This window comes from Coffea eugenioides, chromosome 9 (assembly GCF_003713205.1).
Source record: "Coffea eugenioides isolate CCC68of chromosome 9, Ceug_1.0, whole genome shotgun sequence".
Lineage (NCBI taxonomy): Eukaryota > Viridiplantae > Streptophyta > Magnoliopsida > Gentianales > Rubiaceae > Coffea > Coffea eugenioides.
In genome coordinates, this window is record NC_040043.1 from 10,858,484 (window position 1) to 10,930,572 (window position 72,089).

A 72,089-nucleotide genomic window follows, 5' to 3' on the forward strand; every position below is an offset into this window, starting at 1 on the left:
ACTCCTTCTTTTTCTTGCTTTTCTTGATCTAGATTCTCTTTTCCAATTTTCTCTCCTTTAGTTTCTATATCTTTGTCCTTCTTCCCCAGATTTTCACTTATCTGTTTTCCATTCATCCCTTCTTTAATGCATGCTTCTCCCTTATTTCTATTGTTATTGGCTTCCATCATATTTTTGCCAAATTTCTCTATGTCATTCTCTGTATTCCTTCATATCAGATGGCTTGTAAACATGGATGTTAAATTTGATTATTGTATGTTTGTTTGTGATTTCTATCTCTAACTTACCCGGTCCACCAAAATATAACTCGGTAACAAAGAATAAGTGTAAAGGTTACTTAAAAAGATTTGAGATATTAGAAGTACTTGAGATATAGCAAATTGTTTAAATTATTTCGAGGAAATGATTAGTTGGTGTAGATATTACACTTAGTAATAATTTGTATTCTTCACATTTGCCATTTATTTGTCCTTGTTCTTTTTTAGACTTGAGACTTGTTTGTCCTTAAGCTATATCTTCATATTTGCACCTATTTTTAAGTGCAAAAGTTACTTGAAAATATTCTAGATATTAAGAGTTCTTGAGATATAGTAAATTATTTAAATTATTTCATTCTCAATCTTAGTATAACGTTAGATTTCATAGAATGTTAACAACACTATTAGAATTGTGTAATTTTTTGTACACATGTTGAACTGTATATGAGAGAGAAACCTACTCCATAACATTTGAAGTTATGCTAGGACTTATAAAAGTCCAGATCAAGTGCCCATAATTTTGGATAAATCATTTCTTATCTTCACAAGTTGGATCATGATCCTTAAATTGCAATCAATTTGGAGTCATTTAAAAAAAAGTCATTGAACAAATTTTCAATGATCTTTAAAAAATCATTTAGCAATACATCAAAAACAACTAAATTGCTTATGCATCCTAAGCATTGACATTGAGATGATGAGCCAATAAAAATCTGAATTTAGAAGAATTCAAGTTTATTTCCGATCCAATTGCTAATATTAGGAAAAATTGAGAAAATTTCCAAATTATATAGGTCGAGACATTTACTAGGTTTGACATAATCACAAGTAATATTTGTCCAGTAATCAAGGTATCTATTGGGTTTAATGTCATTTTTCTGTATAAGATTGGCCTACAATCATTACGGATCAAACAAGCACTTAAAATAACAAGACAAATTTCTGATACGATGGTTACAGTGCATTTGGCTGGTTTTGTTCTAGGTAGAAAATAGCAAAGTGTTGGAAGTCCAACATTTCACCATGTAGGTTGTCTGAATTGGTGCCGTTCTAGATCGGCAATGAAGTGTTGGCTATGAATATTTATGCAACTATCATTCCAATATTTTTATCTATAATCAGATACTTTGGTATGTATGGGTGTTTGGTGGTTGGAGATGGTTGGGATTCATGATGGGTTTGAAAAAGGTTGTTGAGATGCCTAGACTAGCTAAACCTAACTAAAACAATGATCCGATATCTTCCTTTCACTATAGGAGATATGAAAAAGGTTAATTGTGAGGGAATTAAAAAAAAGAAGAAAAAAGAGAAGAAAAATATCATAATATTAGGCTGTGATCCATGTAGTTATATGTTTGAGATTTTGCTTAATGGTTGGGTTATTTGCGTACAAATAGTTGTTAAATATTTTATATATTTAGTTTGGTTAGCGGAAATTGAAAAGTTGATAATAGTGAAAGCTAACCGGAGAAGTATCTCTTCGATTTTTACTATTAACACTTGACACTTATTTAGAATGGTTGCTAGAGCAATAATACGCTTTGAATTGAGCCATTGTTTGTGTTTAAGGGGTTTTATTCTCATGTTTGAGGACAAGCACTGATTAAGTGTAAGAAAGTTTAATAGGGCGTAGATTATAGAGTTTTTATATGTAATTTTGATTAATTATTTATACTCTATGTATTCAATTGGATGAAAAACTGATCATTTGATATTGTATTGGTGTTACAAGGAGTAAAAATGAGGAATTGAGGGAATTGGGTAAAAAATGTGTAGAGAATTCAAAATTTGAGAGCTGATTGGAGAAATTTAAGAAAATTGCAATAATGACTGACGCTAGTCATCAGGCCAAATATCGTCAAATCCTTTACATTGCGGTTGCAGGCCAATGATCGATGCCAATCATTGGACCAATCATCACGTCGGTCATATTGTTGTATTTGTGTTACGTGCACTTTTCTTCAGCTTCACGAAATCTATTCCAAGAAGGATTCAATTGTAACCTTTGACAACTATAAATGGAAAATATTTAGGATGTTTTAGAGGGAGAAAAACATTAATTTAGCTTAGTTTAACAAATCATTTTCAAAGCTTTTCTTGGAAAATCAAAACCAAATGTTCGTGAGCGAAATCACGAAGTGCAAAGGAGAAGTTGGAGCAAAATACTAAGAAGTTTCCTTTCCTCTATTTTCCCTTGTATTACTTCTTGGAATTGTGTTTTTAAATCTTTCATCATGTTGAACGAAATTACTTCTAGTGTTAGGGTTTTATGAAGGAGACTTGATTATTTCTTCCGATTAAGGTCTTATCAGTTACTATGATTTATTTATTTTGTTCTTTATTACATGTTTATGCTTGATCACCATGAGCATGATTTTTGAGATTGTATTGAATTGAGAAAGAAGATACAACCATGCACTAGATAGATAAACGTACTTAGTCTAATCACGAGAATAGATTAGAATTTGTACGATGACTTATATCACCTAAGTTCTTAATAGGTTTTATTAAACTTTTTGATCTTGAGAAAGACACAAGATTTAATAAGGCATACTTTAAATGCATCAAGAGGTAATCTAAAATACAATTATATGAAATGTTCATAACTCGGTAAGAAAATAATTGAAAATTTTATTTAACTACTCGATCTTCGTCAACAATTCAAAATTTTTGTGGTTTGATTCTTTTGTATCAAAATAATTAAAGTAGAGATTTAACTCGTTTCTGTGAGTACGACCCCTGGAACTTTTCAGATAATTTTATGTTGATCTTGGTCCCTAACTTTTAATGTTTGCAAAACAATGGATAATACTAATATCTTTTCAAGAAAGCCTTTCAGCCTAGAAGCAATTTGATTCAAAGATGAGCATTTGAAAGAAGAAAAAAGAAGATGAAAACTGTCGGACGCAAGCATCGGACGTCCGATAGAATCTTTCAAAATCTTTGTCTGCTATCAGACGGAAGTACCGGACGTCCGATAGGATCCTTAAAAATCGACGAAAGTTGTCGAATGCTCACAAAGACAATACCGGACGTCCGATAGAATTGAAATAATCTTTGAAACTCTCTGTCTGCTAACGGACGCAAGCATCGGACGTCCGATAGAATCCTTCAAACTCTTTGTCTGTTATCGGACGGAAGTACTAGACGTCCGATAGGATCTTTCAAACTCTCTATCTGCTATTGGACGCAAACAACAGTAGTACCGGGCATCCGATGCTCCTAACGGCTAGTTGACTGTTCAACTACTTTCTATCCGTTGAAAGTATTAATGAAGCACTTTCTTGGTTTTGTATAAATAGTGCATGGTCAGAAACTTCAAGTAACTTTTGCACACTGAAAATATAAAAGATATAGAGTAGTTTTAGCGAGAAAACACTCTCTATGGAAGATTTGTAATTTTAGTGGTGTGAAGTTCATTGTAAACTTATCATTTGTGAGTAAATACTTCAATAGTGTAGCTCTGTGAGTGTTATCTTGAGGGATAGTAAAACTTTCTAATTTGACCGAGTGGACCTTGGGGCAAGGAGGAAGTGAGCCTTCCTTTATACACAAGATTGGCTGTATTTCATCAACTTGAAGAAACTTGTTCTATAAATTGATCTACAAGCTCAAGAGAAGTTTGGTAGTCAATTGGTTTGCAATTCTTCCCTTCTTATTTACTTATTATTATCTTATGATCTTTAAATTGCTTATATCTTCTATTTCTCTAAAGTGATTTTGTTCATTGATTGATTGACTCATTGTGTGATCACTTAGAAAAGAGGGTAAATTTCATATTGAGCAAAAAAGTGCCCATAATTTGATTAGATTTTAATCAACCTAATTCACCCTCTCTCAGGTTATTTTCGATCCTTATAATTGGTATCAGAGATTGGTCTCTTAGAGACTAAACTCAAGCGGTTTAGGAGTAAAGATGACATCCAACAATGCTATATTTTTTTAAGGACAATCTGTTATTAGACCTCCTATGTTTAATGGATCAAATTATGTGAGTTGCAAAGAAAGAATGATTATCTTCTTGCAATCGATTGATATTGAATTGTAATTTATTGTTAGTGATGGTCCATATGATGCCTCTATAGTAGATGAAAACACTCATGGATTTAGACCAAAAATAAGAAATGAATTGACTGCAGATGATAGAAATCATCTCACCTTAAATGCAAAAGTTATGAATGTGTTATATAGTGCTTTAGACTCAAATAAATCTTTTAGAATCAAGGGTTATAAGTCAACTAAAGAAATTTGGGATAAATTGAGAGAAATTCATGAACACAGTGAAAATGTTAAAGAACAGAAAAAATCTATCTTGATTACTAAATATAAGTCATTTAAGATGGAACCTCATAAAGATATTGATAAAATGTATTGTAAATTCAATAATCTTATTAAGAATTTAGAGATTTTGGAAAGGAAATACTTCTTAGGAGAGAAAAATAGAAAAATCTTGAATGCCTTGTCTAAAGATTGGGAGAGTAAAGTGACTGCTATTGAAGAGGCAAAAGATTTAAAATTCAATGCCTATTGAATCTCTTATAAACTCTCTAACATCTTATGAGTTGAAGCTAAAGACCAAGGTACAAGAAGAAGAAGATGCAAAAGCAAAAAGGAGCATCGCTCTAAAAGCACCTCAAGATGATGATAACTCTGTTTCACTGGATGATGAAGATATGGATGACAATGAACTAGCTCTCATCACAAAAAGTTTCAAGAGAATCCTCAACAAAAGGAGATTAAAAAATGGAGGATTTAGCAATTCGAATTCCAATCAATTCAACAATACAAGAAAGCAAGAGACCAACAAAAAATAAGGTGACAAATACTATAAATGTAGCCAACTTGGACATTACATTAGTGAGTGTCCAATGAAGAAGAAAAAAATAGGGAAAGCAGAAAGAAAACCAAGATTCAACAACTTTTAATTCACATGGAATGAGTGCAACTCCGATGGTAAAATTGAAGAAGAAGAAGAATTTGCTTAATTGACTTTTATGGCCATTAGAAATGATGAGGTAACAACATGTAACTCTCAACTTGATAGTGATGATGAAATTGATGACGATTTTAAATTTTTCATTGAAAAATTGCATGATAATTTGAAAAAATCTTATGTTAAAAACAAAAAATTAAAACATAAGATTACTTTTTTTCTTCAGGACAATGCACGTCTTTTTCAAGAAAATAAAATGTTGAAAACTGAAATGATTACTTGAAAGAAAGTGAGATTGATCTACAAAATGAATTTGATAGAAAAACAAGACTTTGTGAAATGTTCAAAAAGGAACAAAGTGATTTGAAAAAAAGAATGGATAATTTAAATGAAGTGCTTCAACATAAAAAATAAGATTATTTTCAAGGGAATGAATCAAAGACACATCTTGGCACTCATGAGAAGAAGTTAAATTCTAGTGCAAATGATTTTGTTGTCTATAAGAGAAGACAAGCAAAATTTATTGAACATGTTTATGCAAATAACTCTTTGGTTATGTGTAATTTTTGTTGTTAAAAAGGTAACATGAAAAGTGATTGTTATATGAAAAAGAATATGAAAAGAGGCATAAATACATGTGGATAATTAGAAATGATGCTAACTCTCAAAAACCCAAATCTCTTGATTGAAAATGGTTTTAAAAAGTTGATAGTTTTTTGGTTGAAAATGTTTTTAAAAGGGGCATTGTGGATACCACTCTTTTCACTAAACAAAGTTCAAATGATTTTGTTTTTGTACAAATATATGTGGATGATATTATCTTTGGTACTTCTAATGAGTGTTTGTGCAATGATTTTTTCACTATTTTACAAAATGAGTTTGAGATGAGTATGATGGGAGAGTTGAATTTCTTCCTTGGGCTCCAAGTAGTTCAAACCCAAGAAGGTACGAAAATTGATGAGAAGAAATGTAGAGGTATGATTGTTAGAAATATTTTGTAATATTTTTGATATTTCTAATGTTTTGAACTAAGTTTCCTTTGATGATTTTTGAATGACTAATAAATGTTGGTTGATATGAATGTGGGTCTCATTAATGTTCATTGTTATTTTTGGTATCTTTTGATGTTATTCTTCTGTTATTGGCTGATGATGATTGCCACTACTGTTATTTTTTTTATGGTAATTACTCTCTACTTTTGTGATGATGGAGAGAAATTACAAAATGGATGCTGGTTTGGGTTGCTATGAGTAAGGGGGAGTTCATTTGATGATATTATATGATGGTACTTAATGGTTTTGAATGCTATGAGTAAGGGGAAGTTTCTGCTCATTTTCCTTCTTTTCATCCATTGTTTTGTCGGATACTATGAGTGAGGGGGAGTTTATGCTCATTTGCTCAATCTTTTTCTTTTTTTTATCAATTGTTTTGTCATCATCAAAAGGGGGAGAATGTTGATTTTGATCCCTAACTTTTGATGTTTACAAAATAATGGATGATGCTAATATCTCTTCAAAAATCCTTTCAGCTTTGAAACAATTTGATTCAAAGACAAGAGCATTTGAAAGAAGAAAAAGGAAGATGAAAGCTGTCGGACGCAAGCATCGGACGTCCGATAGAATCCTTCAAAATCTTTGTTTGCTATCGGACGAAAGTACCGAACGTCCGATAGGATCCTTCAAAATCGACGAAAGTTGTCGGACGCTCACAAAGATAATACCGAACGTCCGATAGAATTGAAATAATTCTTCAAACTCTCTGTCTGCTATCGGACGCAAGCATCGGACGTCCGATAGGATCTTTCAAACTCTCTATCTGCTATCGAACAACGGTAGTACCGGACGTCTGATACTCCCAACGGCTAGTTGACTGTTCAGCTACTTTCTATCCCTTGGAAGCATTAATAAAACACTTTTTTGGTCTTGTATAAATAGTACATGGTCAGAAATTTCAAATAACTTTTGCACACTGAAGATACAAAAGGTATAGAGTAGTTTTAGTGAGAAAACACTCTCCAAGGAAGATTTGTAGCCTTGGTGGTGTGAAGTTCATTGTAAGTTTTTCATTTATGAGTAAATATTTCAATAGTGTAGTTCTGTGAGAGTTGTCTTGAGGGATAGTAAAACTTCCTAACTTGACCGAGTGAAACTTGGGGTAAGGAGGAAGTGAGCCTTCTTTTGTACACAAAATTGGTTATATTTCATCAATTTGAAGAAACTTGTTCTATAAATTGATCTACAAGCTCAAGAGGAGTTTGGTAGTTAATTGGTTTGCAATTCTTCCCTTCTTATTTACTTATTATTATCTTGTGAACTTTAAATTGCTTATATCTTCTACTTCTCTAAAATGTTTTTATTTATTGATTGATTGATTCATTGTGTGATCACTTAGAAAAGATGGTAAATTTCATATTGAGCAAAAAAGTGTCCATAACTTGATTAGTTTTAATCAACCTAATTCACCCCCCTCTTAGGTTGTATTCGATCCTTACATTTTATACTACGATCGACCCATTGTGCTTGTAGAAATTCGTCAATCACAAATTTTAATTACTATTTCAATCTCGTGTCCAGATTCCCTAGTTAAAATGGTTCAACCGCTAATGGTGCAAATATATTTTAGACACTTAGTTGGATTTCTGAACATTCCAAACTTTTAATGGATAGTGCCATCTTAAAATTGGAAGTCATTAAAATTTTTTGATAACACCACCTCAATTTGCGCCCACTAACATACATTATTTATGCAACTAGTTGGAAATTTTGTACATCCATACAACAAAATTGTATAATTTATGAGTAAAATTTTTATACAATATCAGTGCACAATTGTTTTTGAACTAGCAAGTATAGATTATGTCACACAATATGAATTTAAATTCAAGATTCAAATCATGCACATGTACCATATACCCATAATTATTAATATAAAAAACAATCGCTACACTGTTAATGCATAAAAAGTTAAAAACTTAGACTCCATATGCACATAAAAAGTTAAAGAGTAAATGGGAATAAATGTCACCAAACTATTACTATTTATATGTTTATGCTACTAAATTTTTTTGGTCAAAAGTGTCATTGAACTCTTAAATTCTACTCTTTTTTATCATTCCGTCTAATTTTGATGTTAAGGTAGATAGAAAATCTTATGCGACGTGCATGCATAAGGTTCTTAGGGGCAAAGTTGTCTATACAAGTCCATAACTCCTCAATGACAAAACAATGGTGAGTCTTTGACTTCTAAGTTTACAAACTGTAGCAAAAAATTTCTCCCTTTTATCGAACTACCAAATTGTTGGGTTTAGAATGCAAGATCAAAGGCGAAGTTGAGCGAGCAAGCAAGCAAATCAACAATTATTTGATAGCAATGCAGTGGATTAAGCAAAATAGGGACGATGTCGTCGATCCGTATCTTCTATGTGGTAAGAAATAGAAAACCCACTTAATTTTAATTTACATGTATCTTGAAGATGTGTAATATCTAAAGCTACAAGTATAAAGTGAAACAATTTAAAGTATTTGAACAACAATTATTGGGTTTAGGAGTGTTGTTATTTGTCTATGGTGGGGATGAAAAGGATAGGAGAAAATGTCATCCTGTTTTTGTCATCCGAATGGGTAATAAAGGATTCTACAATAGCTTAATTTTTTGATAAATTGTGTGCAAAAAATTCAATTCTTTTTGGATATGTGTTTGACTGGGGCTATTGCATAAAGAGAATTTGTTTTTAAATTTTAAAAAATTTTGTGTGAACTTCAATAATGTAATTTAATTTCTGTCATTTTCAATTGGTACAATGCCTGAGAGTTCTTTATTTTTAATTAAACTACACCATAACAGTAGGATTTAAGGAGACAAATACAAAAGTTACATTGGGGGCGAGATTGATTATTTTGATATTTGTGATGCCGAGTCAATGTTAGTGCATGAAATAAATCGAATGGTAGAGAGTTGTGGGCACTCCGACATCATGTTGTATTACTATATTGATCCCAGAAGTGATTTGACCCATAGTCTAATGAAACTTCAAACTGAAGAAAACATTAAAGAATTCTATAGGTGGACGTATAAGTTGATGGAAGTATATTGTGACCACATGACACTTGAAGAAATATGCATGCTTCAGGAAAAAAAAAAAGGCAGTTGGAGGAGAAAACCTTAAACAAGAAGTCATCTATTGTAATAGAGGAGATCAAGGATGATGTTCCAATAGTTACAATAAAACAAAAGATGCTCCATCTTATTAGAGAAAGAGGCAATAGACAGGATGCTTTTAGCACTACATTTTGTGCTGAACCAATTGCTGCTTTAGGATGGAAGCAGGATTGTATTGATGGAGGTGATAGTCATTCACAAAATATCTTGTGACGCCCCCCACTTCTCCCAAGGGCGAACCCAAGGATATCCGCGGGACGCCTGCCCAGCTCTCGCCAGGACTCAAGACAAATCAAATCGAACTTAACGATACATACCAAATACTACGAGTCAAAATAAAGAAAAGTCGCTTCCTTAACTAAATATTTAAATCTTACATCATGTCCACAAAAGATACATCAAGTTCCAAAATGCAACCATTAAAAGTCGACTACACATTTACAGCCCCGATTCCAATCAAAAGTATAATCTAGTCGGCTTTACCAAAATCTTCCAATCCAACCTGTTAAGGAAAACAAACTAATAGGATGAGCCAATACTCAGTGAGGCCAAGAAAACACACATGCAAACACATAATCCAAGTAGCAACAACAATTACATTGTAGGTAAGGCTATCAAATTCGAATAATTCACATTTCGAATAGGAAAAATAAACAGAAATAATTCAAGGATACTGTAGCTCTCAGGAGCTAAATTCCACGTAGTCGAGTCGAAGTCTTGATCACATCTCACGTTGACACTCCGTCAACCACATAAGTATCAAATCCGTAGATACACCACTTTTCTTCGAATCCCGTCACCGTTACACCCCCTTACCGGGCCCGCTCATCAAAGTTTTTGATAATACTCGAGTATATCATGGCAATACTGCACGAGTAATGCCGAGCAAGATCTCTCCAATAGATCATGCTCTACGAATATCTCATGGTTTGCTAAGCTTATCGACCAAGCCCATGCTGGCTCGATTCACAAAGTTAGCCAACGAGTTTTGGGCGTCCCCCGAATATGAATACGAATACGAATATAAGTCGATGAGCAACGCTCAAATCGACAATTCCAAATAGGAATCACAAATACGGATCACATATACGAATCACAAGTACAAATCACATCCACATTACCATGTACAAGTCGGATACGAATTCACATAGCAAAATTCGAATATAATTTCATTTGAAAGAGAACGAGTGCGATAAAGTACACCCTCGTCTCAAAATTTCAAATTTACATAACGGATAAGAAACAGATAACCACTTAACAACAAGTTCATGCACTTGACACTCACAGTGATTCAAGTAGTGAGTTCAAATGATGGTTTAGGCGTCTCCCGTGAGATCCTCTGGAAGGTCCTCTTGAGCGCCTGAGCATTTAATAGTGAATTATCATTCACACATCCCAATTATCAAGGAAGATTGTGCACTAGTACAATCTGGGGAAATTTCATGAAAATGAACCTCAATTACTAGTAAATCGAGGTTCAAGTGGAGTTTCTTAATGTACAAGAGCAATCGAGTTTTGTTATCTTGGAAATCAAGCATAAACGTTGAAGTATTATCGAAGGAATAAGGAATACTTGAAAAACTCCATTTCCTTGAAATTCAGAAAATTTCAGTTTTGATACGATATTTTGAAAAAATCGTATCTCAGATTCCACATGTCGAAAATTGGAAAACTTGGTACCGTTGGAAACCTCTTCCAAAGTACTAAAAGTTCTTAGAAGACACTTTTCCATGAATCTAAGTGGAAGGTGTTCAAAAATGAGCTTAAAGTTGCTGTTCCAAATCACCCAGGATTGAGCCGGGGTTGGTTTTTTGCTAACTTTGAAAATTCAGCAGAATTCACTCGTTACAAACAAGCCCTTGAAATTTGTAGCTCAATTAGAGGTGCAAGTAAGGTTTAGGGCAGAACAAGTGGATCGAGAATCGGAGTTGCGAGGCCCAAGATATGGTAGCTCAAAGTTGGATAAATTTCAAGACTGTTAACAAATTTCCAGATTTGGTTCCGACTTTGGACCTTTAGTTAAGTGTCGAAACGGACTTGGATTGATACCAAATTTTGTAGTATAATACTCCTATATGAAGGGTATCTCTCTATCAAATTTCGTGGAAAAATACCTTCGGAAAGGTGGTTAATCAATCAACCAAAGTTTGGAAAAATCCTTAAGGCAATCTGTCCAAATCTAAGGTTTCAAAAACGAGGCAGTCGCCGTATTTTGATCATAACTCCCTCAATTTAATTCAGAATTGGGAATGATTGATAGTGTTAGAAAATAAATTCACAGGGCTAACATTTCACAGAAGAAATCGTTTCAAGTTTCAGCATGCAACTAGCTCGAAATTAAGCCTAAAGTTGCAGCATCATCAAATCATTTCGGCAGAACGGAGAAACAGGACAGCCGACTTCAGATGAATGGTGTGGCTCACACACATGAAACCAGAATGTACATTATACACCGTTGGAAACATGGGAACGTCTAGTTTCAAATGCCGCTAACGGCACTTGATTTCGACGTCGGAGTACGGAGTTATGGACGAAATACAAACACTGGTCTGGGTTACGACGAAACCGTTTTCCAGATTACTAGTTTTTGAAATAAATTCGTTTGACCCACCAAAACTCAGTATTTTTCAATGAAAATTTTTACACAACTACTACAACATATAAACAACACAATCAAGCCATTAAATCCTCAAATTTCTGCATTAAAGTGACCGAACAGAGCAGGGGTAAAATGGGAACTTTTTGCTTCAAGAGTTCAATAACGTTTCTGGCAACAATGCACCTTTAATCTACTTCCTTAAGCTCTAATTCAGCAATAAAACCATCATCAAACATCATCACAGCCATCAACCCAAAGTGGGAGTTCATAGAGCCCACATTTAACAATTTTCCAACATCCACAACAATCCATAAGAGATCAAGAGCTAAAAGATATACTAGACTTCCAAAAATCAAAGTTAGAAGGCTAGATTAAGACTTACTCTTAGTTGATGTTTAAGACAGAGATTCGGTCCTTTTGAAGCCTGAAGAAACCGTGAAAGGTCCTCCCCTTTTCAGCTTAATGTGTTGTCCAAGTGTAGAGCTAAGTGTATGTGAAGTTTTGGTTGAATCTATGGAGGTTTGGTTGTGATTTTTGTGAGATTTGTAGAAGGAAATGGTGAAGAGCTGCGGCTGTGCTATCCGTCCATTGCAGTAGCAGAAATGAAATGTGATTCGGATGCCTTTGCGTACAAAAGACGCTTGACGTCTAATATTTTAAGTACGTAAAATTTTAATTGCAACTAGTGCCCTACGCGCGCGTTTTGTGTTCGATTTCTCTCACGTTTGTTGCACTAGTGCACTAAACCTCTAGGACACTTACATTTATATAAATATTATTCATTTTTAATTGTCCCAAAATAATTGTCCAAAGTCCCTCAATTAAGCGCGCACGTGAAACACGTATTTCTAATTTAGGCGCAATAAAAATTGAAACCTTTGAGAAATTCTTATAACGATCTTACCACTAACTATCACTTCAATATTAATACACTCTCGATTCAAATATAGTCTCGAAAAACGTGCACTCATTGTTCCGAACTAAACGAGTTTTCGAAAAGTGAATTTTTCCAACAAAACGCTTTTAAAAATATAAAAGAGGCGTCGTTCCATATAAATGGATTTTAAATGATCGAAATAAATAATTTGGAGAAAAATGAGTAAATAAATATTTAAACAAACTACTAATATTCGATAAAATAAAATAAAAAAATTTCGGGTCCTCACATATCTAGTGTGAAGGTAATGGTGAAGCGGAAAAATAGCAAGAAAATCACAATATTGATGGTTCATGCTCTGATCATCATAGGAATTTTGATGCCTATTCAGAGTATTGTAGAGATGAGAGCATGATGCAACATGAGTCTTAACCCAATTTGGAGACCCAAACTGAAAATAGTAAAAATTTGGAGAGCCAAGTTAATGACGAGCCAACTCTAATAGGTGAACATGTAAATGATGGAGCACAACCTGAGGCAGGAGAAGCTGAACCCTCCAAAAATAGCAAAAGGAAAGCAACAAGAAGAAAAAGTTAGGCTTGTGAGCCTACTGGTGGAGTTGAAACTGAAGGTGATCACAATCCACTACTGGATGATAGCATGTATGTGGGACTTAACAGCTATCCAAACTAATCAGATGAACATGATTCAATGGCATACACAAACTTCAATGCAACAAGGGATATGAGATGTCCAGAGTTTTTTGTTGGGCAAAAGTTTAGAACAAAAAAAGAATTTAAACAAGGTATCAAAAACTACTTAATAATGACATGAAGACCTGTGTATTTATATGATAGTGACAAGACAAGAATGAGAGCAAAACGTAGAGATTCTTGCAAATGATTTGTGTATGCATCCAAGGTACCAGCTTTGGGGACAAATGATTTCGTTTTAAAGAGTTTGAATGAAAAGCACAATGATTGCAATCATGCCTAGAGAAATAAGAACATGAGCAGTTCATGGGTTGCTGAAAGTTATGAAGAGACAATTAGAGTGAACATGGGCATGCCAGTTCAGCAGCTTATACAGAATATTAATAAGTAGTACAAGTGTGAGATTACAATAAACAAGACTTACAAAGGTAGGACCTTAACCCGAAAGATGATAAAGGAGTCTACAAGTGAACAATATGCACATATTTGGGAGTATGCTGAAGAGTTAAAAAAAAACTCATCCGGATACCACCACTAATATTGTGTACTCCTAATAGTGTTCCAAAGTTCATGAGATTCTATTGTTGTTTTGAACCATTAAAAAAAAAAGCTTTAGAGAAGGCTGTAGATCCATAGTTGCACTTGATGGATGTCACACAAAGGAACAATACCCTGGTCAATTATTGACTATTATTGGGGTAGATTCCAATAATTGGTGGTAGCCATTAGTTTGGGGAGTGGCTGAAAAGGAGGCAAGAGAGCAATCGCATTGATTGCGAATCTAGAATTAGCAGCTGCTAATAGGAAAATCACTTTCACATTAGACCAACAAAAGGTCAAGTGAACTCAGTTTCTTATTACTTTATGCATTACCTGCCCATTACTAACATTCTAATCTTTATTTATTAATAGAGTCTTGACAGTGCACTATTAGAGTTTTTGCCATATGTTTTGCAACAACAAGTACTGTTGAGCAATACGAGTTACAAATGGAAGAATGAGACAATATGCTCAGCTTGCACATACTTGGATAAAGAAAACAACACCCCCTCAACACTGGTGTAAGACTTTCTTCTTCCACCATGTAAAATCTGATATGTTTGTCAACAATTTATCTGAAACATTTAATTCACACATTTTAAGTGCAAGAGATATGCCTATAATTGGAATAGTTGAGGGGATTAGGGAGTATTTAATGGGAAAGATATCAAATAGGGCTACTTAGATGAAGAAATGTATTGGGAACAGTAGGACCAGGAATACAAGAATTGCTAGTTGAAAGGGAAATCCACTCTAGGAAGTGGAGGCCAATAACTAATGGCCAAGGGGGTTATCAAGTTAAGGAACCACGGAGGGAACAATATATCGTTGACTTAGAAAAGAGGATATGCACATGCAATTTATGGCATATCAGTGGGTTGCCTTGCTATCATGCAATTTTTACTATTTTCAGAACTGGTAAGGATCCACAGAAATATACTCATGAGAATTATAGTAAGAATTTATTCTTACAAATTTACTAAAAATGTTCTTTTTCCTATCAGTGGAAAGGTTTTGTTGCCAACCACTGATAAGCCTATTTTGGACCTTCCTATACCATGTGTACAGTTTGGTAGATCCACGATACCTAAGAAAAGGATAGCACTGAGAAAGAAATTGGCACTCATAGTGGCAAGAACACTATTCATATGTTGAAAAAACATGCGGTCATGTATTGTATCAAGTGTGGTCAGCTCGGGCACAATAGGACCACATGCAAGGAGACAAGGGCAGCTGAAATGAGACTCTAGGGGTGTGCAAAATCGAAAAATTTCGATTTATCGGGAATTTTCGAAATCGGTAAATCGAAAATCGGAATCAAATTCGGGTTTTCCGAATTCATATATTTCGAAGTTGGTTCAAATTTGGTAATGGAGTTTTTCAAATCGAAATTTCCGATTTCGAATTCACAATTCGAAATCGGAATTCGAATTCCGATTTCGATTTCAAATTCGTTTTTAATATATAAATATATTTTTTATACATGTAATATAAAATTTATATTATATAATATTATATAAAATTTTGTATAATATAATATAATATAATATAATATTATAAATTTTATATTATATAATAATATATAAATTTTTCCGAATTCGGTGAAATCGGAATTTACCGAATTTCGAATTGAATTCGGTACGAAATCGAATTCGGTCGAATTATCAGATACCAAAATTTTGAAAAATTCCGAATTCAAAATTCCGAATTACTGATTTCGAATTCGATGCACACCCCTAGGAGACTCGAACCAATGTGCAGCTGCTACTATAGATGCTGAAAATTTTGTTAAACCTATTAAAGAATCTAGGAGATGCATTTCAGGAACTAGGAGATCAGCCAAAGGGACTAAGATATCAACTCAATCAATTACTGCATCAAAGAGGACAACATGCAGCAGATCTAGAGAGATGGTCAATGATGTAGAGGGTGCTGGCAATATCAATAGAGATCAAGCTACTACAGAATCAAAATTTTCTGTGTAGCCTCATTCTAATGCACACTTAAAGGGACAATCAAACTAACAATAAGAAGAATTGGGGGAGGGGGGAGGGGTGCTTCATAAGTTGAAAGTGTGAGATTAGATTTAGATTTGTTTGAAACTCTTGTGCCTGAAACAACTGCTGCTACGTAAAAATAGCCTATTAGAAAAGTTTATATGTCTCATGTTTCGGTCTTATGTATCTAAAAAGTTTATGGGTTGGAACAGAATAAACAAATTTGCTGTTGTCTTATGTTGTTTATGTGTATTTATTTAGGGATTGGTAGCTTCATGCGAACTGGTATTCTTTTAGTAGGGGTGTTAAATATGACACATAGTCTTTTACAAGTTGGTTGTGGCATAAGTTAAGAACCACATTATCCTGTTTTGTAGCCAATGGACATGTTTCTTAGTTCAATGTATCCTATTTTGTTTTGCCATTGAAACATTTGGAAATTTGACTTGCAAATTGAAATTGCTGAAAAATAGTGAACATTTACTAATACTCTGGACATTTTGCAAGATTTATACAACCAAAGTTACTTTAAAAACAATCACAGTACAACAGACAAAAGATGATACAACAATTTAGAATAAGATTAAAACTACTTATTGTCTCACTTTTCCAGCAATATCAAGCAACATTCTAGGATTCATCAATTTGTAATTTTTCAGAAAAATGTCCTTTCTAGGCCCCCACATCTACATTACAAAATTCACAAGTGTCCAAATCACCAGCACAACAATTATGCATTTTTTCATCAGGTTATATGTCCCTAGTTGTTGCCTCAATTTTTTGACTTCAACCTCCATTTTTTCTATCTTTTTTGCATCTTTAGAGCTTCTTCTCTCAATATTTCATTCTAATTTTTTAAACTTTTCGGTTTTCCTAAAATGCCAGGTATTACTTGTTTGGTACGTTTACATACTTTATCATCGTATCAATCCCAGTATCCATATTATCCAATCTGCAACAAAAAGAGGGTTTTTAACTTCATCTTCTAGTAGATCTAACCAATTTCATAGTTTTTCATACACTTAACTCATCATGAGCACACTCAACATACTTCCATGCTAGGTTCCTATCAGTCCATGATGTCCTCAAGATGGTTATTGTGCCACACTTGTAGATCAGAGGAGGCCTCTTGTGTCTTGCCATGGCAAATCTTCAAAGCTTTGGGGAAGAATTTCGCATGATATGAATACCTGTGGCTTTACCCTTCATCCTTTTCATATTGTGCCAGAGGTGACGAGACCAATTTACCCCTTAAAAAATAAGACATCTAGCTTGGTTGTTGAGCCTTCCATCTACCTTAATACCAAAATTAGACGGAATGGTAGAAAAGAGTAAAATTTAATAATTCAATGACATTTTTGGGCAAAAAAAAAGTTTAGTGACATTAAACCTGTAAACGGTAATAGTTTGGTGACATTTTTTTTCCATTTGCTCAGAGTTAAAAACTTAGACCTTGTATGAATTAGGTATTTTTGAGAGTGTTTTTAAAAAAATTGTACTATAGCAATGTATTTGAAAAATTTTTACTATAGATAGTTAGGTATTTTTGAATTTTTATACGTGTTTTTAGGGATGTATTTTAAGGCATTTTTAGAATTGAAAATTTTTTGGAGTTTTTTTCTTTAAAATTGAAAATAACACCACCAACCACCTAGTGCCACTGTCACCACCACCATCTCTTTTCTTCCTCCCTCCTTCTTTCTGCTCCCCCTCCTTCCTCGTATCTCCTCTCTATTCCTTTGATTCCCTCTTCCTTTTCCTCTCATCTTCCCCTCCCTACCCTTTACAGCTTGTGACCAAACTAGGGGCAAGAGGTTTCGGGAAAGGGAAACGAAGGGGAGAAGAGGGGAATGGGGAGCAGAAAGATGGAGAGGGAGGAAAAGGGAGGAGGAAAAGGACGGAGAGAGGAGAGGATGCGGTGGTGATAGAGGGGGAGATGGGAGAGGTGGTGGCGATGATGAGTGATGGTGTACAGTGATAGTGAATGAAAAAGAAAAATGGGGTAGAAGGTTTTAAAATTATTATAAATTGTATTTGAAATTGTGTGTTTGTGAAATTATTTTTGAAATTGTTATTATAGACTCAATGAACAAATATGATTTTTGAAATAACAAAGACATATTTATATGAGCTGTACTATTTATGGATTAACTTTTAAGTAAGTTTTTTTTAATATACTAGTGTATATTTGTAAATTTTTATATATTAATATATTTATATCATATGACAGAATATGAATTTAAATTTAAATTTCAAATGTCACTTAATTTACACAACTGATGAGTGATAACCAATCTTGCCTTGCTCTTTTAGAAACATTCCCGAGGTTTCTGACAGTCTCACTCTCTTCCTTTGAGGTTTACAAAATATCAGGAACCTCCCTTGATAAAATATTGGATCCCACTTCTTACATCATCATGGGCAAAATGACTTGCATACTCATACAACTTATTAAATATTGAACAATTATTTGGACAAATTTACTTAAATTAGTTATAAATATGGTTAACTGAATTAATGATAATTTAGAAGTGCAAATAATATCTAAAATGTCATAAGAGAAAGGGCACCAAATTCAGCTCTAGTTGATGTATGGCATAGAAAGCTGCAAGAACAAGAAGTCACTTCAATTAGAGTAAGAGAAGTAGAGGTTTTTAAATCATATGTGAAGATTCTCACCTTTATTGTAGAAGATTCAAAAGTTCTTAACATTTTTAGGTTAGTCTATAAGAATTTGTATTGAAAAATTTTTATTCTTTGATAACTTATGTTGATATAGTTGTTGTTTGTGTATAGCAGATTATATTTAGCTGATTTTCTGTCTCAGAATCCTCCTATAAAATTTCATTTTTGTTAAATTGCCTAGGTAATGTTTATATGAAATTATCTCACTAATGCCAGGCTTGAGGGCATTTATGATATTAGGTTATTTTCTCTCTCCAACTCCCAATTCTTTATTGTTTTGTCCTTTTGAATTGGATTGAATTTGATACTAGCTACTTACTTCTAGGGGAGATCTATAAGCTCCGTTTGGATTAGCTGTTTGTTGGGGTGTTTTTCAAAAAAATTTACTGTTCATTTTTTTGGAAAACAGTAAATGTTGTTTGGATTGCTGTCGTTCACAAACAGATTATTTTTTTAAAACAAACGTGTTTGGATTCACTGTTTTTGAAAAAAAGCAGTTAAATTTTTAAACAATAAATATCCTTCCTAAAATACTTAATGCCGTTTGTAGTGGTACAATTAAAAGCAATAGCCAAGATACATAGGTTTCATAAGACTACATGCCAGAAATAATATGTCCGTAGAAACATTAATTATTACAAAGGTATTGACAATCCGCCTTATAGTTAGAAAGTCCCACGAGAGAGAGATCACCATGTTCTACTGATATTGGTGATAGTACATGTGATTGGCTATTGCTCTCCTATCTTCATTCCAGCCAGCAATTCCTTGTACCGACATATCCAGTGGTTGTGGTCCAGCCATTTGGTTGCCCTGGTCTAAATTATCTGTCAATGCTGCATCAGGTTCCTCTTCAACAAAATATGTGTCATTGGGAACATGATCGCGCATGAAGTTGTGCAAGGCACAACAAGCAAGGACAATATTATTTTGCGTTGCCATCAAATAGTCTACATGGGCCGCTTAAGTATCAGAAATTACTTTTTCAAGACACCAAACGTGCGTTCTATAATTTCCCTTAACGATGCATGGCATCTGTTGAAAAGTGCTTTTGATGCTTGCTTTTATGGGGTTCCCTGTGCACTCCTAAAGGGAATAATAAATCCTGACATATTTGTGTACGCCGCGTCCACAGCATAATACTTGCCTGCATATCATGTACAGATATTAAGTTCATTATGGCAACTCAAATTTAAACAATAAGAAAACTCAATTAGACAAGGCATTTTTTGATTTAATTTTCATGCACCTGTTGGTGGTATTGGAAAGGCACAATTACAATCAAGTAAAATATCTCGTAAGATCTTAGAATCATGGGTGCTACCCTCCCACCCTTCCCTGATATAAGTGAATCTCATATTATGGTCACACACGGTTAGAATGTTTTGTTATAAGCCGTCATGCCTGTTCCGGTAAAGATCCTTGTCTTCGGCTCTACTTTCTAAAATATGTAATGTCGTTTGTAGTAGTACAATTAAAAGCAATAGGCAAGATACATAGGTTTCATAAGATTACATGCCAGATATAATATATTTGTGGAAACATTAATTATTACAAAGGCATTGACAATCCGCCTTATAGTTAGAAAACCCCACGAGAGAGAGATTACCATGTTCTACTGATATTGGTGATAGTACATGTGATCGACTGTTGCTCTGCTATCTTCATTCCAACTAGCAATTTCTTGTGCCGACATATCCAGTGGTTGTGGTCCGGCCATTTGGTTGTCCTAGTCTAAATTATCTGCCAATGCTGCATCAATTTCTTCTTCAACAAAATATGCGTCATTGGGAACATGATCGCGCATGAAGTTGTGCAAGGCACAACAAGCAAGGACAATATTATTTTGCGTTGCCATCAAATAGTCTACATGGGCCGCTTAAGTATCGAAAATCACTTTTTCAAGACACCAAACATGCGTTCTATAATTCCCCTTAACGATGCATGGTGTCTGTTGAAAAGTGCTTTTGTTGCCCGCTCTTGTGGGGTTCCCCGTGCACCCCTAAAGAGAGTAATAAATCCTGACATATTTGTGTATGCCGTTCTATATTTGTGTATGTCGTGCACCCCTCAATAGTTCTATATGTGTATGCCGCGTCCACCGCATAATATTTGCCTGCATATCATGTACAGATAGTTAAGTTCATTATGGCAACTCAAATTTAAACAATAAGAAAACTCAATTAGGCAAGGCATTTTTTGATTTAATTTTTATGCACCTGCTGGTGGTATTGGAAAGGCACAATTAGGATCAAGTAAAATATCTTGTAAGATCTTAGAATCATGGGCGCTACCCTCCCACCCTACCCTGACATAAGTGAATCTCATATTATGGTCACACACGGCTAGAATATTTTGTGATAAATCGCCATGCCTATTCCGATAATGATCCCTATCTTCGACTCTACACCAAGCTGAAACGTGTGTTCCATCAATAGTTCCAACGCAATCCTAATCACATGGGCTAGTGTTACATATTTAACAGGTTTTTATAATGACTAACTAAACATTAAATCCCTAACCTTAAATCATGGTCAGAATAGCGCATTGTTCTGTATTCTTAGATGAATTGTGTGATAATCTATTGGTCTGATCAAGTCGCGTCCTAATCGAACGAGAGATCGAAGACTGCGTCGTAAATGGCGGTCCACTGTCTCAGAATAATGTTGGAATCTCTCGGCTAGCACCTTATGTCTCTCATTATGACTCAAGCACAGAAGGCAAATTGCGACAGACTTATGAATTCCCACCCGTTGTGTAGGGTACGGCTCCCAATAGCCCCGCTCAAGCAATAAGTCACATAATTGCAGGAAAATGGGAGCTTCCATGCGAAGGTTGTCGAATATTCTGTCTCGATAGCCGTTTATTAGCTCTAGAACCTATTGAGCACCCGACTGTGCACCATTTCGGATTCGTCGCCGCTGCAAAGGGTTTAGGTACGAGTCGAATAAGGCCAATCCAAGAAAAACAAACATAGTGAAGGTCAAAAGGAGCTCCTCCTCGTCCGATTCATCAGAAGTTTCCTCACCATGCGCATAATGATCATTTTCCATCAAGTGTTATTGGTGCAGCTTCGTCAAAGGTGAATCTGCAAGGTTTATGGCAGCAGTAATGATCAAAATCGAGACCAATAGGCTCCTAATTAATCATAAATGACTTAAAAATTGCTATACACTTGCAATAGTTAATAATCGAAATTATATGTTCTTACAAAGGCAAGTCATTAATTGCCTTTTCAAGACACAATTATGAACAAGCCTGTCTTAACAAAATAGTATCATATAAGTGAAATGGAGTTAGAATGATGCTTTAATGTATTGGCCGACAATATTTTAAAATACTAGAGCAACTGCTGATTTGACCACAAACATTATGAATAAAACCTGACAACTCATTGTTAACTTGTCTGAATTATAAGAATTAACGAATATTCAACAAAGTCATGGCCATAAAGCATCCTGAATTTGAATAAACAAATGACAAGCATAGTAAAAAAAACACTCAAAGTTCCGGTAGCAAATGCTACAACTAACGGTCTCAAGCATAAACAAACAAAGGCAACAACTCAAGCTTTAAAAAAGTGCTCCAAATGCACAAACGACTATAACGGGGTTGGGGGAAAGGGCTCCTGAGTGCCATGGTCAGGCGGGAGATAGCCTTTTAACTTCATAAAAGTGATGCGGTCGGTGTCTGATCCAACTAAATTCCAAATAGCCAACTCTTGAGGGTTCTTTAATATTTCAGCAGCGGCCAATTTGGTTATGTAGGCCACGTTCTCTAATCCTCGAAATTGTTCCATGGCAACATTGTAGTCCGATTTCTTCGATCCATCTCGGCCAGAACGATGCTTGGTCGGAGAGCTGACTGACACGCTCATGCTACTGCTCTTCTTTCGACTAACCAACGACTCAATGGTGTCAAGAGCCCTGAGGTATCTATCAGTCACTGAACCAGAGGCAGTGGACATAGGACTACCGCTTGAGCAATCACCCGACTTCCGCTTTCCTTTACCCTTCTTCCCTTTCTCTTCTTTCGCCCCTATTACCTCAACATCAGCATCCTCGTCCGCATAGTCCGACCTTCCCTTTCCCCGTGCACATCGTGTAGCAGTCTCCATGTCTTGGTCCTCAGCTGAAGTACGGCGGTCGTTCTCGAAGTTAGAGCTGAAGTCTCCTGTTGCGCATTGATTGACAAATACCTCCTTAAGTAAATGATAGACTGAGCAGTCATTTTGAAATTTTACAAATTTTGGGTTCACTTGGTACAAAAATGACAGCCAAAAGGGAGTTAACGAAACCAGCACATATAAGGAGTAAAAACACAGCCATGGCAGATATAAAAACTCAATTATTGAATAGTTATACCTGCTCCATCTCGGCCCACTTGTTATCGTTCATAAGGAAGGTAAACTTCTGGTTATCCCAATCCAATCCCATTCCCCGCCTCTTGAAGGCAATGTACAGTTTGGTTAGCTCTCGCAATGCATAGTATTTGGCTCTTATACTATCAAAAGTGAAGAAGGTGCCGTATTGGCAGTTCAACTGTCGTTGTATTTCGAGAACCACAAAGTTGGAAATGTTATTGTCCTTAATTTCACTAGCTCTATGCATGTTCAAAAGGTGGTGGGCAAAAGCAATTTCGTGCTGCTTAGAGAAATGCAAACGTTCTGAACCTCCGCGCCTTTGTTTTCTCATCTTTAATTGACCCATAAATAAATCCAAAAACAAACAAAGAAATAAAGTAACATGCATGATTATTCAAGATACAAAGAGGACATAATAATAATCAAACTGAAGGAGGAGTAAGAATTACCTTGTAGTAGTTAAAAATGTACTGCCTTAAATCGTTTTCCCCCCAAGTTGAGTTGGATGAACGAGTATTCTGGATGCAATTCTGTTTCAATGCTGGCTTGACATAGGAAAAAAAAATTAAAGTCTATTCGCAAGGCAGTGAACAAAGGGGAAACAAACAAATATACCTTTGGCAACACGGCGGGTAATAGGGGGCATGTAGCCTTAGACAGCGGCAACCATACAAGTCAGACTACCCTGTTTTTTAGCACCGAGCAGCAGTATGAATTTAGACAGCAGACATCAAGTGTTTTCGAGGTTCCGGAAAAAAATTACAAGCCTTAAATAGCATCAGGTAGTTCATTGCGGAAAAAACACAATAGTAGCAAGAATAATATGGCAACATGAGTTTAATTTTATATTAAACAAGGCACGACACAGAGAGGACAATGCACAATATGGAAAAGCACCATGAAAAAACTGCTCTACACTAATTTCAATTGAGGTCAGCAATATAACAGGTAAAAACTTATTCCACCACAGACTGTTTTTTCTCATATAAGATTTCACATGGGTGGCTTCACAGTAAGCACACTTGAAAGTGGACGGTGTCCAAGAAGTTAGTGTGCTAAGGAGGGGAGGATATGCATTAACAACTTCCTCTGACCTTCCCAACTACATAAAAACTTCCACTTTAATATTTGCAAAAGCTTCACTCTAAGTTATGGCAGCAACATAGGCTACACTTGCTACTTTTCTCAGATAGAATTTAAGCTTTCCTGAAGCTGCCAGCATGGTTTAGATGTGCACATATAATTTCACCAACAGCATCCCCGAAGTAAAAAATGGTAGACAAGCATTTAACTATTTCAAGTTTGACTACAAAATCATTCTCCAAAAACAAAAAATTAACATACTAAAGTAAGAATTACTCATCCAAAACCCATTTTACACATCTTTTCAACAGGTTTTCAAAACTGTCCAAACGCTCATAACTAAAATAAAACAATGAAGCAAGCAGCTCTTATATTTCTGGTGGCATTTGAAATCACTGGAATAACCAAAATCTCAAATTCACAATAGCATCCTACAAACAACTTCACTATCTTTTCAAGAGCCGAGGTCGTGAATATATGGCTTCAATGCACGGCAACAGATTAATGCTTTCTATTAAACTCTATCCAATAATTAACATATCAAACTGTCCCACACTTCCATGAAATCTTTTCCTATATCTTCTTACCAAACAATTATTAAGTATAGTAATTATTTCAGCACTCAAAATATTTGTTTCCTTTTTACTTACATACCAAAAATAATGTGTCCCTCTTATTTCCATAGTATAAACAAACACTTAAATGGTTACAATTAGTTTTTTCCCTTTTATCCAACCAAATAAATTCAGGAAAATATGTTCGCATTCAAACAATCATCAGAAAAAAATAGTTCTGACATGCAGCCATAAAAACAATACAAAATATAAAGCCACCAATTTTCTACCAAAGCATTCCAAAATTCTCCGGAAATAGCAAAAATCTCCTCAAATGAAGTCCAACCTAGATGAAATCGAACCTCATCTAGAAACCAGATCCCAAGTGTATCACATATATTTACCACTTGCCACATCAATTTGACATTTTTAACCAAAAAGACCGCAAAACACAAAAAATCCACTCATTATTTTAGACAATAATCAGCTAAGTAGCATTTGAAAGCAAGAGAAAAAAACATACCGAATTTCGATGCAGAGCGAAGAGGGAGTCGGAGTTCCTTGATGCCTGACGAACTCTCGCAACGAGTCTTTGCGCTGAATGTCTGAAAATGTGTGAGGAGCGGCGGAAAAGCAAACTCAGTTGGCGAGCTTTCTTTAGAGCAGCATTTCCAGAAGCAGAGAAAAGTTCGAGTTTGGATTACAGCGACGTTCACACTCAATTGTAAATGGGAAAGTGTTTTAGGGTTGAGTAGTCAAAGAATAGCCGAATAGAACATAATTGGGGCTTTTCACAAAAATGACATAGGTTTGTGTTAGTTTCACTGTACACTTAATTATTATTGGGTCACAACATTTGTGTCATTGAAGGGTTAATTTCACTTTGTCCCCCCAAACTTTGGACGATTTTCCACTTAAGTCCCTAAACTTCAAAATGGGACACTTAAGTCCCTAAACTTATAAATACCTCCCACTTAAGTCCCTGAACTTATAAAATGGGACACTTAAATCCCTAAACCCTTATAAAATGGGACACTTTGACCACCAACGGCATTCAGGATTTGTTAACAATTTTCCTTAAGTGGGGGGTATTTATAAGTTTAGGGACTTAAGTGTCCCATTTTGAAGTTTAGGGACTTAAGTGGATAATCGTCCAAAGTTTGGGGGGACAAAGTGGAATTAACCCGTCATTGAAAGACAAAAACAGTTTTTGGAAATTATTGCAAATTCAAACGGAGCCTATGATATTTTGAAGACTTCTGAGGAGGGAAGTGAGACAACGAGCTAATATCTCAGATTATCCCATTCTAGTACGCTAGTACTAGTGTACTGCTATTTTGTTGTGCCAGGTTAGCATGCACCCTGCCCATCTTGGAGCCTTGGATGCTTCTCATGATCTCGAGTTTCGTGCTCGCTTTCCACTTTTCGGAAGCCTTTTTTCCTCTGCGTTGTTCACCTCCAATGAATGCTCTCTCTCCTCTCCATGTGAACTATGAAGACTAGACTTTCTCTAAAATCTCTTCAGCCAGAAACTTCTTTCTCTTTCGACAAAGAAAAAAAAGAATCTTCTTTCTCTGCTTTTATACCTTTTCATTTCTCTTTCGCCTTTTTATTTTAACGTTTTCAAATCCTTGACTAGTTAGTCATTTTACTTGTAGCACTTTGCTGCTGTTCTCCATACCTCTGACAACTTATCTGTCAGTACTCCCCGTTGTTTTCTTGTCTTCTATCAGGCCTGCAAAAATATATTAAAAAAGTCACTTTTTTTTTGTTGATTTGTTGTTTCATTTTCAAGAAATACAGGGAATTTAGGACTCCCTTTGAACTGTTCTTTTATTTTCCAAGTAATTTTTTTTTTAAAGTAGAAATGGCAATGCAGGTTCATATATGCTGTGGATCTGGAGTGTAAAGGGATTTCAAGAAATAGGAGTTTCTGGGTTGGAGGCATTGCCACGATTTTTATTTTGTTAGCTAACTGACACCCTTTTTTAAGGTAACTTTGACAGCTTTATCTTTGGTTTGTGAGCTGACATAGTTTTACAGGGTACATGATGGAAAGAATACATGCAATCTGTTTTGTCTTCTTCCTGGCTGCAGAATCTTGATCATCTATCAAAGTGGTTTAGAAAGCTGTAAGTGTAGTTTAGGGCGAGTCTTCCATGACCTTAATTTGTTACAATTGATTTGAATTATCACTTCTTTTGGTGCTCTGAAATTCTTAGAAATTGAGGTAACAAAATGCACAAACAGCTTCGAAACATGTTTCCTGCAGCTTTATTTGGTTTGCAGATGACATGCTTCTAATGATTTCATTCTTCAATTGAAACTTGTTAAGGAGTCCAATATATAACATTGAGGCAAAACTGCATTGGCAAGGTTAATTCTGTAGAATGATTACGATTTTCAGCTGATACTAAAATTTTCCGCTTCATTTTCTCTGCAGATTCCTAAAAATTTTGACCAGCATTTGGTAATTTGGGGGCTTTATAGGGTACTGGTTTGAGTTATAGCTGGGTAAACTTGGACTTGTCAACGTTGAAGGAATGGGTTGTGTTGCATCAAGCATTGATAAAGAAGAAAGGGTGAGAATTTGCAAGGAGAGGAAGAGAATATTGAAACGGTTGTTGGTATTGAGAAAACAGTATGCTGATTCCCAATTAGAATATTTAAGGGCATTGAGAAATACTGGAGTGACCCTTCGCCAATTCACTGAGTCAGAGTCATTGGAAATTGAGGATGGTGCTTTGGGTCATGCACTGCCACCCTCACCTCCTCCCCCTTTGCCGCCTTCCCCTCCTCCCCCACCGTCTTTTAGCCCTGATTTGAGAAACTCTCATAACAATCACCACATGAAGACTTCTGAAGAGGAAATCATAGACATTGATGAGGACAATAGTCACACTCCACCACCTCCAGTTCTGAGTACGTCGTGGGAATACTGGGACCCTTTTGGTTCAACATCACCGAACTGTCAACAGAAGAGTAAGATAGAGGAGGAGCAAATTGAGGAGGAGAACTGGGCAGAGGCGAATACTGAGTTTGAGGAAGAAGATCAGGTGGATGTAGTTGCTGTAAATGATACTGTTGATATTACTCCTGTCAAGAAACAAACTGCCAGTGTTGTTGATGAAAATTCTTCAGTGATGAGCTGGCACACCAAGGATACTGCAGACTTGTCCATGGTAATCTGGAGAAGAAAAAAGACTTTGAGTGGTATTATTAGGGATATAGATGATTATTTTGTGAAAGCATCGGCTGGTGGGAAGGATGTAGCTGTTTTCCTGGACTTCAACGTGGCTGACTCTCCTCTCTACCAGAGTATTAATGAAAACAAGAGTAATTCCTCTCCTTTAGTGACCATCATACATTCATTTGTTTTTGTCCCTTTGTATTGATACTAAATTTTCGAAGATTAAACTGTGTCAGAGTAATCCCTGTGGGTCTCCGCTGCTCATTGGTCTTGTGCTTGCAATTGCCTATCATCTAAGCAAATACAAACTCTGACATATAGTGTTTATTATGTCTTTTGGTACATATGCTTTGGAGCCTTTACTTGGCCTTCTGAAGTGAAATAAACTGGTATTGTTCGATTCGCTTTCTCTGAAACATAGCATCTATTGTACTTCTTTGACGCATTATGTACTCTCTCATATATATTGCACTGTTGATGATTCACCTAATATAATGGACTTATTTTCGTCCTTTTTGCATCTTATTTTGAGAAGGAACTTTCGGGGACACTCAGAGTGCATCGTAAATCTTAAAAAAGTTCTCTAAGTAATACCAAATCTTAAATGCTTAAAAATTTGGTTGATTTCTTTCTGAAATTCTTTGAGAGTTAGTCCTTATTACTAGCGAATATAAAATTATAGACATGCATCTCCCTTCTGAGCTTATATTATTTATCTCTAAATTTTTGGATGTTTTCCTTTTACAAGTGGGTATACACACACATGTATATATATATATGTATGTATGTAGTAGTTGTTTGTCTGTATTTTAATTTTCACATTAGGGGAAACTCTGACAGAGGTTTTACATGTAACACCATAATCTGGTCTTTATCTGGAAGAAATTTTTTTATCATCTGATAATGAAATTACATTGGAAATCAAAGCACCATTGGAAGTCTGGAAGAGTAACTAAAAATAAATTCAGAGACGATATAAAAGTGGTTGAAGATAGGCTGGTTGCCTCCTGTCACATCAGGACACTAGGTTATCCCTCTTGATCTCTCTCAACATTTTCTTCATGGCGAAAATTGTTGCTGATCAGAGTTAAGTTCTTTATACACACACTTAAAGTCACATCCCTGTAGTTAAGTCCTGATCTGACTATTCTTGTTAGACTTGTGATTGAGGTAGTTTCTTTCAATGTAGACTTCTTCTGAGTAATTGCTGCTTTATTATGTACAGGGAAGAGAAGCAACTCCGCAAAGGTCTTTAATGCATTGACATGGAGTTGGTCCTCAAAGTCACTTCAGTCTACTAGGGATGCTGGAGATACCTGCGGCCCTAGTGACCCCTGCAAGCCTGGAGCTCATTGTGTTACTCTTGCCAAACTTTATGATGCAGAATGGAAGCTCCACCGGGAAGTAAAGGTAATTCCTATGTTTTAATTAAACTGAACAGCATCTCTGCATCAACTACAAAAAAAAACTGATTCTTTGAGCTTTGTTTCATGGGTTCTACATGGAAATGCAAGTTTGTTTTCCTGTTAATCTTTTGTTTCCTTGTACTGATTTTCATTTTGGATTTTCCTCTGTTGACTGTTAAGTGGTGGGCGAAATGTTGCACTTTAACAGCTTGACAGTGATACTTGATGTTGCTATGAGCAGAATTAGGCATATTGTTTTGGAGGCTTGGTGATATTATCAGAATACTCACATGTGGCTTCTGGTACTTTTGTATGATATAGAGCCTAAGAAAATATTTGCATGTAATGCTTTTATTGTGAAAAAGAAAAATAATAAGGGCCACATATTTGTTTTCTCTATTTAGCTAAATGTGAATCTTGTGCTTTCCTATAGACTTTTCTTTTTAGTTTTGAAACTTGTCTGGAAGTATTTTTGCAATCTGTAATGCACAGACTGTTGAAGTTGCTCATTTAGTTTGAAGATTGTTATTTGGTTGAACATGGTTTAGTACTTAAATGGCAGAATGTTATTGTTAGAATGCAACTTTACTCTGATACCTATTAACTACGTTGTTAAGGAATAAGCTGGAATTGTTATAAAGATTAAACATTGTACTTTGCTTTCTGTATGGACATTATTTTGCTTTATACTTCTGTGCTTTTTGGGAAGGTCTTGGTGCTACCTTTATCACACGAACATTGTAGGAAGAAGAGCTTACCAAGTTGGAACATGAAAAGAAATCATTAATGCTGCAAAAGCTAGAGGAAGAAGATCATGACTGGTCAAAGACAGACAAAGCTCGGTCAGTGGTTGAAAGTTTGCAGTCTGATATTTTATCTCTGCAACAATCAAATAGTTCGACTTGCTCAACCATATTAAAGCTCATAGATGAGGAGCTGCATCCTCAGCTGATTGTATTAATTTCTGGGTAAAGCTCAAGCAACCAAGTGCTTTCTACTTTAGAGATTTTTGGTTTTATATAATCTTCCAGGAATCCAGACATTTCTAAACTCTAGGGTAAGATGGAAAATTATCTTCATTCCATGATTAATTGTGCCATACCTTGAAGTTGAGACTGCTTAAGTAAAGAATTCTTTCCCGTTTAGTGGTAGTGGAAAACATTTCCAGGATTGTGTTCTTAGTCAGATTTATATAGATTAGTTAAATTCTTCAGAGACCTGATAAGAGCATACCAGTTTCCTGGTAGAGAGGAATTCTTAAGCCATTGTTTGGGAGAAAGTAGGAAAAAAATTCTTTTGGAATACATTATTATATCTCAACGAAGTACTGGATCATCTTGCTTATTAAAACTGCTTCCCATTGTCATGAGAACTATAATGCTCTAGGAATAATGTAGTCCTTGTCAAGGGAAACTTGCCTTCAAGTTGGGCAATGAGTGGAAGCTACCTTAGCAAGTCACATCAAAAGGCCATTGGCCCAACAGATTACTATTCATGTTCACTTATGATTGCTCATTCGAATCTTTCTAAATCTAATTTGCTTGAGATCTTTCTTTCTCTCAGGCTGATGTGCATGTGGCGAAGGATGTACGAGTGTCATCAAGTGCAGAACCATATCGCTCAGCAGCTGAATCATCTTGTGAATCAGCAGAATATGGAACCTACTAGTGAATACGATCGGCAGGCTGCAGCCCAGCTTAAAACTGAAGTTAATTCCTGGTATAACAGCTTGTGCAAACTTGTCAAATCTCAGAGAGAATATGTGAGTGCCCTCTGCAGGTGGGTTCAACTCACCAACTGCCTTGTAGACAATGGTCAGGGTAGTGTTAGCTCATCTGCAGTGTGTACACTTTCTAAGCAATGGCTCGTTGCACTTGACAAGCTACCGGATAAGGTTGCCTTTTATTTCTACTTTTGGGTCGGCTTAGAAAGTCATTTTACTTTTTTACCCTTTGCCCATCTTTCTTTTTCTTTCTTTATCACTTTGGTGTTGGTTGGAGGGGTCTTCATAATTCCTTCTGCCTAAATAGATGAGGGCTCAATGTAGTGTGATGAATTGATGCTGTGATTCTCTGTATGCAGTGCATCAATTAACTTTTTCTTGCAAGAAGTACAGAGAAAATATTTAGAATGCATGATTAGAATAATTGGATCTTCTTTTAATTCTTGTGAGGTATTTATACTTGAAAGTTCCTGCTGGAAAAAGGGCTTGAACAAATTTATTGAAAACTTTCTATAATGTGTAAAAAAAAAAAAAGAAAAAAAAAGAAAATAGACTGGAGGATGGAGGATGGTTCTAGGCTTGTATTATCCATTTTGCTTGACTTATAGGTTAACTTACCACATGTGAATGTAATTTTGTGATCACATTAGCATATTAAAAGATGCCTTTTTCTGGTCCATAGCCTTCATAACTGATTTCATTTGCCTTTGTGAGAAATACAGTTGAAATTGGGAGAAATTTGCTAGGCATAATATCCTTAAGTATGTGGATGTCAATTTATCTGTGGATTAGCAGAGTAGGAAATTGGTAACATAGAGATTGACAGTGTTCAAGAAAATAGTGACAGCGATGTGTTGATTCTCTGGTAGAATTTTGCGATTGTCAACCTAAAGTGAAGCTGTGCTTTTTTTTGTGACAAATTTGTTTCCATTTGGTTATAAAGATTGGTGCTGTCACTTTGAATTATATGATAATTTCAACTTTTCCATGATTTTCATGATGATTGCCTTCTGCAATTATTTTTGGAAAGGAGACGGGAGTAACAATAATTTGTTTGGTTTATCAGCGTCTTCTGTTTTAATGATTTTTGCTTCATATTCCATTTAGCAAACAGATAATGCTTTCCATTGTACATGGTTTTGTCATCATAAAAACATAGTCTTGGAGATTCAACATATTGAATTATCTTGTGAATGTTTTTAACACTAGATAAATGGACACTGGTTTTTTGATGCAGAGGGCTCTGGAGGCCATTAACAGCCTTTTATCAGCTGTCCGCTCCATAGTTTTACAACAGGAAGAAGAAGTGAACCTGTATAAGAGATCTGATAAGCTTGAGAGGAGGCTAGAACGTGAGCTGAACTTGCTATCTGAAATGGAGATGAAGTTTGAGGGTAGCTTCACTAATGAAGAGATGCAGACTGTTCTGGGCCCAAAGCATCCTTTGTCAGTCAAGCGAGCTAAAATTGAGGTATTGAAGAAACGTGTGGATGATGAGAAGTCTAAGTATATAAACTCTATTCAAAACACGCGAGCCATGATATTGAACAACTTACAAACAAGCCTTCCTAATGTGTTTCAAGCGTTAATGGCATTCTCAAATTCATACACTGAAAGCTTTGACACGGTGCTTAGCTATGGAAGACGAGCAGAAAATGATGAAGCGTTTCCAAATCCTGCATGTTAAAACTTAGTGAAATTGTAAAGTTCTTGGCAGTGTTTCAGATTGAGAGTGCTTCAGGATGGAAGAGTATTTATATGTAAATTCAGTTTCAAAGAAAGCTCTATGGGACTATAAACATGGAGAAATGCAACACAAGGAACATCGTCTCTGGTTATACAAGCTTTTGGTTGCGAAGCTCCAGAATTATTCATCAATTCCATGTAGAAACCAGTAGAGCAAAATGAACAGTTTTTTCTTAATGTAGACAAAATGTGGGTTCTTGATACAGAGCTCCTGAAGTTACCCCAAAACAAAAAAAGAAAGAAAGAGCAGAGCTCTTGATGGTTGGCTTCTAAAGCCAGATGGATGCTGGTGTTTGATCTCTATTCTCAACTATGACAAACACAGAGGTAGCAATTGCACACGGAAACTGCTTAGTAAGTGACTAAATGTTCAGTATTCACCAGAACTGTTTACCCTTTTCTTGACTACGCAATTTTGGCACCTCTTTTGTGCCAATCCCATCTCAATATGCAAATTCCAGAACTATGGTCTCTACATTTCAACTTGGTCCCAATTTTCAGATGCGGCTTCAAAAGCATTCTCAAAATGCTGAATATCATTACGTGCCAACCTGCTCATTACAGCAAGTCCTAGACCAAAAAAAAAGAAAAAAACCACAAATAATTAGCAGTAGCATACATAATCAAGTTCTCTTTTGTTCTTTTTGAGATAGTATAAATAGATTGCTTTTCCTCTCCACCGAGAGGATACCATGTGCAGTATTAAAGACGACTGGATATTAGTAATTAACACAGATAGGAGAATCAGGCCTAAAGATTTGTAACCACAGATGTGCATGTGATGAATGGAATCATAAGGTCACTATTTTCTGCATGAAGATTATTCTGCTGTACAGAACATTTTTTGAGTAGCCAAAATCAAGAGGCAGAAAAATATTCGATGGTTGAAAAAGCAATCTATGACCTAGAAATGGTTAAAACATAATAATCCAACTAAGTAAGCTGCCATAACTAATGAGGTTGGCCTCTGAAGTTGAGACAAATTTAGCGTACTGAATAGTAAGTGAAGATTAGAATGTCTTGTAATGGAGGAAAAACTAAAAAGAAATACTTCTTCTGCAAGCATGTGCTTTGACAACACATCAAGGACATCAGTTTTTCCTCGTGCATAGCCCAAAATTTGTGGGTATGGACGATTTGAGCTATCGAAGTAGAGGAGACAGGAAAATTGAGACATTACCTTCTATAACTCTGTAGAGGGCAGACCACCATCTATCTCTTGGAACTGCATAATTATTTAGTGTCTCTTCAATTTGTTCGTCATGCTTCCCTTCCAAGACTCCTTGCAGAGTTACAATTGCATCCCTAGTTTCATGTACAATGTTGTTTGACTCATCAAATTCTGCTACCTGGAGATCCTTCAAAGCAGAAACAAGATTAATAGCAACAGCATGTCTGGCTGCAGCTGTCCAGTGGGAAGTTACCAGCCAATTCCCCTGTCCGATAATGTGCATGGACTCTCTTTTCAATTTGTTCTCTTGTTCATCTCTCAGTACTAAGCTGCGTAAGTACTCGGCATTTGCAGCTCCAGTGCTTTGAACCATCTTTGAGAAAGCACTTCCTTCACTGAGAAGCAGCTTCTCAGGTGCATCATATTCCACTACCTGCAAATGGATTCTTTAAGTCCCTCGTGGCAACTACAGAAAGTATGCACTCTTGACTGAAGTTGGTTGTATTTAAACCATACAAAATCAGTTGGAATATATCTGATCCTTGGTATACCTGACCAGCATCAAGCACCAGGATCCCGTCACTGTCAATGATAGTATTTAGCCTGTGAGCAATAATGAGCATTGTGCATGACTTAAATTCTTCTCGAATAGTTTTCTGGATTATTGCATCAGTTCTAACATCAACAGCTGCAGTTGCTTCATCAAGGACGAGAATCTTTGATCTCCGAAGTAGTGATCGAGCAAGACTGAGTAACTGCCTCTGTCCAACACTGAAGTTCTCACCTCCTTCTGAAACCTAAATTCAATCCCAATACATTTAAGTTTCCATTTAACTTGCATGCAGCATGAACGATGTAAAAGAATTTGGAAGTCTGCATACACAATGTGTTATCTATTGGCTCCCTTGCATGCAAATTATCTGAAAATCTTGTTGAGGTATCAATGTGAAACAAAAGCTGATTTTTTTTTCCCTGGAAAACTATTTGGTTAGATTCTACCTGTTAAAGAAAAAATTCCAGCATACTTTAAAGGACATTGAACTCATTTCCTTTTCTTTTTCCCTCTCTCTCTCTCTCTCTCTCTCTCTCCCCCTCTCCGTCTCTCCTGTCAGGAAGTTGAATCATTAGAGTATTGGTTATTCTACTGCAGGAGTATCCAAGAATCTGGATCTCTCAACTGCAGGTACAGATAAAATTTAAGCAGCAGTTCAATTCTGGGGACTAGTGAAAACAGATCTTTAGCTTCTGAATCAAATTGTTTAAAGAAGTACTGAATTCACTATGAACATGTTATGGCATACATGGGCAAATAAGGAACAAATGGTACTTCTGTGACAAAGTATAAGTTGAAAGCATAAGAGGGCGCCAATGGAAGATGCAGTCATTGAAGTTGAAGCGAAATTAGTGATCAACTACATCAACCATAGAGCTTGTACTGATCAAAAACTGGATACTAAACCAATGATTGAAGAAAGGAAGACGAGGACCATTACCATTCTGTTTATTAAGGCATGGGAAGACCAAAATAGTTATTATCTCCAGTAACATGTATGATATTGGAATAACAGTATTCAATGTGTACCTCGGCATCCAGACCAAACGCACTTTTCCGAATGACATCCTTTAGGTGTGCTCGCTCTAATGCCTCCCAGAGATCAAGATCACTGTGTTCATTGAAGGGATCAAGATTAAATCGCACAGTTCCTGGACAAACAGTGAACCGTGATTCAAAATCTTCAAAAACTTGACTGAAATTAATAGTCTAAAGAATACTTGAATGCAAAAGTGGAATCTAAGTCCAAAGATTTTAGATTTACTAAAACTGAAGAAAGAGCTAAACATAACTTCACTGTCAAGGTTTTACTTATATATGTTCTCATATGCATGCATGCATTTTAGCCAAACTTCATTGCAGCAGTGTGCCAAAGTTAATGCAATGTTTTTTGAGTGAGAACTCAGCACCAGGCATTTAAGAGAATCCTCAAAGAAGGGAATCTTTGAAGAAGGCATATGCAAATAAAACTGAGTATGAGACAGACCTCATATGACATGTATACATCTATGTGGAAAATCAGTTTCTCATATTTATATGTTGAAGTAAGAAGAATATCAGGTTTAATAGGCTTGGCCTAATCAAGGCATCATTTGAAATCAAAATGGCTGTTTTTTGAAACCCCACTAACCTAAAGCAACATTCATCGACACAAGCAGGGCAAGAGTATTCAGTTGTGCTTGGCTGCATAGACTGCAGTTATACATGTGTACTTTACTACCATAAGCAGAGATATGCAGAATCTTATTTTCTTATGATGCATAAACATGTTCTTGGGAAGGAAAGGTATGATCAAGAATAAAATAATGAGAACACATTATGAAAATCTCTGCATAGCTCTCACCCCAATCTAACATACTAATACCAACAATCCACATCCCAGTCCCCAGTCAACAAGAATAAATGAACAATCACAATCCTTCTTTTTACCAGAGCTTCAAAAAAATATAACCTTTTATTTACAGAGAGAACTTCAATTGCGAAGACTATTGAATTAACTAAAATCATTTGACAGAATAGAAGAAACACAAGATCTCCAAAGAAAGCAAGAGACTAGGTAACTTAGTAGGTTTTACCAGAGAAAAGAACTGGTGATTGTGGTATAATGCTAAGAACTCTACGTAGGTCGGTCAATCCAAACTTTGAAATGTCACAACCATCAATCAAGATTCTCCCTCTTTCAAGTTCTACAATCCGGAATAAAGCATTGAGCATGCTGGATTTTCCTGCACCAGTTCTTCCAACTATGCCGACCTTCTGAGTTGGGGAGATTGTGAAAGACAAGCCACGTAGGACAGCAGGGAGCCCAGGCCTGTAGCGGAGGACAGCATCTTCAAATTTGATTAGTCCTGCTGAAGGCCATCCAGGTGGTGGCCGATTGCTTTCGATAATATCCGGAGCCTCAGCTGGTAAATCAATATATGTTCCCACACGCTCAACAGCATTCAAACTATTTTCAGCCCTACTTGCTTGTCTTAAAACAGTACCCAACAAATTTGTAATGTTTAAAGAATAACTAAGCAGCAGACCCATTGTAGATGCAAATGCAACCTGGTTTTCTGCTCTTCCATTCTGCAATACTGCAAAGGTTGCTGTCAACCAGATCATAATACCTCCAAGGCTTTCCAGCCTTATGGTGAGCCAGCGATTGGAACTTATATTCACAAGAGTGAACCTGAGATTATTGTCCATAGTTTTTCCATTGATGTTTGCCAACCGGTCATATGCTTTATATGCACGAATGGTTGATAAACCATTTAAAGCTTCTCCAAACTGTGCATACACAGGAGACCTGGTAATGGAATCTAGACGCTTCACTTCCCGAGACGTACTCTGTGGGACATCAGACATCATTTGTAAAGGTTCTAAAAACATAGTACTGGGAGAAGGTAATAGCAGAAAATAGTAGAGATAGAAGGTGATACATGTTTTTGAGAGAAGAATGACATAACTACTTGCCAGATTGTGGACATGTGGATTGGTTTTGCACATTTGCAAAATCATAGATACCATAAAACAAAAGTGAAATTACTAATTTTATGAGGACTTTAGTTCTGAACATAGTCCTCATGTGCAAATGCAATAAAAGTGGTGCAGACAATTATAAGACTAAAATGGACAATAAAATTGATAAAAATGGATGAATAACCAGATTCAAAATGCAATGAATCACAGCAGTGTAGTCAAATTCTATTATCTGTGCCGATGCAGTTGGACAGGAGTGACAAAGTATACAAAATTAAACTTATATGAAGGAACACATTTCTATCATGAATTCAGGTTGTAAAGCCTTTCTTAAGGAGACACGGAAATACTTGTCAATTTTTATCACCAAAGAATACAACTGAACATGTCCTTTTGTTTCCTAAGATATTATCGGCCAGATAGTTGTAGGGATCAAGCAATTATGTCTTTTATCTGGTTCAGAAATGGCAATGGGACACCATATAATACAAAGATCTGGTTTCAGCCTCAATGAAGTTGAGGTCCCTGATATACCTTGTTCAGCATCCATAAGTTTCCAATATCTATAAAATTAGTACTTTGATATTTGAAAATGGATAAATAGAAGAAGCAAAACCATATTCACAACATGAGGCTTTGGCAAGATATATCATTCAACAGCTTCTTTAATTCATTATTATTATTATTATTATTATTATGTATCTTGTGCCTTTATATCTGCCAATTCTGAACATTTCTTAGCAAAGTATACCTCAAAATGCTTGCACATCAAAGGTTTGAAAATGAATCTGACAGTTCTAGTAACTGCTTAGTGTGACAGAGGAGCTTGAATTACAGAAAGATATTTAATCTTTGACTGAGTAAATGTTTTGTTTGCTCACAGTTTTCCAAATGTTGGTGCAAGTTCTATAATCCGGTGAGTATACCCTGTGACATTAAATATCCTCTTTACCAGATAACTTTCTCAATAAGATGTAGTGGTTTTCTTTGTCTGGCAATATAGGATTCTTGCTGCCAGCAGTTCATATTGATGACAGTTTCAAGAGCTATTTCTTAAACTAATTCTTGAAAATCTGAAAATTAGTTGAACCTATTTTGAGATACTCTCCGAATATATCATAGCCTCTAAACTAACTTAAACTCCAAGTATATTAATATCATAAATTCTTATGAACCTTCTCAACTTGTTTATCCTTAACGATATTGCAAATTTAGTTTGAAGTTTTTCTTAATTGTTATCATAAGTTTTCAAGGGTCCCTGGACATTCCACATTAAATTTGGCTAGGGCCGATATAGTGTATGAGATTCTGAATACCATTGATAACTAGTTATTAAAAGTTTTGGATAGTCTATCTTTAGTTGACTCCTGAAAATGTTGTTTGGAAGATCGAGATGTTCTATGCAGCAAGACAATTCACCTAGGTCAACAAGAACACAGCACAGAAGAAAGCATATAGACCTATGAGAAAATAGTATACATACAAAGGGATAGAGAAACACCAACCTGATAATACAAGTAGGCTGCATAAAATACAATCAGAAGTGGCATGATGGCCCAGAGGGATACAGTGCTTACAACGCCAATGAGCACAAACGTTGACAGAAGCTGCCATAGTTGATTAAGAAACATATTTACAAAATTGGCAACATTACGATCAATATCACCAATATCCTTCGAGAATCTGTTTATAATTCGCCCGGTTGGATTAGTGTGGAAGAAAACCATTGGAGCCTTAAGTATTGAATGTAACATAGAATCATGGAGTCTTTTAGCTGCATTGAGACTTGATTTTATCAACCAAAATGAGTTTGCCAATGCCACCAGCACCTGCATTCAGTAATAACAGAATAAACCTCTGTTGTAATTTCTGTGATGTTTCAAAGCCTTTGATGCATCCCAAAGACTCTGAAGCCACAAACAAACCAAACAGACAAATGAGAAAAAGAGTGATCAAGGGGAAAAATAAGGACCAACATTGCAAGCTTTAAAATATTCCATTCCATCTTTCTTGGAAAGGAGACTAAAAGGCACTTCATGTAGATAGGAAGTTACAGATTTGACCCCTTTAGCTAGTAGAGGTTACTACAATCAAATCACTACCGGAAAAGATGACCAAAACAATTAAAAAACCTTTTGGATGGTTGAAAGAACACTTCTCTACCATGTAAAAGAAACAAAGAAACACATGGGTGTTAATATCATAAAGAAAAGCAGCGAGAACATCTAAAGGCTGATACTCGAATTCAAAAATGTGGTATGCATTAATTAGATAATCTACTCCATACATACCTGACCAGAAGATAAAAATGCATAAACCAGAACATAGAAACCCACTCCATAGTTCTTTGCAGCACTTTCCTTTGTCCACTTGCTTAACCATGTGCTACTTAGAACTCGAAGAACTTCAGTCAGCGTGTAGCACATGAACAGCACCATGACAACCCATATGCCACCTAAAGCTTTTTCATACCTGTTTATTAAATAAAATGCCAACATAAAATTCACCAAAATGATCATGATTCCTAAAGCATCACTAGATCTCTGTGCAGAATTGAAATAAAGGAAGCTGAGTGGACCTATTCAAATGGCATAAATGCCACTGCAACAAGGGAACCAATTAAGGACAACTGGCTGTGTTTATTCTGTGAACTGGTATCCACACCTTAAACTAAGATTTCTTCCTAACAGTTCTAAATTTATGTCTTAATTTGGTTTGGATCTTTCTAACAAGACACACGTATGAGTATTGTTTGCAGTCCTTTTACAGTAAAAAACATCTAATTCATTGATGGTGAACCATGTATAGCATGTGCATACATGTCTTTTAGTAGTACGAGTATATCAAATACATAAAACATTCATGCAAAAACAACAGAAACTACCCTTTTAGTCTTGACATAGAAGACTGGTAGAGAACTCACTGAAATTGCACAGGAATGTGTGCTTAATCTTCCTTTCTCACTCAACTTCTTTCTTGCCAGAGCTATCTAGACTACTGTAAGAAAATATAATTACCATAGATTTGCAGGTATTGCTTACAGGATAAGGACATTATGCATCTTTGGTGTATAAGTTATGCCCACCATGTTTAGTTGCTTTCCGTTCTTTTCTCCCTGTTATTGAGGTTGTTACTTTTGGTTCAATATAGGATGTACTTTCTAATCTTTTCTAAGCAAATTAGCAAATTATATGAGGGCAGATGTCTATTGTATATGTAACTTGGCTTAAACTAGGCAGTTGCTTGACCTCTCAAAATATGAGCACTGCACATTCATAGGCATTTTACATTTTCTTTGGAGCTATTTTAATTAAAATTTTCAAAGAAAACCAATGTCATTAATGAATTAGTTTGAGATGATAAAGTGTTGAAAGAAACGAGAAAGTGCAATTTGTGATACTGGAAGTCATAGAATTTAACCTAAGAGTTGTAAGGTACCTTGTTATGACTTTCCAGCTGACAATACCTGTCTCTCGCTCTTCTTGCTTGATTAGAACAGATTTACCTTCCTTCCTTTTACTCATTGAGTCTGTGTCCTTTTGCTGCTCATGCAGTATGCCAAAAGATTGTGAAGATTCACAGCTAGTAATTGTCACATCTCCATTTTCTTCAATGTGTTCTTCCATTTTTCCTGCATTCTCCATTAGCTTTTGGAAAAGCGTCCCATCTCTGGAAAGCTCCTCAAAGGTGCCCTGCTCTTTCACTGTACCTTCAGATATCAAAATAATTCTATCCACCTGTGGAAGAAAATGTAGCTGGTTTGTCACAAGCACCCTTGTTTTTCCTTGCAATTCCTCCTTAATACATTTGTTGAAAACCTGGAAATAGGCAATCTAGTCAATCAGATCAGGAAAAGGTCTTGCTGCAAACACAAGTTTTTGATGGAAGATAACAGTGTAGTATACTGACGGTTGTAAATCCAAAAGATAACTATCATGTTGTCACGTCCAAATTTATTTGAGCTGCAAAATGCCATAGATATAATGCGTGCATAATTTCAGATTCTGTGAACATTTGAACCAAAATTTAGGAAGGTGTCTGTTCTGCATAGATATATATAGTTTATGGATCAACTAGTAATCCAATAATGATCTAATTTATGGAGAATTCAATTGATGTGAAAGGAAACTGATTAAATAAGAGAGTTTCCAACCCTCATAAGACCCAGATTTTAAGCAAGAAATTGCAGCTAAAGAACCTTGCTATTGGATAAGTCAGGTTCAAGGAGTAAAGTATAGGCATTAAATACAATATAAGTTTCTAGCTAAATGTAGTTGGATAAGAGTGGAGAACAAGAATGACTGTAGACATTTCTTATACTGAAGCAGTCACACCATTTCGCCTTTTTTCTATTTTCTCTTCTAGCAGAATATACTTGCAGAAAATAAGAATCACCTGCCGTCCAACATGTGCATCTAGAGCACTCAAGGGGTCATCAAATATGTATACATCAGAGTTAGAGTATACAGCCCTTGCCATAGAGACTCTCTGCTTTTGTCCTCCACTGATATTAACTCCTCTTTCACCTATCTCTGTAAGGTCACGACCCTGAGAAGGCAATTAATTATCATGCTCTAAATGCAAGGTCAATGATGAAACTAAGTCAACTACATGAACTGGGAGGCTTAACTGGAAGTGAATCAAGATCATGCTGCAATGCTGTAACATCTATAGCTTTCCAATATTGGGCAGGTTGAAAGCTAGACCCAAACAGTATGTTTTCTCGCACCTGCAAAACGATTTGAAGATGAATAATTTGAATCTCTACAACAAACTAGTAGAATGTTAAGCTTCTTAATAGTTGTTTTACTTAATATTTTTGGTAGAAATTGATAAATAAGTCTAATATGGACATCCTGAGTCTTACTGTGGCATTGAATATCCAAGAAATTTGAGGAACATAAGCAACAGCTCCTCTAATGACAACGTTTGTGTCTCCTGAAGCAGGAAGTTCCCCAAGCATTGCTGATATTAGAGATGTCTTTCCTTCTCCAGTGCCGCCAACAACTGCTACAAGGCTGCCCACCGGTATATCCAGATTTATGTTTGACAAGGTGGGCCTTTCAGCCTGTAAAGGGAGTAATGAAACATGAAATTTAATAGAAGTAATTTTTTTTAGTTCAATAACATATTCAAAGTCTAAATTTATAAAATTTGATCTCGAATAAAAGTTCAAGCAGACCGTATTTTAGTTGGATTTTTAAAGTACATTGCCAGCACATTCGTTTGCCTAAAGTAAAATTGAAAATCAGTAACTTCTGAATTTGCATGATATAAACGTGACATTTGCAGAGCAGCTCATTAGCTTCCCTTGTCCCCTAAAAACTAAATGCAGTAACTTAGGAAGAGTATTTGGCATTCAAAATAATTGATAATGCACTAGAAGAAAGACTAAGAGCAACACATAAGTAATAGTCACTAAGCTTTTGAGACTATCAACCATAAAGATTTGCTCATCAATTAAACTTTAACCAGAGATTTCTCTTCAGAGTGAAAGATTTGTGATGCAAGTTAATTGATGTATGCTATAGAAACTTCACAAACAGAAAGAAGGTTGTTTCATGCATTCAAATTCTTTTACGCTGCATTATTGATCCTCTGATTGTTAAATCAAGAGTACAGGATCAAATAAGAATTTCAATTATGAACACTATAAAAGTTTCATCAAAATCTGATTTCTCCATGGGTATTAACAGTTTAAAAATCAAACACATTAGAGATATGGACAGCGCACAGAGATATTAGGAGGAAAGTACGACCTTAGGATCCCATGAAAAGTATCCATCCTTGATTGAAATGGCTGGAAGCCCTGGTTCACTAGGTGGATTTGATGAAAGGATTCTTTCTTCAGCTAGGAACAATTCCTCCAGTCGTAGTAGTGATACATTTACATTTACCACCTTCCAAAGTAGGGTAAGAAAAATTAAATTTGAATAGATGACGCAATCAATAATGTCCTTATATTATTTAAGGAGCTTTGATTATTCAACAGAGTATAATAAGTTGGCTCAAAATGGCAGTCTGCAAAAGTAGCTGCAACAAACTATAACAAAGAGAAAAGAAGCGAGCAAATAGCAAGAAAAAGGGAAATATCCCTTGGAAAAATGTCAAAATGGTGTCTGGAAGCATCATAATGCACAGAAAAACATAAGAGGGGAAAAGCAGATTGGATTCAAAATTGAAACAGATTGTCAGCTATTTTATGGCCTCCAGGAAACATGTAATGTAAAACCATGTTTTACTTTTACCAAGGAAACCTCAGATATCAGTCCACTTAATTCAAGATTTAATAAGGAGAAAGTTTATTATCCAAAATGACCAGCCATTTTTTTTATTTGTTTCATATCTTGAACATAATTCGCCTCTTTGCCTATGCAATGTGCAAAGAATAATATGCCCATGTTTAAGCATACAGTAATTTTCAGTACACTTGGTTATAGTTATATGTGGAACACAGACCTTGTGAATTTCCTTTCAAGCACTCAAGCACAAGCTACATGTTTTTCATGTGGGTGACTAAGATTGTAAACCAGTCATGGACAAAAGCTTCAGTGCTTTCTAATGATTTGATTCTCATGGCTGGAATACCTTCGGAAAAATGGCCATATCCTTGAGATTTGAAAATTTAGCTACTTAAGTTTCATTTGTCTTTTCCTGGAAGCATTCTGTTAAAGGATGTATATGGCATGTATTTTCCTAGTAAAACTGTAAGACAAAGTCTGGTAATTCAGATTGGGATATCTCCATCAGTAAATTCCTGACAACTAGTATCAGCTTTCATCCTTCTGGAAACTCGACTTCATGATGTCATAAGTTCTTTGCTGGGTGTTTCTGGTTGCATCTTTCTTCAAAATTCATGCGACTAGAAACCATCACGGATGGTATTCGAGCATTTAGCATTAACTTAAATCTCCATAATTATTCTCTGTACATAACTGGTCATGCTCAAGTCTCAATGTTTTCCACATAATAATTTACTGCTCCAAGCACATTTTTCATAATAATATGGATGCTTGAATTTCAAAGAACTAAAATGTTAGGCCAATATTGACTTGCCTGCATGCCTGTCTGTAAATGAAAATCTGATATGTGTAACTCCAATAAGTTATGAACACAAAAAGAAAAGAAACCCCAACTCCGCAAATTTATGCTTATACCATTTTAGCCAATGTAATGAATTGCAGCACAAGGTGCTAATTAAATGTGAACAGATGAGTTAGCAACATGCCAAAGAAGAGATACCTGAGTTATCAAGTTGGGAAGCATGTTCAAGGGCAAACGCAGAACCGCAAACAGAGAAAGAGAGGTAAACGCCCGGGCAGGTGTCAAATCTCCACCAAGATAAGTGAACATTCCAAACGAAACCACAGTTACAAGAACCGGGATGCTGTTTAATATGAAAGTGTTACACTGCAAATTACGGAACATAGAGATAATGAGGGTGTGGACAACAATTAAGCACTCAAAAAATTGTAAAACATGATGCTTTAAGAAATCAAATAACTGCCTAATAGATCCCACTCCTACTAAATATCTGGAGCATGTAAGATGATCTAGTTCACACATCAAAAGGGTCCAAATTCAAAGAAAAGCACTATTCAGCCAAACTTAGCTTACCCAGTCAGTATTTAGAAACTGTGATCAGACAATTTTAGGTCTAATTACTTGGATGCAATTACAATCATCAGAAAACATAATCTACATATGTAAGAGCAACTTATAAACTAACAACTGAACAATATTATAATAGTCAGAAACAGACCAAAGTTTTTCAGTGTCAATGCTTCAATAGGCTAACTGAGATTTCCTGATTCAGCTAGACTTTTATATATCTGATCATACTAATAGATTAGTGTATCAATACGTTGCCTTTAAACCGGTGTTTAAGTTAAGGGTAATATATGTAGTTCAAAAGAGTAAGAAACACCCAAATGTAAATCATTTAACACACTTTTATATAGAGTATAGATTATGAATTACCGCTGCTAGCAACTGTGCTTTCTTGAACCATGACAGTTCATCATTCCTCATGCTCAGGATCTTAGACTGAAAACTCTTCTCCCATGCATAGCATCTGATATAAATAACCACAACATGGTCAAAATTGTTTAACAGAACTAATTAAAATTATAAACAACCTTATCCATTTTGCGCCTTACTTAATCGCATCCATGGCCATTAAAATTTCATTGGTTAGACCAACTCTTTTGTCAGTACGCTGAAGTCCTTCTTTGGATAGTTTTCGCATCTTGCTTATAATAAAAGTCTGTATCAAATGCCAGATTAGAACATCAAGCTTTTTACGAGGTAGAATGATTTATATCCTACAGGAAACAAGAGATAATGCACAGTACATGAATAAAAGCCAACATATCTAACATTGTGCAGGATGGCAACACGTGCATGAGTTTAAAAAGAGGAAAAATAAAATGGTGAAGAGAGCTCACTGGCCCAAAATGTTGAACACCTTCAGGGTAGAAGTATGTAAAGCTAACCAAACATATTGACATAATGGGTGGTAATGACTGTGCTCGGATGTAAGAAAACTCAATATTCTTAAAAAAAAAAACATGTTTTCTGTATTTTGCAATTCGAATTTTTCCTGATACTTTCTCAAGACAAGAAAAGCTTCGAGTATTATCTTCTTTTAACCAAACCAAATTTACACATACTCTTGCCCAAACATGTGATACCCTTCCAGGTTCCTGAATGTTTACTTCAAGTGTATAAATTACAGACTGTGTTTGTTAACATGTATAGTACAACTTTGAAGAGATCATTTTGCATTAGATTTATATTCCTAAACATCATTATAGCTTGGGTTATAATTCTTGATTATGCGTTGCTTACTAAAAGTTCAGAAAGCATGCACTAATCAAAATGAAAGCGGTAAACCAGTTGCAGGGACAATGCGACCTAAATTCCATTTACATAGTGCATACTAGAAATCTTATTCTAAATTCAAGAAGGAGCAGTTGCAAATTAACCCACTGAAATACTTGGTTTGGAATGTACTCCATAGTCCACTGATCCCAAGAGATACATTGATGCACAAAAGTTATTGGAAGAAGTAAATTGTGGCTCAAAAATCTTTTTACCTGAATGGGAAACATTAGAACCAACATAAGAGAACCAAGAAGTGACGCCACCCCTAATTGCTGGTATAGAAGAACCATGGCTATCGTAATTCGAAATGGAGCTGACCATAAGCCATGAAGTTGTTGGCATATTTGCTAAAAATCAATCATAAATCAGTTGGTAACATCACAGATATAACAAATATGAGAATTCTTGCACAGAAAGTAAACAAACACAAGTATAAACATGATGGAAAATTGAGACTATGCTGAAAAGGCATGATTCCATAAAAATCCTTAATTATTGGTAATTTATCTCATTCAAGATTAGCTTAACCCATCTTCACCAAATCAATAATGTTGGTTCCAGTGATGTTTTGAGACTGATATTCTGATTAGATTTCCTTGCTACAAGATTCACAATAGAAGGTATATGTTTCTAAGCCAGTGATAATGGTTTTACCCATTAAGCCCAATCATACAACTCTAACATCAACAAAGATTTGATGTTTTCCAACTTTGCATATCCAATGGTGTAATTCTAAAGCATTTTCTTCATATGTATACTGGTTTTAATAATTATTCCGGCCACTAAGAAAATATGTAAAACTCTCGCTGCTCTTTTGGGCGCTAATCAACCAGAAATGGTGTTAGATTCAACTTAGATCTATTCTTTTTTTTTTAATCATTCCATAGTCCTGCTTAATATAGACTTTGATGTTTTAGCCCATTGCTGCAATCATTAGCTAAATAGAGTATCGAACACTATTGAAAAAGATATTACTGCTAGTCTGGAGGACCATTCCAGAAAATTTCTGAAACCAATGGAAGGTAATATGAAAACGTTGATATGTATTCTAGGTAGATGTTAATGATAGTTTGGGAAACATGGATCAATGTCATGGCAAAAATTTCTCCTTAATTTATTATTCAGTGGATACAGAGGTTGATCAAATAGTCAAAAACCTACTGGAATTTAACTCAGTTGTTTGGGTGCAGAACTTAGTATAACAGCTCTATCATAAAGAGTGAACAAAAAAACCAACTAAAAGAAGACCTGATTCTGGCACCAAGCTTCTTGTTCTTTAAATACGGTTATAATTAAAAACAAAAAATCCACAGGTCAGTACCTGAAGTCCATTAGCATCGGTTGTTATCATATTTGTTATTCTTCCGGATGGGAAGCTCTTGCGACTCTCATGTGTTAGCCTCAAAGTTTTCCGAAAAATAGCAGCTACCTACAAATGCCAACAGTATATATTCCAACTCAGACAAAAAATGCTTCAGCATCAGAAAACGTGACTAAATAAGAATAGTCGAAAGAACTAATAACTAAGATAATGGCAGTGGAAACTGATATCATATGTGAACTCAGCTTGTGGCCTTGTTTGATACGAGGCAGAATGTTAGATTCTCTTTCTATCACTATGTATGTAAAAACAGCAAAATAAAGATGGGAATGGAACTGCCCTTGCATCAAAGACCAAGAAAAGAAAGAACATCATGGAAAGACTAACATGAACTGCTAAGCTAAAAGGGAAGAATTTGAACCTATGGTCGAGGATGGAACAAAAACTGATACTTTGTTTGACAAGGATGTTAAGGAATTTGCATACAATAATGAAACTTGTTTCTTGATTAACTTACACAAATCACAAGATTATTTCTTTCAGCTTGACATTCATGTCATTAACCTAGACATGAAGAGGAAGAGAACTGAGTACATGTCTTCCAATTTCTTTTTCGGTGGAAAAAAAAAAACTGTTCCAATTGTAAGTCACTATGCTTTCAGACAATTTATTTGCCACAAAAACCATTTGGGAAAATTGGATAAAAGATTAGGGAATATGATCCTATATTCTCAATACTTCCATGTCAACGTTAATAGAAATAACAACCATATAATACCTAAACACCCCAGAAAAGCTAAAGATTCAATGAACATCAGGTTGGACTAGTTTGTGTATTTTCCTATTAATGTGTTGAAGTTTAAAAGAATTTTTTTGCAGATGTACGGTGGGGCAATTAATAAGTGAAGTACTTGTAGTTAAAACATTGGTAGATGAAAACTAAATTAGAATAGAAGTGGAACTCGACACTGATGAAATAAAGACTCAGAAGTGTTTCTACTGAGCTACACTAATCAAGCTTCAAAGTCATTACTTGTTAAAGGATCAATTTCTCTGGAATACCAGCCTGATAACTTACTGAGTCTCACACTAGCTTGACATCTTATCAGAAGTAGCCAGCCCAGTCCTGTTAGTATCCGAATTCATCCCAATCAGGTAATATGAAAGATTCCAGTCACCATCTCTCCACGAAATCCCTCTGACATTCTCACAATATGCTCATGCCTTTTGACATCAATTGTTAATGACCTAGGTGGCTTATCAGCCCAGCACATTATTGGCCACCCAATATTATGCCCAACTTGCTATAACTATTGCACATTTTAAGCCTTGTAATCCATTTCAACAATTTCTTAAATATCCACTGGACATATCACAAAGTCATGATTGTGCATCTTAGAAGGCCAATTACACTATGATATACATTTTATCTAGTAGGCTAGTGATTCTAGCTTGCTAATTCATGCAGTCTTTCCTTTTCTTGAAACCGGTGGCTGGGGTTGCAGCTAGTTTTGGAGTCCAACCATTCCTGCCATATTTAGTTATTCAGCCTGTGATTGGATAGATCCACATACAAATGTATTTTCACAACATCCAAAGCACAAAACATGTAATCATTATCATTATCATTATCACTATCACTATCACTGCTATATAAAAGTATGAATGTTGGTATTGGGTAGTGCAAGTGTAAGCACTTTTTTATCTTAGTTTTTGTTATTCCTAAATTACCCTTATGTCTTTTAATTAGAATTATTGTATTTTAATGTGACACTAATTAAAAGAAATAAAACACTCCAATTGATTACATTTTAATGGTATTGGTAATTATAATTAAAAATTCTTCATTAAAAACTATTTACCTACCCTTGGACTCCATCTCCTATATTATTATACGTATCAAAATTTCTTAATTGAAGCATGAAAAATTTCTCATTAGATATTAGTTGAGATTATTAAAAAAATCAATTTCAAAAAATAGATACTCTCTAGAAATGGAGAAATATACAATGACATGAAAACCCTTATTTATCTGTATATCTTCACACAAATATCACAATAAATTTTACAATTATTCATTTTTACCAATATGAAGAATTTTTCATGTTGCACCCAATGAAATTTCAATATATCATTATCATTATCATTATCATTATCATTACTATATAAAAAGTATGAATGTTGGTATTGGGTAGTGCAAGTGTAAGCACTTTTTTATCTTAGTTTTTGTTATTCCTAAATTACCCTTATGTCTTTTAATTAGAATTATTGCATTTTGATGTGACACTAATTAAAAGAAATAAAGCACTCCAATTGATTACATTTTAATGGTATTGGTAATTATAATTAAAAATTCTTCATTAAAAACTATTTACCTACCCTTGGACTCCATCTCCTATTATTATACGTATCAAAATTTCTTAATTGAAGCATGAAAAATTTCTCATTAGTCATTAGTTGAGATTATTAAAAAAATCAATTTCAAAAAATAGATACTCTCTAGAAATGGAGAAACATACAATGACAAAAAAACCCTTATTCATCTGTATATCTTCACACAAATATCACAAGTAAATTTTACAATTATGCACTTTTACCAATACGAAGAATTTTTCATGTTGTACCCAATGAAATTTTAATATATCATTATCATTACTATTACTATATAAAAAGTATGAATGTTGGTATTGGGTAGTGCAAGTATAAGCACTTTTTTATCTTAGTTTTTGTTATTCCTAAATTACCCTCATGTCTTTTAATTATTGCATTTTAATGTGACACTAATTAAAAGAAATAAAACACTCCAATTGATTACATTTTAGTGGTATTGGTAATTATAATTAAAAATTCCTCATTAAAAACTATTTACCTACCCTTGGACTCCATTTTCTATTATTATACGTATCAAAATTTCTTAATTGAAGCATGAAAAATTTCTCATTAGTCATTAGTTGAGATTATTAAAAAAATCAATTTCAAAAAATAGATACTCTCTAGAAATGGAGAAACATACAATGACAAGAAAACCCTTATTCATCTGTATATCTTCACACAAATATCACAAGTAAATTTTACAATTATGCACTTTTATATGAAGAATTTTTCATGTTGCACCCAATAAAAATTTCAATATACAAAAAATGATGACACGTTTATAACTGAAATAGCAGTATTAAGATAGAAAAAAGAAATCTAAAATAGCACCATACAAATTACTATTATCATTAATAGCAACTGATCAAAACAAGAAAAACTGAAATAAAATTGAAAACTATTTATAAAATGACATAAAGTAAATAGCAAATGAATTAAAAAGCTAGAATACAATTCAAATAATACCAAAGACAACATCCAAATCACTGATATCTAGGGGAAGACAAACATTGTTATTAACAATAATATAGTAATGCTTCATTTGTTTTGGTTTGAGCAAACCGAATTCATCCATCAAGTCAGAAACCATCTCCAATGATAAAATAAGGATTATAATAAGAGTAGATATAAAATGAAGAATGATAAAATGAAAATGATATCCAAATTGTTTTTGGTGATATCCAAAATACCCTTATTTTTCTAATGATTACATATATTTATTGTATTGCAATATTAGTGAATAATGGAAGCGATTATCAAATGAAAAGCTTTAAAATTAAGTAAATTCCATTTATGGTGACAATTGTAATTAGACAGATTTAATGCATTCCAATAATTGATAATAATGATAGCGGTTATGGATTAAAAGTTGGCAATTAAAAACTAAAACACTGCCATATAAAAAAAATTCATATTAAAATTATTAATTAGCCACAATTCTCATTCCAATTTCATGATCATCAAAAAAACCAATATTAAAATCAAAAATATTGTCCTCGTATGAAAAAAGTAGACTTGTTGCTCTTGCTTCGCATTGGATTGTGCAGAAAACATGAATAAAAGAAAAGGAAAATAGAAAAACTCCAACTATCTCTATCTATAAAATTTCAATTGTTAGAATGTATAAGCCAGAAAAACTTTACGTGGTGGATCATTTATACTCCATTATTGACAAAAATAGAGTTAACATAATACAAAGAATTCAAATTACATGTATGTTTATTTTTCTATCTTAATTATATTCTTCGTTTATAAAAAATTGTGATGATTGTGATTTATAAGCAATAGAGTCATGAATATACAATAATTTTGATAACACATGATATTATCAATATTTGATATATTAGAGTTCAAGCTATAAATCAAAAAGTGTTTCATTCATGATTTCAAATTCAATTCTAAGGGATATGTCAACTAAATTAGAATGTTTTGTGTCTCTTTTCATTTAATAAAATTTTTAAAAGTAACTAGCTTAAAAAATAAATAACATAAAAATACTATATTATGATGTTGACAATCAAAATTTCATAAAAAAAATTTAGTATCTGAAAAATACTACATTTTAAGATATTACAATCACGTGCAAAGCACGTGATCTATTACTAGTTACAAGAAAAATGAGCAAAGCAATATACAGAAAAGGGAATATTTGGTGTTCGCAATTTAGAGAAGGAAGGACAATTACCAAAGTTGATCTTAGCCTGAAACCAACACGCATGACGTTCTGATAGTACTGAGCTTCACAAAGAACTCCAAATGACTGAAGAAATAGCAAAGAGTTAGTTTATTATGGACCTAAAAATATAAAATGAGCAGCTTGGATTCATACTGTATCTAGAAGAAAAGGAAAATGCAAATACAGAATGATTGTTGAAAGAAATTTAAATTGAAATTATGTTATTAAAAGGACGAGCAGATAGAGTCAAATTGACTAAATACAATAACTGTGTCTCATCACCGGGCGCAAGTTTCTATATTTCAAAGATGATGAACAAAACAATCAATAGAAGTACAAAACTTTTATCAATTGATTAAGGCATTTACCTCCAACGTGAAGAAAGAAAGAGATGAGATTTGCACAAACATATGCACGTTTTTACTTAGAAAAGGAGAAAGAAAGAGAAAGAGGTCAGAATGAACGTCAATATATCTAAACACCTACATGCCATGTATAGTTAATAAATGTATGAGCTTGAATTAAAACAATTGAATGTATTCACAATATCTAAACGACAGATTACTTGGCTTACATGAATTAGATAAGACTATCCAACTCTAGTCTTTCCATGTATTCAGATATGATCCCAATTTGCATCTTCAAATTACACTTACTTAATCCCAGTGAGACGATGTTTATTGTAGTCACACCACCTACAAAAAGGGTTACTTGGCATACTTGAATATGACAAGACTCCCCAATTGTAGTGTAGTGTCTCCATGTATTGAGATTTGACTCCAATTCATATCTTTAAACTGCACTTAAGCCCCCACTAGAAAACAACCAATTGTAGTCACATCACCTACATGAATGGTTCCATGGCTTACTTGAATTCTACAAGAACATCCAATTATAGTCTCTCCCTGTATTGAGATTTGATTATAATTTGCATGTTCACGTTACACTTATTTAATCCCCAGTAGAGCAAATTGATTACAGTCATGCAATGAGGTGAAAGGTTACTGGTCTTGAATTCGACAAGACTACCCAATTTTAGTCTCTCTACATGTATTGAGATTTTGATTCTATTTTGCATCTTCAAATTACAGTTACTTAATCCCTAGCATAAACACACAGCCAAAAACATATGATTGACTGCATTAAGATAAATAGAGTAAGCACAAAATATGTTGTAAAGATAAACAGATACCCAAACCCTAATAACAGAAGAAAATGAATAGGAGATATTAGCATTGTAGACACGTCCATTCCACAGATAACTCCCTTAAAATTTAGGATGAATGTCAAACCCACTATTTTTCAAAAGACATTTAGAGATGTTTGCTGCCTTGCATAAAAAAACTAGTACAGCCACCATACTGTGCAAGTGTAACTCTCTTCTTTCTAAGAAGTAGTCTTCATCAAAGCAGGTAAAATCTCATTCAGTCCTCTACTTAAAGAAGAAATGTTTAGTATACTAAGTATGAATCGTACCACTCCAATAAAAATTGAAAAGGCATAGGCATAACCAACCCAAGCTGGATCTCCTCGTTCAAATGACTGCAAAATGTATCAAATTAATGAAGAGAACTGACTACTGCAAATGGAAAACGTACTCATGAAACAGTAAATTATTTTGCAGTCAAAGTGAAAAAAAAAAAAGAAGCATTAGACAATATTAAGACAATTCTCCAGATCCCCAAGAAAAATCACTTCCTGTCACATTTATACGGCTTAAAGCTTGTACTGGCTCACCTATAGCACTAAGCTTGAGAACTCCAGAGCTTCAACATCTAAGTGAATTGGACTTTCATTTCTTAATTTGACCATTTCTTTTATGTTATTTTCTTACTATTTTCCAAAACCTAATTTCTACAATTGTATTTTGTTGAAGCTTTTGACTACATTTAGAGCCCATGTTTTAAATTTAAAAAAAATTATGGTCCAAAACAGAAAGCATACAAGGTAAAGTTGTTCAAAAGATTAAAAGGTGGATGAAGATATTGGGTTACATTGTGTACGCTAGGATTAAGTTAAAAAAAAAAAATTATGAAGCCAGAACTTTATTATTAACCTCATGGGTTTAGAAAGACTAACATAAGATGATATCAACTGAATTTTCACGTTATGCAGTCTTTAGACAATCACTGGTCAACAATAGTCAGAATGACAAAGAAAGATAACTTTTGCACAGCATAGAGGCAGAATCCATAACCAAGTCACTTTTCCTGATAGGATGTACAAGTATTTCTTGAACATGAATATTTGTCATATCTGAAAATTGACTTGACTGTTAATATTATCCCAATGCCATCTTCATTTCAGCTTAGATCAGGAAAATATTCACTTATTAGAACACTGGATTTGTAGGATGTAAGTATCGTGCATCACAACATTTTTCGCTTCACATACAGTAATAAAAAGAAAAAGAAACAATCTGCATCATTCAACATGGTTATGGATATAAAGAAAAAACAAAATTACCGTTAAGAGATGATTTAGTATCATGGGCCCTATGAACTGGGAAATATCATTTCCAATCTGCAAGACCGCCAAAATTGAGTTTAAGAAACTGTCAAATTATTCAGAAACAATAGCTCTATATGTTTCACTGTATGTGTACATGCAGAATTATGCTTTCATGAGCAAATATGATCTCCTGTTAACTTCAAAAGGAGCTAGAGTTGGAGGCAGTACTATCTCGTTTGGATGATATTAACTACAGTTGGAAGTAATACTAGCTCATTCAAATGAACTTAAGAGAAAATAATCTGAAAAAAAGACATATTGGATTGCAAAGAGATGCTCATTCTGAAGCTGGACTCCAATAATTCTGATGCTTTGACAGAAAGATTCTTTAACTTAAAAATTCACATGAATAAGATACTTTCAACTTCAATTTGTCCAATTCTAAATTGTCTCTCGCCCTAGATGCATTGTAAAATTTGAAATGTCTAAAATGAATATACAAAGAACAAATACTCTGGTGATGCTCCTCGCACTAATCAACTTGAATTGAGTCTTTATTCTACATTAGGCCTGATAAATACTGGTCCACATATACATTTTTTTCAGTATATATGAACAAATATTAAATGATAATGACAATTGAATTGATTGAATAAAAAACAAGTTCTCAGCTAACATGAACTTATGGCGAAAATGACTTTACAGAGTAGCTTATGTGATTATTTAAGATGAGACAGTACATGGCTCTTATAATCTGTTACTGACTGAAAACTAAAAGTTAGTCAAGACAAACCATCAAATGATGTGTCATTTCTGAAACTTTGATTTAAATTCTCTCCTCTTGCAACAAAATTTTCTTGAAAGAAGTGAAGCATAATTAGTTCCCAAAAAGCATAAAATCTAGTCATGCAAGCACCTGCCTAGATGGCTCTATCTTGTATCATGGTATCAGAAACTAAATACATTTATGAACTACAGAATGAGTAACATTTATAAGCAAAATTAATGGTCTAACCCTGAAGAAGCCACCATACCAAAACCTGCAAAAACAAAAACAATTACATAGTGGGGTGAAAAGGTGGAACACCATCTGTTGAAGATGCAGCTAAAGATATATCAACAACATAAACCAAGACAAGTACTTTGTCCCCCCCCCCCCTTCCTCCCCCAAGCCCCAACCCACCCTCCCAAAAAGAAAAGAAAAAAGAATAGGATCCTTTGCTATTGTAGCCGGATAAAACAAGTCTTTCATAAACGTAACAACCAAATAGCTACCTGCCTCCAAGGCTACAATTCAATGCCCGTAGAAGCAATGGTTTTGGTCTTTGAGATTCTTCAGCCCAACATTTGTGGAACCTAAGTCATAACAGAAATGAAATTTAGTTCTGCAACTGTTTAATAGTAGTGGCAGGAGAAAACTGCAAACTAACTTTTTAATCAGTGTCTCAGTCTGATCCCAGGAATCCAGCTTCCAAACATCCTTATCAGTTATTGGTCTTTTGTAACCTTGCTGCATGAGGGGGGTCATCCATCCAAAATATATGCCTATCACAAGATAGTACTCAATTATAATTAGTGTTGTGGGTAAACATAAAAGCATAACAGACGCTATCAAGACATGAACTTAATCTTTGGCTACCATCACCACCTCATCTAAGACTGCAAGCCACTAGAGATGAGAGTAATCTATTTATCACATTTATTGATCTCTTATATTAAACTGCCCGCGTTGCTATATCTTGTATACCACTTAAATTGATGTTTTGGTCTGGAAAGTAGAAATGGGTTGATTGTCAATTAAGCAGAATCAATAATTTAACCATGTAGAGGATGTAAATTCTGATTAGAACCATGATCAGAGTTCATTAAGGAAGCATAAAGAGCACTGATGTGATGCTAATACAGATTCATGTCCATACTAACTAAGATCCTCCCCTGTTTTTCACATTCTTAGGAATTTAAATACCTGACATGATGGACTTTAACATAAAGCTACTTACTGTCTAGCCATTTGGCATGTCTCTCTGGACAAATGTCTCCTCCAAGAAAAGTTTCATGTTTATTTTCATCAGCAGATTCACCAGACAATGGGATGTAGCCAGGGTAGGATTCCATATGAGGGACATAAACAAGAAGCAGCCCTCCTAACAAAACCTACAGCAGAATATTTAAGGCAGCACATTATACTTTGGATGAACTCTGTGGCAGAAAGTTCAAATCTCAATATTTCTTGACAGTCATGCTCTAATATTAGACACAGACATCTAGCTTGGCATTTGTTGGTTGTACTATTAAGTTCTCCCGTACTGCTTGGTGTAAATGTGCTGGCTTTGGATTTGATAGTTTACATTAAGCATTTGGCAATTGAAAGCTTCATGTGTTGAACCTCAAAAGTTATACACAGAGGAATTAGTTGACCACCACAAGAGAGATGACTTGTAGATCTAGCAATGCTCATCTACATCTATGTGCATGTGAAACATGAGTCCAGAAACCAAGAATAACAGCAATAATGGAAGAAGTTTTGCAGCCTTTATCACTTAATTATCTTTCAATAAAATTTTAAAAGTAACCAAGCAAACACAGTTGGTAACTCCATACAGAAAGCAAGTCTACATTAGATGCCTTCCAGAATTTTTGAAAATGGAGCATGGTTGCACTATAGACTTCCTACATTGCCCCAAATCTTAATGGATAAATGTGTTTAATTGCAGATTATAGTTGTGTATTGGTGGCCAAAACAATGAACTCTCATTTGCCAAATCAGAAAAGAAAACTAATGTACCTGGAACACAAGTGTAGAGCAATATAGATACAGTATCGACCTGCGAAATTACAGAACTGGTAAAAATCTGCTGCCAAACATCATCCAGTAGAGACATCTTATGGCTTACAAAAATGGTAAAATTATGTCAGAAAGATTCATCCAATTATTTTGTTAAAGATTTTAGGCATTACCTAGCAATCAAATTTATGTGTTCCACTGACTTGTATACTTTATCATCTTTTGCTACCTATTTGCAACTCTTTAGTGAAGTTACATTCACCATTTTGAAATATCTGCCACTGACCTACAACAGTTCTAGTCCTTTGAACAATGTCTTGTTCTCCATTTTCATTATCTCTATGTATGCTCTAAAAACTTCTCAATATTAAGACACATCTCTGGTTCTTCTCATAGAGGGAGTCATTCTATCTATCTGTAACATACAGCATTGGAGATTACATATGTTGATAAGATAGATTTCTGGCACCCACCCTGATGATCCAAGCGTGAAACCCAGTAACTTTCCTACTGACGTTTTTACTTTATATATACTTCCTGCAGCACTTCTTGTTTTTATGGCATGAACTATAAACATTCATCTTTAAAGTCGAAGAGCTTCTAGCACTTAAATACAAATTCTAATAATGTGGAGACCAGAAACCTAATTCTTCAATTTATCCAAACTGCTAGTAGATTGAGCTATCAGTATGAATTTAGAATAGAAAACTGGACCAGACCTTGTGATTGCACTAAATATAGAATTTAGATAAAGAATAGGAATATCGTGGACAATAAACAACTTACCTTGTATAAAAATCCCTCAGTGAAAATATCAAATTGAACATTACAGCATCTGCTACCAAAACATAAACTAGTCCAAATCGGACATACCACCGGAACTCTCTAATGTAAATTTTTGTCTCCAAGCCCAGCATAAACACTAATGAGAACCAAGCAAGTGCCTCAATACCCAATGATAGCATCTGCACAGAAAACAAGTGCTTAAAAGTTGTAAACACCTAGTGAAGCACTGTAAGTTTAGGAAAATATGGTCCACTAATTAAGGCTTCAAATCAGCACTTCTTCACCACCAAACGTACACACTAGATATCTTCTCAAGCCCAAAACTTATAATTTCTTCTGCAAGAGATTTCAAGTTCTTTTCCATATCAGTATATCGATAGTTAGCCAAAGTCGACAAGAAACAAAGAAACAAAAGTTTCTTTACTCATAGTTCTGAGAGAGAGTTACATGTCTTTGTTTTGTAAGGAACTTCAACCTCTTGAGCATCAAACAGAAGTGAAAATGATAGTTGCATGTAAAGAACCATGTCCATTGGGCAGCATATCAAACTGATTTTCTAGTCGAGTAATAAACTCTGGAGTGGCTTAATAACAACAAAAGTACTGATCTCAAAATCATATCCTTGTTTACAAGGTAATCCTGCTAACTTGAAAACTGAAATAGGTATATGACTTTAACGATTAATCAAATACTTGAAACAATTCCAAGCTAAAACACTTGCAAACGCTTAATGAATCAGACTTGGTATGCAACTACTCCAGTAATATCACATATTTGTCACAAATAGCTGGACAGAGTAGAAGGACGAGTATCAAACAGTTAAAATAGAGGAAGTTCAAAACCTCGAATGTGGAAATACGCACCTCAAATGGAGCCAGACCACTCTGTTCATCCAGATTGAAAAGTGAAATGCCCAAAATCAGTCTGAACATGGGCTCAGCAGCGCAAAACCCAGCAAGCAATGCCAAAAAATAATTGTACAAATTTGACCTCAATCGATATCTCTGGATCCTGTAATCCATCTTAGTCAACCATATTCTATATAAACACAATCCCAGAAGAACCAAATGGGACACACACCCCACTACAGAATCTAAGGCACAGGGCGTGTATGATCCAAAAGCACTCTCTGTTTGATTTGCCCAAACTCCATTCTCCACTGGCCTGCAATACCAAATCCATGGCTTGAAACCCATTTTTGGATTCTCTGATTGGATCACTATTTCCAGCAGAAATTACTAGGATTTCACTACAAACTTGTCTGTTTTCTGAAACTGCTTGATTCCCTAATCAATGCATTCCTGTAACACAAACAAGATAGCTTCAATTGAAAGCCAATTAAACTCAGTGCTTGTTATAACCACAACAAACCAAATGAGACAACTAATTATTCAAGAAACCTTTCCTTTTCTTACTAATCACCAACCTAAGAAGTCCCTATGTCACTACGTCTTTAACAGAATCCAAATTTAGCAGGTTAGAAAGAAATGTCAGGCTTTTGTTACTCATCTTAAAGCGAGTTCAATTGTTATATAGCCCCATTCCCCATGAATCCATTTCCCCTATATAGAACAAAATGAACATCAATCAATGCCACTTCATAGACAAAGGTTGGTTCAGCAGTTACAAGTACTTCAAGAAACTGAAAGTTAGACCAGAATGCTACCCTTTGTTTCTTTGCACGTAAAAGTTTTTGCATGAAATGTTGAAGACTAAAGCACTACTACTACAAGTACAACTGGCCAGTGGTCACAAGTAGTAGACATTTAGAACTATAGCCACAAATACAAAAAAAAGACAGTGACTGATGAAGTGGGCATCTAAAGTAACTACTCCTATGCCGTGTAAATATAGGAGGTCCCTTATTTATAACAACTGAAAAGGGATGGTACAAAAAGGGTCCAAACAAAAGAATAAGACTGCTGAGATTGCAAGCGTCATGGCTTACGAAGAACCAATCGATGTTTTGTTAAAAAAAGGGATATCATTCTGCTCTAAGCTATAGAACATTTGGCTTTTTGTGGGATGGAGTTATTCAGGGGAAGAATGGCTCCAATGATTGTGTTGACTTGATTGAATGGATATGTAAGACTTCTGGTTTCCTTGGGTTGTATTATTGACATATCACGTCGCATAAATTCTTTGGTTTACAAGATAACTTAGACAGATTAAAAAATAACTCGAGGAATAGGTAGATCAAGAAATAATTGAGGTAAAAAAGATAGTTTTGGTCTTTAACTATCATGGTTGCCAACTGGGGTGTGTTTGATTTTTTATTTTTTTTTTGTTATTTAGTATTTAGTATTCTTTATTCTTTTGGTTCATGTAATAGTTTCCAAAGGGTATCATTGAAGAGGGGCAGCAGATGTTAATTTTGTAAGAGAAGTAAAATTGAATCAATCCTAGTCTTTATTGTAATTCAAACTATTTATTGTGTGCGATTATTTCCTAGAAATGACTTGTTCAACGTTCTTGTTTTTGTTTTTTGCTATTTTATGAAGCCTTTTTTTTTTTATTACGGTTCAATAAGGTTTTAATAATGAGGAATGAAATTTCCTCCATTATGGAGATTAATTATACTGGCATAGCCAATCTGCGTGCTTAAGTAAAAGGAGCAAAGTGATGGGTGATAATCAAACTATTTCAAAAACGTTTTGTGTAGTTATAAAACTTCTTAATGTAACTTTGTGCGAGACATTTGAACAAATTAATCCTTCATTATAGGGATAAGTAATGTTGGTGTTTGAGTGTAATAGGTTGTGGTAGTTTCTTGTTAATCATGTGGTGCAAAGGTGGATTTAGATAATAGTCGCGACGACACGTGTTCCTACTAGCCAATTAAAAGCTTCAAGTTTACTTGAAGAAATTCCACAAAAAAATTATATCCATCTTAGTAATCTACATATGTGCCTTTAGTGATAAAAGGAATGTATAATTTATGTAGAATTTTTTTTAAAAAAAATTGTTTTTAGCCCAAAGATTTGTAAATATAATATGAATGTACCCATAAGTGATTTTGGTAGCAACTCTTTTTAAAGAAACAAGTATAAAATATCCTTTTACCATGACTACATATACACATGTGGATAACTCTGTATATAAACTTTGTGTGTACTTATTAGGAGTTTAGTCCACCATCGAGTTTCCCACTATGTAATGTTTCGATTTTTTTTTTTTTTTTTTTTTTTTTTGAGGAAGTAATGATTCGAACTTTGAGGACGTGTAATATATTAGTGAAAGTTCTATATCATCTCATGTTATTTAATAAGTACATAAATATGTACTTGCTATTGCTTGGTATGTGGATGTTATTGTCTTGTTTTATTGGTAAAAAATAGAAAAAATTCATTTTGTTTTATGCCTTTAATGGAGAAACATCTCGGCTCTGCCACTAATGTGGTAATGTAAAATTAATAGTAACACATTAAGTGACAATCCATTTTTCAGTATGAGGCTTGTGCTTTGTGTATAGATGATGTCTATTTGGAGCCAAAGTTGCTTCACTACTTTTTTCTCTTTTTTTTTTTATAATTTTATAAGAGGATCAATAATGTACCCTACAAAAGGTCAATTTGTAAGCATCGCCTCCTTAAAGTAAAGCTAAACTAATGCCTACCAATAGACACAATTATCACCTCAAGAGAATACAATTTGATTAATGGCAAGAAGCAAGGGCAATAAATGAGTTATCAACCTCAAATACTTAAATGTTGTGAAACTAATAAAATAAACTACTAAAATAGAGATTGAAATGATAGAATAAGAAGTAGAGAGAGAATAGAAAACTATTCTTGTTATTTCAACTAATGAAAGGTGTTCATCTGTTACAAAGAGAGATCAGGACACCTCTATATATATATAGGTAATACAAGATTAAAAGTACATGAACCTTATTAAACACTCATTTATGAATTTAGTACTTCAAATACATCAATTAAATAGCTCCATAAATGAACTGATGGATTCATCCAATGCATCTCCTTCATTCAATGTACCAATGAATCTGGTGGATGATTATGAATCAACTTTCTTGAAAATACAAAATGAATATCCACATCTTTAGTTGTTTCACAACATTAAATGATTTCTTCTTGGTATTCCCATGTTTGATTACATCTTCAAAATAAGGAGATGGTTATGAGTGCAAGGATGGTAGAGGTAGTTTTGCTTAATTTGCATGAACAAAAGATCAAGACATTGCCATTAATATATATAAGAAAAATGCCATTGACATTTCCCGAAATTTGATTTCAATAGATAACTCAACGTGGTATCATTCTATTTTTAGTTTATTTAGTCATCACTTGAACACCCAAAATCTCAATTTTAAAGCAAGCATAACGAGCAGCAGAGACATCGTTCTCAGATTATTGAATAATAATTATTCAAGTAGAAAAGCCATTTTACTGAATTTTGCTTCCTAGTGCATTCTTCCGAGAAAGTATAAATTGAGTCATTCGGAGAGAATACTCTCATTATAAAATTTAATGACAGTATTATGTCACTTGTTTTATGCAATACGTTTTATCTGTTGGAATAGTTTGTGAAATGAAATAAAAATGTGACCTGTTAGAGTAAAGAAACTCGAAATTTCTAGATAAAGCTAGACAAAAGATTCTGAGTGGATCCTTGTGGATCCGTTCGTAAATCCAGATCTAGCGACGGATCGTGGCTTGGTGAGCCGGATTCTAGCGATGGATTGAGTTTCGAGAGTTTGCGACTCTCTGGTCACAATCTGTGAAACGACTCCGTTTCTAAGTAGTAATGAATCTGTCCGCAAATTCTGTGAAGATTAGCAAGCCCAGTGGGCTCTTAATGTTAAAATAATAAGAGAAAGTGGCTGATCAACTTGTGACCTTTGAGTTGTTGTGTCTTTTACTATAGAACTAGAAATTTGTCCGTGTCTTAGCATAGTTTTTTTAATTTATTGTAAATTTATATAAATATGAATAATTTAAATGCAAAAATTAACAACGATCCTATATGTTCATTCATATTAACTCTAGAGAATTAATATATTTTACATGTTCAATTATTTACTAATTTTTAAAAATTTCTTACAGACTTTCACTATAATATGATAGTATATATCAAATAATATACCCCATATTAAAAACTTGGTAGATATTCCTTTTTTTTATGAACATTCTTTTAGATAATTAAAATTTTTATAATGACCGTAAACCTATAACTATATATTCATATTTAATTAATTGGAAAAGATCCCACAATCCATTTTCTTCGTCAACAAATATTCAGTTTCCAACAATAATAGTAAATCTATCGGTACAACGATTAATTTTCCTTTTTACATTAAGTTGATTCATATGGATAACAATGATGTTAATAAAAGAGAGAACAAGCATAAAAAAAAACAATATCGTTCTTATGATCCAAAAAAATGCTAAATGAAGGTGCAAATGATATTTGATGAGGTCCTTGAATCGATGTTTAGTTGAAGACTTGGCGGATGGCAAGATCACGTATTTAAAATCGTTGGGATTGTATTTCCTCTACCAAAGATGAACTTCGTGATTTTAGAATTTTATGTCCTCTGCAATTCATGATTCCGATAAACCACCTCTACCTCTCTTCATGATCTTGGAATTTTATGTCCTCTACAGTTCATGATTCCGGTAAACTACTCCTGCTCCTGCAAATTAGAGGAATATAAGAGAAAAATCAAAGATCAACTTTTTACATCATAGAATAATATGAGACAAATTTATAAGAATACAAATTTTAGTTTCCTTACGTGAACATGAACTTAAATTGTAAAAGGTCCATCTAGGAAATGACCACTCGACAAAATGAAATTTTGCTAGCATAACCCCAGAAAATATTAAAACAAACAAAGTCATCAAATGCAATAGAAAACTTTTGATCTAATTCAACCTCCTTCAAACTTCCTCTTTTTATGTTCCCCAACATTTGTGCTAAAATAAGGAAAAATTTAGATGCGTTAAGACAATGTAACAATCTCAAAATTTCACAAGATATGTGGAGTCATGACAAATAAATTGGTCAAATAAATTCTAAAGTATACCATGATAGCTATTTAATCAAATTTGTAATAATTATGAAATACCAAATCATCAATGATATGTACATGTACAAATTCTAGAGTTAACGTACAATACAAAGAAGGAAAGCTGATATCTTCTCATTAGGGTCAAATTTCAACTGAAAAGGGCCTGTTGTTGAGTATATTTAAAGGGAACAATGAGAAATTTTAGTTGATAGAGATGAAATTTAAAATTTTGTGTTTTATAAGATAACAACAATAAGGGAATAGATGATGAATAGTTTGAAGTACTAATAAAAAATATGGTGGTGAAAGAAAGTAATTTATGGGATATGTAAGATTTCAATAATTATGAATTGCAGAAGATTTTACCGCATTTCTATGTAATAATTTGATAGAAAACATATATCATTAAAATAATATTAGTTATAATATAATCCAAGTAGGATTCAATAGGGGTAAATTCAAGTGAACTCATAACCCGTTAATTCTCTTCAATTAACCATGCCAAGTAGGAAAAAGAAAACATTTGATTGAAATAGCAACTTTCACAGACACACACAAAGATATGTATATATATATATATATATATATATATTTGACAGTTGCTATCAACTTTCTCTCATCTTGTTGTATCCTAGAAATAAATTGGCAAATCCTTTCAGCAAATGTAAATACTTAGTGTAGTGATCTTAAATATAGTGATATTTCATGCCTCAAGGATTGTTCTGGTTTTCCATTATTTTCTTGTTCTAATTGTGTAGGATTTTCTGGTTTTTCTTTATTTGTTTAGACTGATTCTTCAAGTGGTGAGCTGGGCAACTGCAACATTAGCATAATCAACTGGACCAGGCCAGGTTCCTGCTGTAAGAAGTTCATTGTTTATCCAGTTGAGGGATATGTTGAAGAAATTAGACAAAAAAGTTCAAAATTTCACTTACCGTTAGCGTTTACACTATACATCATGAGATGCAAAAATTTAAGACATATCCGTAGTCTAGACTTGGGTACTGAGTCTAAAGGTCAAGTTCAAGTGGAGGATCTCAATGTAAACATTGTAAGAGTATCCTCATCAGAACCATCATTATTAGCTCTTGTCGATAATTCTTCTGGACTTGCCGACCTAAGACCATCTGCCTTTATTCATCTACTCAATTTATTTTTTGTCGGACACAATAGATTTTAATCTATACCTACTCCTACTCTATACTAAGGGGAAGAGGTGATTCAAAGGGACCAAAAGGGGAACTCGGGGGACTGAACCACCACCGATCTATACGTGTGCCTACACATCTGCTGACGAAACTTTCTAGGAACTCTAGATTTTTGGAATGCAGGTCAAGGGATTCGATTCCTTGACCTGCATTCAAATAGAGTTTTAAAATTCTTTTGGTGGTCAACTATTCAAGAAGTAATTGGTTCTTTATTCATCTATTCATTGTGACGAGAATTTCATTAAGTTCCTCCACGATAGGCTATTGGACAGATCAAATCTAGATAGCTGCCCTGGGTTTTGGGAGAATGATGTTAAGGAGGTTGAACTCGAGATTGTAAACAATTACAGCTAGCACAAACCTTTTTAAGTTTTGCACCAAAAGATTTCCCACAGGAATTCTTACACCACCGTTCCATTTCCTGACTCCAAAGTAAAGAACCTCTATATAACAAGCATAACCTCTGCACCTTATCCCACACACACCTGGAAAAGGCGCAATCAAAAAACAAATGTTCCAAGTTCTCACCTACTAAGCCACAGAAGACACTACTGGAAGAGATATTTGTCATGCCCCATTTCAGCAGCCAATCCTTATTCATCAGCTTCCTCTACAGCACTAACCGCATGATATATAAAAGCATATTTTGGAACATTCCCATCTCCCCACACCATTTTAAACCAATTTACTTTATTTCCTTGGTGATATATTTTCTGCATGGCATACTGTACAAAGAATTCACCAGAAGATGAGGCAATCATCCACTTGACGTGATCTGATCTATGCAGCTAATTTAACATGCTTACCGGAGTAAATTGCTGAAAGCATGGACCTGAGAATTAAGTCTCCGACCTGTTGGCCAAGCCCAGCTTCCATTTTTTATAAAGTCAGTAACTTTAGATAATGGATGAAGTCCTAGTCTCTTGAGTGAAGACTCAGGGTACTTTGACTATAAAGGGCCCTCTTTATGCCAATTATCATATCGGAAATATGTGTTACATCCGTCTCCAATAGACCACACTAATCAGCAATTCATGTGCAATTGGTCGAAGATGTAAGAGCTTTCTCCAACACTCTGAGGAATCCGCAGCCACCTCCTCTGAAGAGTTACAGAACATTTCTCTAGCAATTCTCTCTTCTTGAGGTCAGAACTGAAAAAAAATAACTCATCTGCCACAAAAATCTTACATTCAGAAGCCCCTCAAAACTCATCCTAGAGTTTTGAATACATGCAATGGACAGCATACAATCTTGATATCTTTTCCTGAATAAAACTAACTGATATAAAACACTAGTATTACTAAGACCAGACTCTAAAGACTAAAGCACAGCCTCTGATAACTAACAAACGCCGTTTACATATTCTTAAGACCTGACTCTACAGACTACAACCTTAGTCGAAGCACAGCCTCTGAGGATTATAAAAATACCATGCGTTCATGCCAAAAGACAAAAAAGATAAAATTGAAGAAGCAAACTGACAGCTGAAACAAACTAAATATTTCGACTAGGATACCATTACAATAAAGGTTGCAACCTAAGAGTACCAGCTACAGAAAGCGATTATGAAATCTTTCAAGGAATAATATAAAATCTAGGCAGCTTTTTCTTGACATGGCGCAATGAATAGAAAAAAGCGACTCTTAAGCAACACTCCTCCTTTCTCCTGTCTTGCAATGGTATCAGCAGCATGCGACACCACCAAAGCAAATTTGCTCTGAATTGGATTCTGCCATACAGCTTTCTACCATATCTTTTCCGCTTGAATGAAACTTCCAGAACTCAACTCCCCCGTTTCTGAACAATGAAAGGTATGTCTTCACTACTAAAGGCGGTCTCATGTTGCACGGTGTTCTGATTCTGAAGGGTATTCAAACACAGAATCAAAAACTTGGATGGAAAATCTTGCGATACCACATTCCCTCTTTCATCAATGTTGTTCCTACAGACCTGAAGCATTGGGTCTCTGTTTTAACAAGCCTCACTGCTCTTTCTTCCCCTCAGATTCGAAGTCCGTAACAGCTGCAATTCTCTTATTTTCAATCTTCTCAAGCTTGGCAAACTTTTCTTTTTGACATCTGCATTCACGTGATTATCAGCACCAATTTTCCCTAACAAAGCTCGTTTCTTGTCAATATATATTTGTCTATTCCAATAGCAACTCGTTCTTTTTCTTCACACCATTAGCTTTACCATGTCTGTCATTGAATGGATCCTCAGGTGAAAAATTGCTAAAATACATAACCAGTGCAATTTCCATATATACCATTTTCTGGAAGTTGTAGATTTATACCATTTTCTGGAAGTAGTAGATTTTTAAAAACCAGAAGACACACGGATCAAACACTTTATCCAAAACCTGTGCCCACTTAAAAAGCAAAAAGACAAAAAAAAAAAAAAGGAATTAGCAGAATGGCTGAATCCTATCTCAAGGATTATTAACTAGCAAGCTTAGAGGACAAGAATTCCTGGTTTATTGTTACTATATAAAAAGTATGGCGAGTCTTAACAATAGGGAGGGTAGGTGTAAGTATATTTTGATCTTAGTTTTTGTTTTGCTTAAATTATCCTCATGTCTTTTAATTAGAGTAATTGCATTTCAATCATGATACTAATAAAAAAATAAAAAGTTTCAATAAATTACATCTCAAAAATGTTAGTAATTAAAATTAAAAATTGCCCATTCACAACTATATTCACATAATTTTCTTCATCTCCAATTATTGTGTATGTTAAATTGTCTCCAGTTATTATATTCTTATGCGTGATAACTAAAACTAACTATATTTTATATACATATTGGTATAGAAGAAAATCACGGTCACTAAGAAGACAAAAGGTTATAAATAGTTAATGAGAAAATTGATGATTAAATTCATCGTCATATTAACTAAAAAAACTTCAAAAAAATTCATCGATAATTATAAAAAAATTATAACATAAAAGGTTTACAACTACTGAAATTGATAAAAGTTTGTTGTATCCAAATCATAATGTTTTAGTATGTATTTTGCTCAGATTTTGTTGTATACATTAGTTTGACACAACATAGAAAATTTCCTCTATTTACTGTCACAATCCAAGTGAAATATGCAATAATTTAATTTAGATATGATAATCTTCCATCTTCAAAATTTAATAAACTTTTGATTGCTTTGTATATAATAAACACTTTCTACAATTAATAATTGTTTAATTTTATTTATTATATGATTTCTTAGTCAATATTATACCAACAATTTAATTTTTTTTTTTGATAATACCAACAATTTAGTTTAAATACGATAATCTTTCATCTTCAGAGTTTTTGTAACTATAGAATGCATAATAAACTTTTGATTGCTTTATACACAGTGAACATTTTGTTCAATTACTAATAGTGGTGGTGGAGGGGCTATTTTGGGAAACCGCCATTACCGGAATGAACGTCCTTGGAGAACTCTTATGACCTGACACTCAAGTCGTACACACAAGTCGTTTTTTGAGAAGACATGAAAAAAAATTTAAAGGAAAGCCTATTGCCACTAAAATATTTCGTAATAGCAGTAGGATAGGCCATTATTTGGTCATTCTTACATGAATGTTTTAAAAAAGGTTAATTGTAGTTTGCACCCCTCAACTAGTTCCAAGTCGGACTCCTCCCCTCCCCCCCCCCTCCAACGCCCCCTCCAAAATTGTTTAAAGGGTAAACAACAAAAAAGCCCCCTGTGGTTAAGCAATCATACATAAAAGCCCCCTGTGGTTTCATATCATACCAGTCGATACCCCGTGGTTTGAATTAATCTGAAAAGTGGACGGAAATCGGCAAAACAGACGGAGTTGAGTGAATAGACGAAAATACCCTTTTGATATAAGTGAAAATTTTTTTTTTTTTAAGTAATTTGTTAAATAGCCTGAAACCCGCTTGCGGGTTTCCCCCTTATGTAAAATGACTAAAAGCTGCGTTTCTGTTCTATTTATATCAAACACATACTCTCAAACCCTCACCTGCAGGGTGAGGATGAGAGGGGAGGTTTGTTGGGCATCCTAGGGCCCTCCGATGGGCATGTGCAACTCAACGCAGCTTGCATGTAAAATTTTTTTTTTTTAAAATTTTTTAAGTAATTTGTTAAATAGCCTGCCTGAAACCCGCTTGCGGGTTCCCCCCTTATGTAAAATGACTAAAAGCTGTGTTTCTGTTCTATTTATATCAAACACATACTCTCAAACCCTTACCTGAAGGGTGAGGATGAGAGGGGAGGTTTGCTGGGCATCCTAGGGCCCTCCGATGGGCATGTGCAACTCAACGCAGCTTGCATGTAAATTTTTTTTTTTTTTAAGTAATTTGTTAAATAGCCTGAAACCCGCAAGCGGGTTTCAAAGCTTGCATGTAAATTTGTTAAATTGCCGAATATTTGACGATTTCCGTCCACTTTTCAGGTTAATTCAAACCACGGGGTATCGACTGGTATGATATGAAACCACAGGGGGTTTTTATGTATGATTGCTTAACCACAGGGGGCTTTTTTGTTGTTTACCCAATGTTTAATTTCGACATCAACTTCCTTCAAGTTATAACTTTTTGCAACATTTAAAAATTAAGCTAATCCTATTCAAAAGAAGAGTAATGTGACAAATAAACCTTTAATTTCATTCTGAACTTTCAAAACTATCTCACAATAGTCAAGTTTCTAGAAAAATGCTCACTCTCATTTTCTTAACAAATTTAATGGTATTTTCTTAACAAAGTTAAATTCCTAAAACTTACAAATTTCCTAAGATAGTTAAATTCTTCAAACCCACAAATTTCGTTTAAAACAAAACCTCCTTCAAAAAATACAAATTTATACCTACAAGCTTCGAAAAACCCTAATTATCGAAAAAAAAATTAACTCAATCAATATCACATGCCCAAAAATTACCTACCCAACTGCCACACCACCACCACTACCACTATCACCATAACCTTTAAATCTTCTAAGAACTACCATGGCCATCTCCCACCATCATGACCTTTGAATAGGGGTGAGCAAATTCGGTACATATCGAATTCATAACCGAATTCAAATTCAATTTGGTAATTTAAAATCGGATATTTGGTATTTTGGTACAAATTCGGTACGTACCGAATTCACCGAATTCTAATATGGTATGAAATAGGTAATGAGATTATGAATTTGGTAATAACCGATTTCACATTCAAATTCAGGAAAATGAAATAGGGTATCGCATTACCGCATTCGAATACCAAATTAGTTTATAAAATTATATAATATATAGATAAATGCTATTTAGTATTAGTATATACTACTAATATATTATTATATTATATAGGTAAATGCTATTAATAATAGTTAGTATATGGTATTATCATGTACTTATAATAATAATAATATATAATAATGTACAATATATTATTTTAGTATCTGTTAATTGTTATATGTGACAGGTGCCGAACCTGTGCAATAATAATTACTAAAAAGTCCTAATTACCACCACAATTAGTTAATTATAGAACACATCCAAGTACTGGAGCAGGGACCCTAGGTGTGCAATGGGCTACTTGATTCACCCTGTTCCCGAAGAGTTTGCTTGATCCGATATACCAGATTTATCTATAAAAATATTGATTTTTGCGTACAATGGCAAGTAGGGTCGATTCCACAGGGAGCGGGTAGGAAATTATTTCTTCCCAAATTAGTAGAACGAAATTGGGGGATTTTCAATGGGAGGCCAATAAAATAAAAATAAAAATAAAAATAAAGCGAACTAAATTCAGAACTAACTCACAAAGCACAATTCATTAAAAATAGCAATTAATAAAATTTCTACCCAAAGGATCAACTGCTCAGGCACGGTCCAATCAAATGCTCATCGATGCAAAGGTGTTTCATCCATTCATCACTAGGTTGGTTATAGTTATCAATAAGCTCTGACAACCAGTTCTTCCTTACTTTTTCGACAGTCAAGGTACGACCATTGACTGCTTCTCTAACCAGATAACAACCCTAGGTACGACCGTAGGAATTTAATTATCCAATTGCATTAAATCTAGAAAAACCCAACCCTAACCAATAAACACGCTAAGAGGGTTTATTTAAATTAGATCTTGCATTTCCCCATCATAAAGCCAATTATGGTGGTTGCCACGGGGTGTCAACTAAATGAACAATTACGGATTCTATTTAATTAACATGGCAGTAGGCTATTACATTAAATCAAATACCCGGCCGTTGATATTCAATTAATCAAAAACCCATGAACAATTAATTCAGGAAATGAACGAATAGCAATAAATTGGAAGAAATAATAAAGATTCGTTTAGATCTCACAGATATTATGGACCGCGCCCTTGCGTCAACCTTTGGGTAGAGGAGAAAATTAGCCGCTCCTCATCGTGTTAATCCCGCGTGATTTAATTGAATTCATTCAATTAATTGCCGAAGAGATTGGAGGGAATAAAGTAACGCAGAGCCAAAGCCGCAAATCAGATTATCTAATAAGAAGAGACAAAAGCTCTCACGATGAAGCTCGCGTGGTTCTGGCTTCGTATTGAAGCCGCAATTACAAGCGAAAGGCTA

The 72,089-nt window shown here is 34.6% G+C and overlaps 2 protein-coding genes across 4 annotated transcripts; one reads left to right on the top strand and one right to left on the bottom strand.

Moving 5' to 3' along the window:
• The first annotated feature begins 26,143 nt into the window (after positions 1-26,143).
• On the top strand, positions 26,144-33,165 carry LOC113782878 (nitrate regulatory gene2 protein). Of its 3 annotated transcripts, XM_027328821.1 has the most exons (7): positions 26,144-26,456; positions 26,639-26,891; positions 27,203-28,095; positions 29,175-29,359; positions 30,100-30,323; positions 30,919-31,249; positions 32,316-33,165. In XM_027328821.1, the coding sequence occupies exons 3-7, from the start codon at positions 27,303-27,305 to the stop codon at positions 32,763-32,765; spliced, it is 1,983 nt and encodes a 660-aa protein (XP_027184622.1). In that variant the 5' UTR covers positions 26,144-26,456; positions 26,639-26,891; positions 27,203-27,302; the 3' UTR covers positions 32,766-33,165. The 3 variants fall into 3 exon arrangements, with proteins under 3 accessions (XP_027184622.1, XP_027184624.1, XP_027184623.1); XM_027328823.1 differs by having other exon boundaries at positions 26,144-26,891; positions 30,919-31,117; XM_027328822.1 differs by having other exon boundaries at positions 26,144-26,752.
• LOC113782879 (ABC transporter C family member 12-like) lies at positions 32,974-59,577 on the bottom strand. Its single transcript, XM_027328824.1, has 27 exons — positions 59,154-59,577; positions 58,291-58,469; positions 57,505-57,544; positions 56,720-56,873; positions 56,150-56,264; positions 55,995-56,075; positions 55,735-55,759; positions 54,735-54,791; positions 53,745-53,810; positions 52,278-52,352; positions 47,720-47,827; positions 46,611-46,745; positions 45,672-45,778; positions 45,493-45,586; positions 44,755-44,922; positions 43,272-43,412; positions 42,380-42,580; positions 42,143-42,241; positions 41,908-42,060; positions 40,951-41,330; positions 39,804-39,984; positions 39,018-39,341; positions 36,624-37,380; positions 35,578-35,699; positions 34,547-34,792; positions 34,005-34,428; positions 32,974-33,394 (listed from the first exon to the last, which is right to left on the bottom strand). Exons 1-27 carry the CDS (start codon positions 59,484-59,486, stop codon positions 33,297-33,299), a joined length of 4,863 nt encoding a protein of 1,620 aa, XP_027184625.1. The 5' UTR covers positions 59,487-59,577; the 3' UTR covers positions 32,974-33,296.
• Positions 59,578-72,089: the final 12,512 nt, after the last annotated feature.

What these genes read in the sequence shown, in the direction of transcription:
- LOC113782878 (XM_027328822.1), top strand. Translation starts at nt 27,303, where the DNA reads ATGGGTTGTGTTGCATCAAGCATTGATAAAGAAGAAAGGGTGAGAATT. An exon ending in GAGTATTAATGAAAACAAGA is followed by an intron (nt 28,096 to 29,174) that starts GTAATTCCTCTC and finishes TATTATGTACAG; the next exon opens with GGAAGAGAAGCAACTCCGCA. An exon ending in CTGATTGTATTAATTTCTGG is followed by an intron (nt 30,324 to 30,918) that starts GTAAAGCTCAAG and finishes TCTTTCTCTCAG; the next exon opens with GCTGATGTGCATGTGGCGAA.
- LOC113782879 (XM_027328824.1), bottom strand. Translation starts at nt 59,486, where the DNA reads ATGGGTTTCAAGCCATGGATTTGGTATTGCAGGCCAGTGGAGAATGGA. An exon ending in AATTGTAGCCTTGGAGGCAG is followed by an intron (nt 55,760 to 55,994) that starts GTAGCTATTTGG and finishes TTGTTTTTGCAG; the next exon opens with GTTTTGGTATGGTGGCTTCT. An exon ending in ATGCACATGTTGGACGGCAG is followed by an intron (nt 41,331 to 41,907) that starts GTGATTCTTATT and finishes GCCTATTTCCAG; the next exon opens with GTTTTCAACAAATGTATTAA.